Raw genomic sequence first — 72,089 nt, 5'->3', positions numbered from 1 at the left:
CCCATCCATACCTAACACTACGGGCAATTTAGCATGGCCAATTCACCTGACCTGCACATCTTTGGACTGTGGGAGGAAACCCGGAGCACCGGGAAGAAACCCACGCAGACACGGGGAGAACGGGCAAACTCCACACACTCAGTCGCCTGAGGCGGGAAGTGAACTCGGGTCTCTAGCGCTGTGAGGCAGCAGTGCTAACCACCGTGCCAACGTGCAGCCCACACGTGCCACATTGAAAAACTGCTATTTCAAATCATGCATGCTACAAAATGATTATTGTTTTCATTTCATTGTAAGAAAAGAACTGCTTTGACGGTGTTGATTTTTTGTCATTTCTATTCCAACATTATTCATCATTGTACAATAATGACAATATTATTAAAATCGCTTATATACCACATGTCATTGACTACATTGTTTGTTTAGTTTCAGGCTCACTTTCATGATCTACTAATTCTCTTTCTAAATCTGACACAACTCTTTAAACAATTATCATAATATAAATCATAAAATCGATGTAACATATCTCTACAAGGAATCCAGTGGATGGAAATTCACAATTCTGCATTACGTACATTTTTGACTTTAAAAAGAAGAAGCATTTCGCTCAAAAGTCACTGAATGGCTCATTTTTCTTCAATCCATAAAGCTAGGTACGATGTTTTATTCCTCACTTTACTAATCTTAATAAATATCCAATCAACATCACAGCAAAGTGCTTTTGAAATATTGAATCATTTTAATTCTTCAAAAGACAGCATTACTTATCAAGTCATTGCCATTACAATAATGGCACAATTATTTAAGAAAGTCTTTTGAACAAGTATAGTGAGATTCACATTTAGATTTAATCCATTATTTCTGAGTACTAATACTACAGTATGAAAATGCATTTATTTTTCAGGTCAACTACCCCACGTTGACTTCCCATCCAACGTCATTGGAAATATCTGATGTTTTGCTCATTTGAATAATCACGGTAATCTCAGCCTTAAAATTCAGGAAAATGTCATTACTTTTCACTGAATTAATTCCAGTTCATTTCCAGATATTGCTCAATCACTTGGAAAAATAGATTTTTCATTCTTCCTTAATGCATTGACAGATTTTGATAAATCAATTGTTGCTGATTTATAATAAAAATAATAATTATGCAATCTAATAGGTTATGCAAATGTGGAACTACGGGGCAGTACATGAACCACTGTATAGATATTGCAGTGCACAATCTCTCAATCATTGTAAATATCAATTTTTACTTTACCGTTGAAATATAGTTGAATTCAATTAATTATTTGGCTTCAATGCTCACATTTATTATGTTTGTAATTATAATGCAATTTACGGATGTTTCATGCAACAAAATCAAATGAAAAAGAATTAGCATCTCTTTATTCTTTCATTCAACAATCGCAATAAATTTTGATTTTTTTAATTTTGAACATTTTTTGGAAAGAAGGGATGTTGTCTTCATTGAATGCTTGCACTGACTCACTAATTCTCCGTGTCTGCTACTGACTCTCTTTGGGTTCCAATGAAAAGAAATTATCTTGTTGTTCTGGTTGTAAATTCCTATAAAATATTTGAGAATGTTGTGGTCTTAAAGGTGACAATGCTAAGTGATCGTAAGTCATTAGTTATTTTGTTGGAAAGAGCTTGATTCAAACATTTCGAACATACACATACACACATTGTTATTCTGCTGTGTAACAAGGGAAAAACAAGTCGCTTTCTTCAGCGTTAAGTAAATATATGCCACTTCCAATTATTCATTAGTCAGCTAATTACCTACATTTGTTATTAAAAGTTGCAATTCGTCGAAATATTGTTATGACCTTTGATTAAATTAAATTTTCAATTATTGTTCATTCCTGAATTGGCGGGATTATGTTTTTTTTTTGCTTTTCATTTGTATTGAATGCAAGATTGACATGCTTTGACAATGTCGGAGAGTGTTCATTTGAAACTTGTTTTTTTTTCGAATCTTTCACTGATTGTACTTATTGCATAAGATTACATGGTACCTCAGTGGTTAGCAATGCTTCCTCTCAGCGCCAGGGACATCGGTTTGATTTCCTCATCGGGTGACTGTGGGGAGTTTGCACGTTCTCCCCAATTCTATGTGACTTTGCTGTGGTGTCCTCCACAATTCTAAGTTGTGCAGCTTAGGTGAGCTGGCCATGCTAAATGGTGGGCGACACGGTGGCACAGTGGTTGGCACTGCTGCCTCACAGCGCCAGAGATCCGGGTTCAATTCCCGCCTCAGGCGACTGACTGTGTGGAGTTTGCACGTTCTCCCCGTGTCTGCGTGGGTTTCCTCCGGGTGCTCCGGTTTCCTCCCACAGTCACAAAGATGTGCAGGGTCAGGTGAATTGGCCGTACTAAATTGCTCATAGTGTTAGGTAAGGGGTAAATGTAGGGGTATGGGTGGATTTCGCTTCGGCGGGTCGGTGTGGACTTGTTGGACCGAAGGGCCTGTTTCCACACTGTAATCTAATCTAATCTAATCTAAATTGCACATTGTGATCAGAAAAAATATGTATTAGTCAGCAGTAAATGTGAAGAAATATGATCGGGAAAAGTGTTTGGGTCAGTTACTCTTTAGAGGGTCATTTTTTTCAAACAAGTGGCCTGTTACCACACTGAGGTAACAGGGGTGCTTTCACAGCGTCGCGAGTATTAAGGTGCGCCCCGTGATCTACGCCATGTTGGAACTGAAACGGAGGAATCAACAGAAAGGCTACAGAATGACATCGCATCCATTTGGTTTTCTTTAAATCACTGACGAGCAGGAAAATGTAAACGGGGAGGGCGAGTGGAGAAGTGAGGCAGTTACAGCTCTGGTGAAAATTACAAAGGTAATCGGATAAGTTTCTGGATAGGATGGGTTTAGTGGGTTCGGGGGGGCCAAATGCCAGGGAATGGGACTTGTTTAATTTTGGCTATGTGGTGAGCATGGACGAGATACACCGAAGTATCTGTTTCCACGCGGTGTACCCCAATGACGTCGTGTTGCTTACACCGGCTTGAAAGGATTACATTTTAGCGGAGCTTGCCGTCGCAGTCTGTGGCACAATCATTTAGTCTGTTCGACTGCTTACGGGAAAGGTACTATTGTGAAACACTGCAGAAACCAACGACTTCCTTACTTTAGCTCCGACTGACCAAACTCTGTGAATTTTTCCCAGATCCTCAGCTGAGGATTTTTGCTGCTGGAAGTTACCTCCGAAACCCTGTTAAATCGAAATGTATTGAGCGAATCGCAAAACAGAAAGCATTAAACACGGAACACAAACAAAACTGGCATACCTCATGCATTTTCAGACACAGAGATGCATGAATGCTAAATGTGATACAGTCCGAGGGCATGAGACATAAAGTAATTTCACAACTAACAACGGGGCATTTCCAAACGACTCTTTCAAACATACTGCAGCCTTAGTGCACCACCACTTTCCAGACAATGCTGAAAAGAGAGAAAGAAAGGACATAATAAGAATTGGCCGTAAAAAGTGAATTTCACCAATCACAGCCTCGATTAGATTACCTTTCCCTTCCGATGTTTCCAGGACGGAAATGAAGGAAATGGGAGAAATGACATCGAAATTCATTGGAACGATTTTACCATTAGCTGGAAACCCAAATAACAACGAGTAGAGTCACCGTAGGACTTCTTTTCACAACAGCGATGACATAACAGTCTCCATTCGGTTCCAGTAAAAGCTCAACGTGCCTGGGACGGCAGAACTGTTTGCGATTTTCCGCGCGGTAGGCGAATACGGTCATGACAATAGAGACATTTTGAAATATTTGGCAGTATCCCACACCACCGTTAATTCCCTGGGAAGCAAACCCATTATACTTTTGTTTTCAACATCAATACACAGTGGGCACCGAAACAACGTTTTAACAAGCTGCAGCGTTGGAGTTGATCAGCATAAACGGTAGTGGTGGGATTCGAACCCACGCCCCTTCCGAGACTGGAACCTGGATTCAGCGACTTAGACCGCTCGGCCACACTACCGCTGGACGGAGCATCCTCATTTTCTTGTATTTCCAATTGTGCTCCTGCATAACAACAGATGCAAAGTCACATGAAAAGGGTTCCATGATTCCTCTCGGACTCGCACAGCTGCTGGAATGTGCTCGGCTACAATGTCGATTTCGCAGCAGATATTGATAGCCCATCAATCCAGACAAAAATCAATGGTAAGCTGAGTCTATCTTCTCAGACTCTTCTCAGCTACAAATGTATCTGTGAGTGCGTGAGAATATGGGTTCGCTTATGATTTGGTCAAATAACCATGAGCTGCTTGACATTACTGGAATTTCCATTCTTGCTTTGCTAAATGATTTCACCCATTGCTCGAAACAGGACGACTTTCTCGTTTACACGGAACAAACACACCGGACTACAGGGAAAATGCAAAAACCTGAGCAGTTCCACATCATACCGTGCAGCATAGTTTCAGTCACTGTGCCTGTTTTTTTTTTCAGAATAAGAGTCCCAAAGAATGTTCTCCACCCTAAAACCGGAGGTAGCATTACAATTCCAGAAAGACAGATCACATTGTGAGGATGGTCTGACCTTGGAGCCAGTTCGAAATGCCACTTTCCTTGCCTTTTACCTTAACCGTGCAATTTGCTACTGAGACGTTCACTCCTGGACATGAGCCACATGGATACCAACTGAGTTGGAAACCTATGTGGGAATCGAGGAGAAGCGACTCATTAAGTTTTGCTAAATTCCGTGCTGCTTTTTAGAAATGCAGTTTCTGTTCACCTCAATCTAAAAGCCAGTTTCTGAACATAGTAACAGAAGTCAAAAGGTAATTACCTCACCCCACCCCCACTCCGGAAGAGGTGCTAACTGCCCTTGAGTGCTTTTTGTTCTCGATGTGAAGAGCTTTCACGCCTGAGTCACCTTCACATCTCTGGTTGCTGAGTGAATCACAAAGAAGGAATTTCACCAGAGCTGCAACTGCCTCACTTCTCCACTCGCCCTCCCCGTTTACATTTTCCTGCTCGTCAGTGATTTAAAGAAAATCAAATGGATGCGATATCATTCTGTAGCCTCTCTGTCGATTCCTCCGTTTCAGTTCCAACATGACTTGGATCTCGGGGCGGACCTTAATACTAGCGACGCTATGAATGCGCAAGTCCAAAGGTTCCTCTGAGAGTGCAATTTCGTTCATTGCTGTTGCTGATTGAATGAGCCACTAACGTGCGAATTGCTCCAAAACATGATTCAGGACCTCTGGTGCCAATTCTCGCACGTTGAATAACGATTGACAGCTTCCCAATGAGGTCTTTCTGAGACGACCTTGGGGTACATTTGACAGACAGACAAGTTCAGGAATTCGTGGTGCGCTGTGACACTAGAGCATCTGCTTCTTTCCTGTCTTTGAACCGAGCCACCTGCGCAAGGAACGCAAATGCGGTACTGCTTTTCGTGGAAGGATCGGAAGGCGGTAACTACACTCTCCAACGGAATGGCATATGATCAGAACAAGGTTGGAGAAAAACTTAACAACGCTTTGCACCGTAATTAAATGGAATTGCATTACATTTCACTACCAGAGCAGATTTGTTCAAGCAAATTCGAAGGCAGGTTTGCAGATGGGAAAGCATGCAAGAAAGCTCAGCTCTTGTCCATGTAAAAGGCTGCAGTTGAAGAACAAGGCAGTTTCTGCCCAGTTTGGAACTGGGAACCTTTCGCGTGTTAGACGAACGTGACGACCACTACACCACAGAAACAAGCCACCGCCGGCCGGGCTGCGGCTTAGTGGCGTCCAGCACTGAAAGTTGAATCCGTTCTTCGTGTCACCTTTCTGTTTCCAATAGCTCGTTGTTGTCCAGCGTAATCGACTTCTTGAAAACGTTAAAAAAACGACACGTTAAATTGATGAAAAAATATAGACAAAGATGTCGTCGATGTTTGTACCGTAGGGCGAGGTGGAATAGGCTGGGACGACTTTCCCTGCAGCGTAACAGCTGCGACATGACCTTATGGAAGGATGGTAAACTGAGTATTTACGTGATTTACCCAAGTTGGTGTGAGTTGAAAACTCGACAGCATAGCTTTAAGGTGAGTGGGCTGAAAGTGACAAAGGACCTGAGGCACATTTCCCACAAAGAAGGTTGTGCGTGTTTGGAATGATCTACCAGAGGAAGTAGAGGAGGCTATTACACTCAGAAAATTGCAAAGGTAATCGGGTGAGTTTCTGGATAGGATGCGTTGAGAAGGATTGGGGCCAAATGCTGGGGAACGGGACTTGTATAATTTTGGCTATGTGGTGAGCATGGACGAGGTCCACCGAAGTATCTTTTTCCACGGTGTACCCCAATAACGTCGTGTTGCTTCCACCGGCTTTGAAGGATTACTTTTTAGCGGAGTTTGCCATCGCAGTCTGTGGCACAATCATTTAGTCTGTTCGACTGCTCACGGGAAAGGTAGTATTGTGAAGCACTGCAGAAACCAACGACTTCCTTACTTTAGCTCCGACTGACCATACTCTGTGAAATTTTCCCAGATCCTCAGCTGAGGATTTTTGCTGCTGGAAGTTACCTCAGAAACCCTGTTAAATCGAAATGTATTGTGCGAATCGCAAAACCGAAAGCATTTAACACGGAACACAAACAAAACTGGCATACCTCATGCATTTTCAGACACAGAGATGCATGAGTGCTAAATGTGATACAGTCCGAGAGCATGAGTCATAAAGTAATTTCACAACTCACAACAGGGCATTTCCAAACGACTCTTCCAAACATACTGCAGCCTTAGTGCACCACCACTTTCCAGACAATGCTGAAAAGAGAGAAAGAAAGAACATAATAAGAATTGGCCGTAAAAAGTGAATTTCACCAATCACAGCCTCGATTAGATTACCTTTCCCTTCCGATGTTTCCAGGCTGGAAATGAAGGAAATGGGAGAAATTCAACAAGGTATGACATCGAAATTCATTGGAACGATTTTACCATTAGCCATAAACCCAAATAACAACGAGTAGAGTCACCGTCGGACTTCGTTTCACAACAGCGATGAAATAACAGTCTCCATTCGGTTCCAGTAAAAGCTCAACTTGCCTGGGACGGCAGAACTGTTTGCGATTTTCCGCGCGGGAGGCGAACACGATCATGACAGTAGAGACATTTTAAAATATTTGGCAGTATCCCACACCACAGTTAATTCCCTGGGAAGCAAACCCATTTTACTTTTGTTTTCAACATCAATATACAGTGGGCACCGAAACAGCATTTTAACAAGCTGAGGCGTTGGAGTTGAATGGCAGAGGTGGGATTCGAACCCACGCCCCTTTCGAGTCCTAGAACCTGCATCGAGTGCCTTAAACCGCTCGGCCACTGAAAGTTGAAGCCGTTCTTCGGGGCACCTTTCTGCTTCCAATAGTTCGTTGTTGTCCAGCGTAATTGACATCTTGAAAACGTAAAAAAAAGACACGTTAAATTGATGACAAAATATAGACAAAGATGTCGTCAATGCTTGTACCGTAGGGCGAGGTGGAATAGGCTGGTGGAATAGACTTTCCGTGCAGCGTTAAAGCTGCGACATGACCTTATGGAAGTGTTGTAAACTGAGTATTTACGTGCTTTATCCAAGTTGGTGTGAGTTGAAATGTATTGAGATGCGTGAATGCTAAATGATTTCCCCCATTGCTCGAAACGGGACATCTTCCACACTTATAGGGAACATGAAACACACCGGACTACAGGGAAAATGCACAAAACTGAGCAGGCCTCAGCTCAGAAACCCTGTTAACTCGTAATATATTGAGCGAATCGCAAACCACAACGCATTTAACACGGAACACAAACAAAACTGGCAAACCAAATTCATTTTAAGACACAGAGATGCATGAATGCTAAATGTGAGACAGTCCGAAGGCATGAGTCATAAAATAATCTCACAACTAACCACTGGTTAATTCCAAACTACTCTTTCATACATGCTGCAGCCTTAGTGCACCACCACTTCCAAGACAATGCTGAAAAGAGAGAAAGAAAGGACATAATTAGAATGGGCCATAAAAAGTGAATTTCACCAATCACAGTTTCGATTGGATTACCTTTCCCTTCCAATGTCTCCAGGGCGGACATGAAGGAAATTTGAGAAATTCAATAACATATGACATCGAAACTCATTGGAACGATTTTTCCATTCACCAGTAAACCAAATAACAACGAGTCGAGACACCGCAGGACTTTGTTTCACAATAGCAATGAAGTAACTGTCTCCCAGCAGGCATTATGTCTCCTAGTGACAATTCAGTTCATTCTCATTTGGAAGTATTTTTTGTTTGCAATCTTCTAGAAGATCAAGTCCATTTACAATGTTTCACATTGAATAATATGCCATACCTTTCAAATTCATGAACATTTTATATTCCATCTTATCCAGCCGGACGTGTTCATGAAAAGTCCTTTTTGATTATTCAACAAAATTCGAAATTTGTACATGAACTTTGACTTTCTCCCAATGGTAAATTCCATACTTGTGTTCGAGTTCATATGTCTTATGAAACACTCTGGACTCAGCTTCTATCATTCTTTCTGGAAATTCGTTCTGGATTTAAATAGCTCTTGAGAAGAAAAATCTCTGAACCAAGTTTTTATGGATCATTGACCAATGGTTTTGAATCTGAGACTCTATTTGTTGATTTACTCGAAAGAGGGAATGCCGCTGATTTAGTCACTTCAAACCTTGTATTATGTGAATGATGTCTTTCGTTTACTTCCCAAACTTGCATGTTTCCGGTACAGCCTTTTCAAAATCATGTGATTAAAATCCCTCATTCTGTCTATCATCCTCATAAAATTGGTTTGTATCATTTCTAAAGTTTTTTATGCCTCAGTAAACCTCAACCCTGAGTTTCCTCATGCCTTTCTATACAAGAAATTGTGGTTGTGCCCTTTCTAATGTCTTTACGTTTTTGTTGGAGAGTGAGGACAAAGATTACAAACAATGTTTGCACTAAGTTTGACCTTTAGATTTTACAGTTTCGCTATGAACTCTTTGCTTTGTAATATAATTTCCCTATTCATAAATTCAAACAACGTTCGTTATTGTCTAGCCAGATCATGAACAACCTCGCCATAAAAACCTCCTTTGTACTTCCAAGGAATTTGGGAAAAGGTTTGTAAGGCCAGCATCCGTAATCTCCTTGACCTGAGTGAGTCTCAGCTTTTTCTAAAGGTAACTGAGATTCAATCACATCACAGTGGGGCTGCAGTCGTGTTCTGTGCAGACTGGTTGTGGACATGAAATACCCGTCGACAAAGACCACCGTGGATCTAAAATCAAAACTTTCCAAAAAGTAATTGTCATATCTATTGTTCATCATCTTTCTGTGTTCTTGTCTGGTTTGTTCGTGTGTCCCTGTATTAAATCGTACCCAATGTTTAATTTGTGAATGGAGACATTCCCTTCACCACTCATGTTTGGAAACGCCATTCGACATTGAATGATTTTATTCATATGCTCCCAGAGGACAGTCCTCCCATTACTGTGATGAATCCAGTGAACATTCTCAACGCATCTTCAAAGCCAAGGATTCCCTTCTCCGAGTTGGGGATCGGTGTGCATTGAACTCAATGTGTGTGCTCATTAAAAGCAAAACAATTGCAGCAAGATTTTCAGACTAAGATTTGGCAATGTTCTTGCATTAACGTTTGTCCCAACAGTTATATTCCTTATTGTCGTTTGTTTGTGGATGACAAAGTTTCTTGAAACTTTATGTTTTTATTTCATATTGGCGGATTTTGCAGCAGTTTATATTAATAGTCATTTCTAGAAGCCTCCAGAGAGCACGGTAGCTGATCATGTGAAAAGAGACAGCAGTAAATATTGACCTCAGAATGAAGGTGTCGCTGGTTTGCAGTCATAGCAGTGTGGCTGAGATTCGAATTTATTTTGGAGGAGGACAGGTTGGTTCTAAGACGAGCGCTTAAAACCGAAACAATGGGAAAGCTATCAGATAACGAAGTTAGGGTAAACTGAATTGAAGTGAAAATTGCATCAGAGGATGGGGCAGTACAGCCTCATCATGTCACTCAGACTGTAAAAGCCACGCAGAAGAAGCAACACACCTTCAGTGCGGGCACAATGGCAGTTCAAGTGGGAAGGAAACAAAGCAAGACACAAAGATGGAATGCAACAATTTATGTGAAAGGTTTCAGAATATACTCCTTTGTGAAATGCTGACTGCCCTCTCCTTGGAAAATTGAATTTCCTACAGTGTAACGGTGATATTTGCCTTGCTACAACATAAGGCCAAGAGCCAAGGGCACATTACCTTTTGTAAAAGTGTGGCCTTGTGAAAGCACGCTCGGGCCATCTACCAGAATTCAAGACTTCAAAGATCTCCTCTGCGCTGTCCAACGTATTTCCTGTTCCTGTAGTCAGATCTCAATGGCTTTACCTTGTGTCTTCCTCAGCTCCCTGTTTCCCGTAAACACTTCAAATGTGTACAAATCACCACTATTTCCACTTCCAATCATTGTTCATAACTCCCGTGCTGACAAAACGTACAATTAACCAAGTTGTCTTCCTTGGCTCTCACTCTGGTATAATCTGAAAGTGAAGTGCGCTGTGTCTGATGGCAGGACACCCTGCAGGACTTTCAGAGAGCGCCATCCTCCCTGTGACGTTTACCTGCTGGGTAATATTCTGTTGTGTAGATGTGCCCTGGCTTTGCCAAAATCATCGTTATCTAACTCCCTGCATTCTGTTGGTCGAATTGTGATTCCACTCAGAATCACAAATGTGTCACAAACCACCTTAGCTGTGCTGGCTCCCCACAGAGATAAATGTGCTTCTGTTTTGGTATCATTCTCTTGCCTCCTCCCTGTAACTCTGCACACGTTTACTTTCAACATAAACATCGAATTAGTTTTTAAATAACTTGATTGAAACTGTGTCTTTGCCAAGTCAGGCAGTGCTTTGCAGACCCGAACCACACCCGATGTGAAAACGTTCTTCCTCATGTACATTTTTCTTCTTTTAGTAATGACTTTAAAACACTACCGAATCGTTCTCGATACTTTCAGGCGTAGGGAGCATTCTCCCTTCATTTTCTCCTATGTCTAAACCACTCATGACTTGGAAAGGTTCAATAAAGCCAGCTTTCGGCCTTCTGTTCTCCATGCAGAACTGTCCCAACTTTTCAAATGACCTTTATTGTTGCTACTCCTTGTACACCACGCCATTCCCATCAACCTGTTCAGCGCTGCTTCCAATCATTTCACGTTCCCATTTCCTAAATGTCAGCATTCAGAACTGTGTGAACATCCAGATGGTGGATTTATTCAGAGTGGGATTGTGTGTGCTAACATCCTGAAACATTTGTTTCAATTTCACCACGTATGGTATTGTGTCATGCCCACTACAATGACACTTCTGACCGCAAAAGACAAAGTTATTTCAAGGGGTGCAATTTCATAATTTGCACCTTTTTTATCTAACAGTTGATAGGGCGACCGGGCAAAAGTGAAATCAAACAGCCAAGGCTCGAAGGCGACTTGAAGTAAGAATTCTCACATGCCAGTATTAACACAAGCTACGAAGCGAAGATAATAACCCTAAACATTCTTGCATTTCTAACACGAAACCAGCTGAGAGTCACTCAGATCAAACTACATCCCACTTTGCTCTCGGATTTTGAAACAACAAAGAGTTTCAAGAATATCACCTACTCATTCCCTCTCCTTGTTCGCAGGATGGTGCTGTTTATCCCTTCCGTTTGGACTGAGCTCTGTCCATTGGCAGATTATTCATCTATTTCCATCCACCAGCAGGCAGTGTGAGGGGAGGCAAGCTCTAAAACGCTTTAAAGCTCTCTCTCATCGGCACAACCAGGTCCCTCAAGTGCTGGCAATCAGCAAGTTTGATTGGGAACTTCCTCCAAATATCATTTATCTGAGATAGCGACAAAGATGTTGTGATAGTGGGAAGTAGAGAAATGTACTCCGGATACTCTTCCCTCAGGTAAATTCATGTGAGGCCATTTTTGTGCAGCCAGTTAGGTGTTCAGAATCCATCTTCACACAGCAATCCTTACAGAGAAGTTTTTTTCTAATACCGAATCTGTTTATTTGCTGCAATCGGGCAGCAGTTAGCATCTGAGCCCTAAGTATCCGAGATGAAGACAATCCGAGTAAAACCCTCCCTCACTGAGCTCCATTCCCACAGCCCTGACTTCGGGGTTGCAGATAATCTAACGCAGAAGGAGGGTTAAAGATGAGACATTGTTTCACCCTCAGCCGCTCTGTCTCAATATTAAGACGAGGGACAGCTTCAATGTGTGGCATCATTCACGCGTCGGCAGAAGCCGTTCAGCCCATCGAGTCCACTGCGACTCTGTGTCACCTGTATATCTCAGAATTGGTGATGCATGTCCTAATAATGCGGAACTGTGTCTGTGTCGTAATGCTGTCTCCAACAAGATGATCCAACTGTCATTCATGGCTTTTCATTCAACAGGGAGGACACTGCTGTGTGAAATAGCGTGGGGACTAAATGCAGGGCGTCATGCACATAGAGTACTCTGCAACTGATATATCTTACCTACACCAGTTTATTCCCAGCTCTGGCAAGTGGGTTTGCGAATCCAATCATAGAAGAAAGATAGAGAACAGGAAAAGAGTTTCCAGACATTTACAAGGATGTTTCCTCACCTGGGTAAATTTGGCGGGTGTATCAGTACGCGATATTCATTTCAGTTACATTGAGAGAAAGGAAGTGGAAATTGAAACAACATGCAACACGTTGAATGGAGCTATGTTATACAGGAACACTGGCCGGCAGTACACACACTGAAACCTGGAATTATCAACGAGAAGAGGATGTTTTCAATCCATTAATTTCTGGGTTATGAGTCCAGTATGCTCACGCTGGATCGCTCTGTTAGCGCTGACCACAGCAGTTTCCCGTGGTCTTCAGCTTTTAATCTGGCATGTGGCCTGTGCCTCAGAGGATGACTTCAAGAAGATCTTCACTATTTTAGTGTGATACACTGTGGCGCATATGTGTCCCGGCTGCGTTAATATAACCTGTGAGTAACTTCCCACATTCTGTTAGTTTAACTATGATTTCACTCAGAATCACGAAATAGTGCAAATTGAGGCCACACAGCAAACCTTCGCTGTGCTGGATCCAGACAATAAGGAAATGTCTGTGTCATTCGATTGGGTTATTATATTTGATTGATTGTCACATTTACCTGAGTGCAGTGAAAACCTTTGCAATTGGTAAAGGCAGATCATAGTAATCAATGACATGCAGAACACTGCGTGAGAAAAACAAGGCATTCAGGTTACTCCGCACAGGACGTGCACTCGGCAAGATCCACATTAACAGGATCAGCATCATTTAAGTTGGAGAATAAATTTCTCAGTCTAGTAACGGCATACAAGAAGCTGCTGGTGTCTGTCTTGAAGATTCAGTATCTTGATCTGACCTCGATCTCATCGAAATCATACTTTCTGAGTCAAAAATGGGACCGTATGCAAAACTCCAGGGCTCAAGTGTAACTTCTCACGCGTACATCACCCACCTGAGGCGATATCACACTCAAGACCAACGAGACAGAACCGCACCTTAAGCGTGATCTATAAATCAGTTGAGTCTCTTTGTTTAAAAAAAGGCTTTTTCTTTTGTTTCGGAGTGAAGGCAGTACTGAGTTTTCTTAATAGCTCCTTGCCATTCTGACTCCCGTTTCCCAGGAGGCTGCGCTAGCCCTTCCTCCGCTGGCAGCTGCACGAACTCATCTTCTATTGGCAATCAGTATTGTGGGAGAGCAATGTGAATGCGCTCTTCAGCTCCCTATCAATCACAAGCTTCTGCAGCGGAGGAGGGGGCTAGTGGGAGTGGGTGTTATGGAAATTCTGGAAAGCTGTACTAAAGGGAGACCTTGCATGCACAGGAACTCATATTCTTTTGGGAACCTTGTCCAAATATTTCCATCTGAGAAAGATAGAAAAGTGCAGAACTGGTGGGAAAGAGAAAATCTCTGCCAGTAATCGGGAACACTGGCTGTGTAATTCTCCAATTCACAGCGAGGGCTCTGCTGTCTGAATCAGCACGGGAAGATACTGCAGCGAGCCTTGTCGCTCAGGAACACTGCACATGATGTGTATAAACTTTACCATGTTACTCTCAGCTCAGAGAAAAGTTTTGACAGCTCACATCATCCACGAGTGATAAGGAACAGAAGAAATCGATTCAGTCCAGCATCTTACCACTTGCTGGGAAGAAAAGGGATTTGGGAGATTAGACAGTCTCTACTAGTGCATGTTTCCATCATTTACAATCTTGGTCTGTGTGACAACAAAAGTAGGAACCAGGAACCGTTTCTTAAAACAGGCGTGAAAATTTTGCAGAGCATAGATGCATCTACCTGCTGTTAGTGAAATGATGAACAGCAGAGTACAGTGCACAGAGTATGCTCTGACCTCTGTTTTATGGGACCAGCACTCTCCAACTGTGACCCTTTGCTCACATGATTTGAACACAAACAAATAAATGACTCAGTGACAAAACTTGTTGAATCGGATTCTATAAGGAATTGAAGGCGATGGAGTGAAATCCCCTTGAATGCGGGAATGTTACATTATCTTAGAGGGAATTGTTTTCCAAACTCGAGGAGAGTGCGCAGTGATGCTTCCATGGATCAGTACCAGGATAGATAGATTGAATCAGCGTCGGATGTTATTGTAGGGAGCCCTGTTGCTTAGACACACTGCACCTTTTGTACAATGGTGCAAAAGCACGGAACCTTTGCATCGAGGGACAACTTCAAAATCGTTCATGAGATAAAATGCACAAATGAGCGTAACAACACAGCAACCACAGAAACTGGCATTACATAACGGAGTAAACTCCTCTGCTAATGTAAACAAGCAAAACAGTAAGGATTCACCCCGTGCTGTATTCTGTTAAAATACAAGAGGCAAAGAACTATAGCAAAAATTAAGTTAAAAATAACAACATTATTACATTTTTACATTTTTACATTTTACAGAGAATAATTAACTTACAACTACTTACACTCTTTTCTCTAAACCTGTCTTTAACCATCTGCTCTACAATACTGGTCTGAAAAGTTTTCCCCAACCCCGACCCTATTAATTTTACAAAAATTTTCAAATTTAAAAACCAGCCAGTTGTCGAATCTTCTCGTTGTATCTTTCTCTGTAGATTTTCTCTCCAGGTCGGTGTCGATGCATTTTTCTATGCAATCTCTTTCTCCAGATAGTCACTCCTCGGAGATCTTACTCGCAACCGACATCTGTTGGACTTTTAGCTGCTCTCTTTGCTGTTTTTCGCCACTCTGGGTAACTGTTGAACATCTTTGAGGAGAAAGTGAGGTCTGCAGATGCTGGAGATCAGAGCTGAAAATGTGTTGCTGGAAAAGCGCAGCAGGTCAGGCAGCATCCAGGGAACAGGAGAATCGACGTTTCAGGCATAATCTCTGTTGAACATATCTGATATTTGTTCCACAAACCATCGGATCGTTTCACATTGTTAAAATACCACCTTCAAACTTGATTGGGGCATAACTTAAACTGATTAGGCGAATTCGAATTTGATTTTTTTTAGCCATGTAACAAAGCTTTTAGTTGTTTCGACCAAATGTTATGTTGTTACTTTGTTCTGGACTCCTTGTGCGAGCCAGAAATTTCAGCACGCTTTAAAGTACATTATTCCCACAACTTCACAGCACTGGGTTTTGCCAACACAGTTTATTATGATCAACATCGCTCTCTGTCAATCTCATGAGCCTGAGATTTGAATAATCTCTGGTCTAAATTATTCAAACGACACTGATCCCATAACCTCAGATTAGCGCGCCCCCTTATGTATATCATACAATATTAATTGATTCCTCAGTGTGTTACTTCAGCATACGTTGAGAAGAAATTAAAAATGAACATAACTTTCACCTATGTGACTGCGATTTGACGCAATGTTGCTGCAGCCAACCGATTCAGCTGTCAGTGAAATAGCCCACATCTTTCCTCTACCGGCAATGAGATTGCATAGCACAGTGGTAAGTTTTCATGCGTTGAATTAGGCCCAACATCATTTCTGAGGAGGAAATTTACTGGGATATAAAGACATGATGTGATACATGGGTGTTGGGGGTTGGAATATGGGCAGGAAGGATATGGTGAGAGTTCCCTTGATACAAAATCGTTCAAGACGACGGAAATGAGATTTACTGGGAGATAAAGCCAAGAGATAAGAAATTAAGGGGTTTAATGCGATGGTGGGATAGATGAAGAGTAAGCAGAACAAATCAGGAATGATTGGGTTGTGTCCTAATGGAGGGTTTTCAGCTGATGTGAGGTTGGTAAGGGTAAATAGGAGGGACATTCCCTCGTTGAGGTGAGTGTATAGCTAAAGGTTAGAGCATCAAAACCAGCGAGGAATGACAAAGAAGTTTACAGCAGATACTTTTTATTCTGAGAGTTATTGAAAACGGAGATGATTTTTCAGAAAGAAAAAAGAAAATAGAAGCTGATTCCAAAATATTTGAAAAGTCACATGCAGACATACAAGGAGCGAATTTAACAGCGACAGAGATTTGGGCTGCCTGGATGAGGATGCAGAAGTGACATACTCATGAATTGTTTTGCTTTCATTGGAAAGAAATTGTATGACAACTGCAACTGAAGAAGTTTAGTATAAGAAGAGCTGGTGGGGTTGAAAGGTATCGCGGCTGGTTCTACATGAACTACTACCAATTGTTTATATACTAATTTGTTTGTTATAGCTTTACAGTACACGGAAGCCAGTTAGCTCACTCTGCTGGCTAACTGGTTTATGTTATAGAGTGAGACTGACAACGTGGGATTAATTGTCGCACTGTCTCAGGTTGCCTTAAGGATCATCATCATCTCTCCTTCCCACTTGATCTGTAAGACAATCTGTGATTCTAATGAGTAGGAATGGCCTTGTAGATGTCAAGCATCACCATCATTGCTATCTGTTGCCTTGAACCTTTGGTGACAATGACCAGGAACGGAATTGAGTCCATTTAATACTCACTAACCTCCGCGCGAAAATCCCAGCCAAAAGACTCATCCAGGAATCCGTTTGAACGCTCTGTTCTGCACAACAGCAAAACTATTTGTTATGACTTTACCAGATTCACTGGCAACATTCAATCTACCCAAAGAGATAAATCTTTCGAACAGTTTCATGAACTGTGCGACTTTGCAACAAATGGGATAATATGAAACGTGTTTAACAGCCTTTCCAAGAATGGAATACAGTGGAGGGTCAAAGATTTGAAAAATCTCATCATGCTAAAACATGACCTCTGTTTCTCGATCCACAGATGGATAATCGCCTGGGGAATATGGAAAGCTTTCCGGCTGATAATTGCCTCATTTTCCAAATGCAGAATAATCCCACAAATCAGAAGATGGAGTTTTATTATAAATGCTGCTTTATTCGACGTTATTTTCCAAATACACTTCAGGCCGGTGCACCAATGATCCCTGATCAACATCAGGAAAAACAGCTTTAGATAATAATTGTAATTCCAGCTGCAGCATTTTACAGGCTGTTCAGTGATGATGAATTGCTCCACAGGAGCAGCAGAGCGCCAACCTGTAACGTGCGCTACTCCTACATCTGGGACCTTCGACCAACCTGTTCTACTTTTGTTGTAATTCTGAAATTAAAGTTAAGGCAGTGGAGCAGGAATTGACATTGACCTGTGACTATTGGAGCACCACGTTCAGGAAAGGCATACAGAAAAATGTTGCGCAAATTAGACTTGATTCAAAGCTGCGTTTTGGTGGGTCACTGTCCTGTTTACAGACAATGTTGCATTATCGCTGTCACAGGGCTTTTCATTCTGTCGGCTTCAATTCGGCACAGACTTTGATTCAAAGACACTCCACCAACTTCCTTCTGAAAATTCATACAGATACCATGAAACCTACTGCACTCATCATCAACCTTCACCATTCCTACATCCGAGGACGTGTTGCACAGTTTTCATGAATACTAAAGATATAAGAAAGTTAAACAAGAGTAAATTGAATTTCAGTTTAAATTGTAAAATGAAAAGAATTCATAATAAGATACTGAATCACTTAAGTTCATGTTTATTAACGTGGCCAGAGCTCTAATCCAGCAAAGGGAAAATCCCTCCCTGAATCCCCAATATCCACACGGCCGTTTGCTCCATGTGCCCTGTTGGAAATCTGTGCGAAGGAGCATGCAGTCTGACAGCGCCTGAGAGAATCCTCTACTGTCTGATTAAAGCTTCAACAGGAGCTGTGTATGCCAGCAGTGAGAGCAGTAGGATAAAGGGGAGGTCCTTGATATTCAGTGGTGTACATTCACAGTGTCCTCATCATGTTGTTGTTTAATTTCCTCTGTCAGAAACAGCGCAGACAGGGGGAGGAGTAAGAGGGGACAATTTCAACCGCCGGCGCTACCCCGTCATTTGATATCATTTTGGCTGACCAAACACATCAATATCTTTTCCCAACCTATCCACATCAACCTGTCATCCAATGGGAAAAAGACAGTGAATAAACCGAAAAACTCTATGCAACTGTGGGTGGGAAATGTGTTTAGAGACAGTGGGCTTTTGCAGTCGGTTTTGTGAATGAGCAGCCGATTCTGGTCTGATCATGTTTCAAATGATACGATTCCCTCAAAGCTCACCACCAAGAAGGTGAGGAATGTCCTCTGGTCAGTAGCAGAGTCGAGAACTCCAGATGAGTGGAATTGACGATGAATCAGTAGAACAATCATTGATTCAGCTGAAATGTGAAATAAATTGATACGCACAAGGATGATTTTGGGATAATGTAGGGAGACGCAGTGAGAATAGTTCACATGTCAGCGCAACATCGAGGGGCGAAGGGCCTATTCTGTGCTGTATTGTTCTATGTTCTAGATTCCGAATCTGGTGGGACTCAAACAAACAATCCTTGAATCGCAAACTTACCAACACCTTTCATTTCGCCACAGAGGAGCACGAGCCTCCAGTTTGCTGCACTAAAAGATACGGTTTCAAGTCATTCATCGAACATCTGTTTATCCTTGCCACATTTTCCAGTACCTCGTCATTAAGGGCTAGCTCCTCAATGTTCGGCTAAATACTCCAGAATGTTCTGATGACTCCAGACGTTCTAACAGTGAGTTCGAGACAAACAACACTCTCAAGATGAAAGCATTCTTCCCAAATCTTCTCTGAATATCCTCTCTCTCATCCTATATCCCTGGTTATTAACCCTTCCCGTAAGAAGTTTATTCCTATCACATATATCTATTCCCTTTCTGTGCACGTTAATCAGTTCCTAGCTCAGCTTTCTCCACTGTCAGATAAAGAGCCCCAGGCGAGCTCATCTATCTTTGCAGTGGCAACAGTGCAGTGCGTTAAAAGCACAGCATGTCAGGCAGCATCCGGGAGCAAGAGAATCGACGTTCTGTGCATGAGCCCTTCATCAGGAATGAGGCTTGTCGGTCGTGGTTTAGATATAAGTGGGAGGGGAGTTCTGTTGGTGGTAAAGTATCTGGGAAATTGACAGGTGGATGAAGCTGAAGGAGAAGGTGATCATTCGGAGGGGTGTTTAATCGACGGGTCAAGACAGTAGTGCCTAGTTGGAGGCTTGCGACTGGTAGAATGTGGGAGGACGTGAAATGAGGAAGCTGTTCAAGTACACATTTATCCCGTGTGGTTACATGGTCCGAAGGCAGTATATGAGACGTTCTTCCTCCACGCATCAGGTGGTAATGGAATGGCGGTGGTTTATGCCAGAAACATTGCTTCTCCTGATCCTCAGATGCTGTCTGACCTGCTGTGCTTTTCCAGCACTACACTTTCGACTCTAGGCTCCAGCACCTGAAGCCCTCTCTTCTGCCTATCTTCGCAGTGGTCGAGCCCTGGCAATACCTTGACAAATCTCCTCTGAACACCCTCTCGTGCAAACACACTCTTCCTGAAGTCTGGCGATCAGAACAGAACAAATTCTCCAAACAAAAATCAGAAATATCTGAACAAAATCAGCAGGTCTAGTGCATCTGGGAGAGAGATTTTCCAGCATAACGATCTACCTTTCGAACTGATGGTACGTGTAAGTGGGGCAGCAACGTGAAAGAATTGGACAGGGTCTAAAATGATTGAACCCAATGTTGGGTCCTGAAGGTTGCATGCTCTCTCAGTAGAAAATGACGTGCCGATCTTCCAACTTACACTATGCTATGTGGGAGTTCTGCAGCAGACCATGGACTGAAATGAAGTTGTGGGAACACAGTGGGATGTTGCAATGACAGGAATCTGGAAGCTCAGGATCATTTTTTTGCTTGCAGACAGAACGTAGGTTTACTCAAATTTGTCATCCACTCTGTTTTTCCTCTCTCCAGTCTTGATTGAGGTGATATTGTGAGCAGGAAATGTAGTTTGCTAAATTGAGTGATGGGCAGATAAATCACTGGAAACTTACACAGTGAGGAGAGACATCGTAAATCAGCAGCATTACACCTTCTGGGATTTCGTGGAATGGTGCCATATGGGGAAGTGCTGGGGGTCAAGGAGGATTGGACGAGGATGCACAGAGAGAAATTGTCTTGCTTAGGACTGGTATTCAGTGGTATGTGTTAGTGGGGAAAGGGCAGTAAAATGTATAGCTTCCTGAGCTTCTTGCTGTAAGTAAACACCTCACGACGGAGCAAAACGACTGAATGATTTTCATTCCCACACCGACACGAGGTACAGCTTACAGAAGTCACATGTTTGCACTGTCACTGTCAGTCTGTCTCCGAGGAGCAGTAGTGCTCCCCCACGCAGATTCAGTCAGCACAGTTGTTCCTGTGACATGCCCCGTCGAAAATGGAAGGTCAGGTATTAATAATCAGCACTTGAAACGGAGTATCTAACTATCCTAATCGCTTAACTATCCTAACTCCTTTTCAAATCACTTGACTGATAGCCTTGTCTTCCTCTCCGATCCTTTCATACACTGTGTTCCAGATTTCAGCCACCCACTGTTTGAAAACGTTTTTCCACGCATTCACTGTAATCTTTCCTCCTCTGATCTTAAATCGATGGCCTCCTGGAATCGAAATCTCCATCAAAGTGAAACATGTATTTCAGTCTACGCTATCCATATCCCTGAGTATTTTGTACATCTTAATCATACAACCCCCCCCCCCCCCCCCAATCTCCTCTGCTGTAAGAAAACCAATTACAGTTTGTCCAATCTGGGGAGAAAGTTTCGAGCCAAACGATCCACCTTTGAAACGAATGGCATGTGTATATGTAGCAGGAACGTGAAAGAAGGTGGACAGGTCGAAAAAGATTGGACTGGATGTTGGGTACTGAAGATTGCACGGTCTCTCAGTAGGAAATGACGTGCCGCTCTTGCAACTCGCGCTGTGCGATGTGGGAGTTCTGCAGCAGACCAAACTGAAATGAAGGCATGGGAACAGAGTGGGATGTTGCAGTGACAGGAACCTGGAAGCTCAGGGTCATTTTTTAGCTTGCAAACAGAACGTAGGTGTACTCGCGTTTGTCAACCGCTCCGTTTTTCTTCTCTCCCCAGTCTGGACGATATCACATTGTAAGTTGGAAATGTAGTTAGCTAAATTGAGTGATGGTCAGACAAGTCACTGGAACCTTACACCGTGAGGAGAGGCATCATAAACGAGCAGCATTACAACTTCTGGGATTTCGTGGAATGGTGCCATATGGGGAAGTGCTGGGGGTCAAGGAGGATAGGACCAGGGTGCATGGAGAGAAATATTCCTGCATACTGTCCGTAATGGGTGGTATTCAGTGGGATCCGTTCGTGTGGAAAGTTCAGTGAGAAGGTATATCTTCCTGAGGTTCCTGCTATAAGTACGAAGTAAAACTATCGAATGATTTTAATTCCAACATGGATACTTGGTACAGCTTTCAGAAGTAACGTCTTTGCACTTTCACTGTCACTCTGTCTCCCTGGGATCTGTAATAGTTCCCCACGCTGATTCAGTCAGCACAGTGCTACCTGTGACATGCCACTTCGAGAACAGAAAGCCAGGTATTAATAACCCGCACTTAGGAACAGAATATCTGTACTGTTCAGTAACAATCGCTTCACTATCCTAACTCCTTTTTAAAACAATTGACCCATAGTTTTATATGTCTTGCATCACAAATTCACATCTGAATACTTCAGCAAGTTCTGTGGATTTCTGCCTCTTAGTTACTTGCACACATTGAGTTCCAGATTTCAAAGACCCACTGGTTGAAAACTTATTTCCACGCATTCAATCTAATCTTTCCACCACTGACCTTAAATCGATAGCCCGCCGTGATTGAAATCTATATCGAAACTGTTGTTACTGAAACACACAGTGTTTCAGTGTATGATATCCATACCTCTCAGTATTTTGTAGATCTGAATAATAACCCCTCTCAATCTCCTCTGCTCTAAGTAAATCAACTACAGATTGGCCAATCTCCCTTGTTCAGCCCAGACGATAACCTGGCAAATCTCCCCTGCATCATTTCCAGTGCTATCACATCCCTGGTATAACCTGAATTGCATAACTACACACAACAGTCTCGCTGGAGCCGAATCAGCGCGCGAAATAAATGATGTTGAAATCCATAGAAACTGATGCTTTTTGAACAACTGTTGTTTTCCTCAATGCTGTCCTGTGTCCTTTTCCTGAGCCCGAGGTTTAAATAATCGCTGGTCCATGTCAGTTAAAAGCTGCTGGATGAGGATTGATCTCACAAACGCGGTATTGAAATGGATCAACTAGTTTGAAGGTCCTGATGATAAGACTTGGTCATAGTCACCCAGCAACAGTGATCGCAGCAGCACAGACTGAACAGGGGGCAATGTGAAAGTGATTGTAAGGGAAATAGGAGGGAGAACTTAAAGGAGGTAAATGATTGTGGGGGGGAGAGAACTTTCCGAGAATGTGTGAGTCTGAATCCTGATATATGACTGTCAGAGATGTGAGAGAGAGCGCATTGATGGAAAAAGTCATAATATCGGAGAATGTTTTCACATAAAGTCAACTAATTCCTTCGTGTGTTTCTTCAGCATGTGTCACAAGGTGTAAAATGGGGGAACGTTACCTGCAGTGACTCGGATTCGAAAGAGATTACTGTGCCAACAATGCAGAATATTTTAATATTAAAACCATCACTGAGTCATGCAGAGACATCCGTTTAAAACCAACAATAATTACAGTGACAGAGGATTTGTTGGGAAAAGTAGCAGATTCACAACAGGGATATGAGGCGAGTGATCGCAGACATGTAGGGATTCAGAATTGGCTGAATCTTTAAATTCAATATCCCCAAAAGCTGTGGTGGTTCCATAGAGTACGACATGTTGAATAATGAGTTTGGGAGATTTCTAGAAAAAAAATGAAGGTTCAGGGGATTGTGCGGGATACAGTTGCACTGTGTGTTTCAATAACAATGGCTTCACCAAATTCCCCACACAAGGAAGTGCCCATTGCCGAAGTCGATCACATAATCCCAGTTCCTAGAACTGGTATCAGTCAAACCTAATGGCGCAGCCGTGAATAGCAAATCAGAAGTGGCGGTGGAAATGAGCACGTGGAGCTATTCTGTGACACCAGTAACGTGATTGGTAAAGGTGTAGTCCTTCTATGACGGATAGACGCGCGTGAAATCCTGAGGCTGGGAGTGCTCCTGGTCAAAGGCGGGGTGGCAGGTCTTATTGGTCTCCAGTTACTATATTATTAAGAATCTGCAGCAGCATCAATCCGCACGGAAGATTGGCTCAGAGGAGCGTACTGGAGACTTAAGTGAGAGGTCGATGCATTGAAAGCAGCCTATGAAATTTCCCTTAACAAGCAGTGTTTGGTTACTTTGACAGTAAGAATTGTGTTTGCTCATCAGTCTCTTGCTCCAGTTATACTCCAATCCAGCGTACATTGCTTCCATTCCAACACAGAAACGCGTCCTATTCTCTCTCCATTTTGGATAATCTAATGTCATTCTTTGAATGGAAAAATGCAGCAGTGGTGATATACTGGGCGAGTAATCTTTGGAGACTGGAACGTGGCAGCTGCTGTTATTTAAATGCATGAATAAAATACGGAAAATAAACCCAATCTCAGGAACAGAGACGATAACTTTAATTTACTGAAAACTCTTGCATTCATGTCCCTTTGAAAGGAAATCTGCTGACCGTAACGAGCCCTGCCAACATGTGACTCCAGATCCACAAGAATGCGCTTCACCCATAAGTGATCTCTGACTCAGTTCAACGGGAATTAAGATTGAACAACAAATGCTCTTCAGACCAATGATAGCCATATTCCGTGGGAGAATAATGAAGAATAAAAATACATGGACGACGGGGAAAATAGGAATTGTGTCCGGGTGGACTCGAAATCAACTGATTATCCAAACTAAATAGAAACAAGGAAACCCATGTCCCCAAGAAGTCAGGTCCATAGGATGACTGCAGGATGGGATTCAATTATCTGCTGAGATGTCAACTCACTTGCAAAGTCATAATGCGCACAGGTCATTCACCACTCCCATATGTGAGAAGTGATCACTCAGGAGAACAACTGGCAGATTCATCAGCAAGTTTACAAATGACAGCAGGGATCAATTCTGCTATTATTGCATCTGTTAATCCCAACCAGCAATAGAACCAGATTTGGATGCCTGTTTCCAGTGGTGTTCCACTGTTTTCTGATATGATTTCGACTTAGTTGTAGGAGCCATGATTTAGACGTTTGCTGATAATGCAAAAATTGGTCGTGTATTTGACAGTGACAAAGAAAGCCAGGGACTGTAGGGATGCATCAATCAGGTGGAAAGGTAAAATGGTGTATCCAATTGCATCCAGACCAATTGGAGAGGAAACAATAACAGTGAGTATTCTGTGTGGTGCAGACGGACAAAGAGGTCTTGGAGTGTACTTTTACGATCAATGGACAGGGGAATTCAGTTGAGCGGAAGTGCTTACTGCAGATGCTGGAGATCAGAGTCAATATTAAGGTAGGGCTGAGGAAGCACAGCAGGTCAGGCAGCATCCGAGCTTCAGCAAATATTCACGCTTTTGGCAAAAGTCCTTCATCAGAAATGAGGCTGGGAGCCCTGAGGGTTGAGAGATACATAGGAAGGGGTGGCGCTGGGGAGAATTGAGTTCAGAGTGCAATAGGTGGATGGAGGTGGGGACAAAGATGATCGATCAGAGAAGAGGGTGGAGCGGATAGGTGGGAAAAAAGATAGACAGGTAAGATAGGTGAGTAAGACAGTGCCACGCTGGAAGATTGGAAATAGAGTGGGGGGGATGAGGAAACTGGTGAAATCCACATTGATACCATGGGGTTACAGGGTCCCGAGGTGGAAGATGAGGCGTCCTTCCACCAGGCGTTGGGTGGTTGGGGAGTGGCAGTGGAGGAGGCCCAGGACCTTCATGCCCTTCGTAGAGTGGGGGAAGTGGAAGTGTTCGGTTAAAGGGCATTGCGTTTGATTGTTGCGGGTGTCCTGGAGATGTTCTCTGAAGCACGCTGCAAGAAGGTGTAATGTAGCCCTAATGTAGCGGTAAACACATCGGGAAAAAATGGATACAACAAACGACATGTGTGCTAATGCTGTTGAAACATTGTTGGATGTGTCAGGCTCGTTTGGGGCATTGGACAGAGGTGGGGGGTGTGGGCATATGTTTTGCAATTCATGCAGTTACAGAGGAAGGTACAGGGATGGGAGGGTGCGTCGTTGGAAGGCGTGGACCTGACTAGGTATTTGCGAACTGAACCATCTTATTTCAAAGTGGATAGGGGTGGGGAGGGAAAATATCCCAGGAGGTCCCGTGTTTCAGACATTTTTTGGACAAACCCATGGATTTCCACAGCTATCTGGATCACCCCTCTACCCATCCCACCTCCGGAAGTAATGCTACCCTTTATTCCCAATTCCTCTGCCTCCACCCCATCTGCTCCCAAAGGACCATCTCCAACACAGAACGCACCAGATTCCCTTCTTCTTTAAAAGCCAGAACTTACCTTCCTATGGGGTTCAAATGCCCTCCAATACGTCTGTTCCATGCCCCGCCACTTCGCCCACGAACACCACACCTGCAACCACAAAAAGGACAGAAACCCTTGGTGCTGACCTTCCATCCCACCAACCTCCGCATAAATCATATCATCCGCCGACAGATTCGCCACATTTAAACGGATCCCAGCACCAGGGATATATATCCCTCTCCATGCCTATCCACTTTCCCCAAAGTCCATTCCCCCCACATCTACCCAGTCAAGTCCACGATGACCAATGATCCAACCTTGCCCCCGGCACCTTCCACTGCCACCGCAGGAATTGCAAAAGCTGCACCCATATCTTTCCCTCTCACCTCGTCCCAGGCGGCAATGGAGCCTTCTACATCCATCAAAGGTTCACCTGCCCTTACACACACATCATTTATTGCGTCCGTTGCTCCCGATGTGGTCTCCTTTAAATTTGGGAGACCGGATGTCTTCTCACGGAGCACTTCAGAAAACATCTCCAGGATTCCCGCAAGAATCAATCCCACTGCTTCTTGGCTAAATATTCCAACTCCCCCTCCCACTCTCCCGAGGAAATGCAGGTCCTGGGCATCCTCCATCGCCAGTGTGTCACCAGCAGATGCCTGGATGAAGAAACCCTTATCCTTTACCTTGGGACCCTTCAACCCCATGGCATCAATGTGCACTTCATCAGTTTTATCATTCCCGTTCCTTCCACCTTACCTCAGTTCCAACCTTCTAGCTCAACACCGTACTCCTGACATGCCCTACCTGTGTATTTTCATCCCTACCTATCCGCTCCACTTTCTTCTGTGACATATCACCTTCACCCTTCCTCCATCCACTTACTGCACTCTCAGCTACCTTCTTCACAGCCCCACCCCTCCCATTTATCTTTTCACCTCATAGGCTCCCAGTCTCATTCGTGATGAAAGGCTTTTGCCTGAAACATCAATTTTTCCTGCTCCTCAGATGCTGTCGGACCGGCTGTGCTTCTCCAGCACCACTCTAACCTTGAGGGGAATCAGTTGATTCAGAGGGTTTTTGGATATTTGCTGTTGTCGACCACAGGCTGTATAGGATAATAGAACTTTTGCAGTTTAGGGAACAGCAAAAGGACTGAGCACAAGTCTGATCACTGCATGAATCAACATTTTTCAAAATTGTAAGATAAAAGATGGAGGGCTGAAATATACAAATTCGCCCATCAAGACCGCTTCACGACTCAATGGGTTTATCACTGATACCTCTCCAAGTCAGAGTGCTATGTGCCTTGGTGGGTAACTTGCAAATGGTGGCATTTCAATGCATCATCCTTATAGATATGGAGCTTTGAATGTCCTGTCAAAAATGCCTGGATGACTTACTCCAGTGCATGTTGTCGTTGGTGCACTCTGCTGCAATTGTGCCTTTGCAGTGATGGAAATGAATATTCAGGTATTGAAGAGAGTACAATCAAGTGACTGCATTGTCGTGGAGGGTGTCCAGTTCTTCAAGTGTAATCGATGCCACACCCATCTCGGCAAATGTAAAGAGTTCTGTTCCACATCTCAATTGTACCTTACAAAATATGCAGGCTACACAGAGGTAAGAGTTGAGTTTGTAAACAAAAATATCTACCAACGCACATGTTTCTGTTGTCAAAGTGATTATCTCGCCAGTCTCACTCCGTTTTTCCTAAATACTAGCTCCACAGACGATTACACGAGTGTTAGGTTACAGTAAAGCCACTGAATGTCAATGGGATATGATTAGATTCTCATTTGTCGGAGTTCTCATTACAGCATTTAGTCCTTGTGTGGACCAATCCGATTCCTATCCTGATCTGATTTCAAGTTCCAATGCCCGTCTTTGCCTGAAATTTCTATGTTGCCTCTCAGAAATGTCTCGACCTGCCTTAATAATATACAAGGATGCTGCAGGGGACAGCAGATATTTACGAACATGTTGCCAACATTGTGTAAAATTGAGCTTCTTGGAAAGATTGGTGAAGCTGGTATTAATTTACTTGAAACAAAGGAGGCGGGGAGAGGGGAGGAGAGAGAGCTCTATAATCACATAATAACATTTATAAACGTTAACTATTCATGGGATTTTGACAGGGTAGATACGGACATGTGGTTTCCCTCTGGTGTGAGGAGAACACCAGAGGTCATAATCTCAGAATTAGATATTGCCTACTTAATTCGGAAATGACGAGTAATTTCTGTGGAACTCTTTCCCGAAACCGCTGTTGAGGTTGAGTTGTTGGGTATTTTCAAACTGTGCCAGACATATATTTAATCAGATAGACGATGAATCTTTGTCGAAGCAGTGCAGGAGAATGGAGCTGAGGATTATCAGTTCAGCCATGAGTTCATTGAATGTTCGAGCAGACTCGATGGGCTGAATGGTCCACTTCCAATCCTGCATCATTTGGTCGAACACTTTCTTATATTGATAAGTTTAGAATTCCGACGAGATAGGATGAAGTGATCGAGAAGGTTTATCAAACTGATCAAACAGATCAGGAACTAGCCTCAGAAGCTCATGAAGAAGAAATGTGCAACTGGCTAATTAATACGGCTATGTATAGTGCTATGGTTTTAATTGGTCTTTTTGTTGGTATTGCGATCGTGAAGTGTATTATTGCTAAAATGTTAACTTCTAATGACAATATTGGTCCACCCAGAAAATACGTCTCCTCCACTAAGATGAAGATGAGGAAACGCCATTGCCTCTCCTTGGTTCCCCTTCGAAGGAAGAGGAAGTCATGCAGTTTTTTTACTGCCATCGAATTGGAATGATTTGTTCCATGCCTTTATGATGTGGTCATAGAATGACCAAAGGGAGACGATGAGGATTTAAATTTGAATTTAGTTTATTGCTTGAAGCAATAAGTATATGTGGATTTTGGCTTAACACATTTGTTTTCAATTTAAAAAAATACAATGATTTAGGTGAGAATAGTGATTGAATCCTGTGAAATTGTACTGGTGATTTACAGAATTAAGCTGAAATTCTAAGCTAAGAGAACAACACATTTTGCATAAAATGAATACTCACCCATTAATTGACCATTTGAAATAACCTTGAACGCTTGCCATGGCATGACAATTTATGTAAATAAGATTTCTTTTCCAAGGAAATACCATTGGATTAACATGTTGTCAATCTTGCCTCCATATCACAGTTGCGTGAACGTTTTTGTAATTAAAAACTCTTTCACAGGAATTATCATTGGATTAACTTGCTGCTAAATCACGTCACGATATTATATATGATTAGTCTTTCTTGTAATTAAGGCTGGAGTATTTCTCAATAAAAAGTGTAAATAATGCCTCATTTTCAAATAAAACTGTGCAATTTCATCACAGAACACAGAAGCTCTAACTTCTGTTTTGATGGATAGAATTGCTTCAAGGTACCTTAATTCAATAAAGTTATGACGCATGCTTTTTGAACAGACCGCATTCGTTAATTCTTTTGACGGATCTCCAACCAAAAGGCCCTTCTTGAGGGGTCTAAGATATTCAAGACCTGTAGGCAACGAATGACAATGGACACATCACAAATGGATATATGCAGAAGCTGTGATTGTTCAAGAAAATTGGTGAACCTTATATTGTTGACAACTTTGTGATCACGTTAGAGGATGATTCGCGGTTTGATTCACAAACAGCAAGAAGTTGTGGAAGAATGAAGGGTTCGTTTCATTGCAGAAGTTTTCTGCGGTTCCAATTCCAATTGACTGTTTGAAATACTGGTCAGTGAGGAGTGTTACGTTAAAACAGTAATTCACAATCCCACTGGATAAATTATTGCTCCCGTTCTCCACTTATTTGTTTGTCCTTCTTTCGATGTAAATTCCTAGAGTCAAGATGGAAAGAAAGGAGGAAAGAAATGTTGCATTGATTTTCATTATCACAATTTAACTTACAACAGAATCGAAATGCTTTATTTCGACTTTGATGTGGTTTCAATTATTCGTGAACCTCCCATACACTGCAAGACAAGAGCAACGTTCTTCATCGCATGTCAACCAAAGAATAGAAGACACAAAGGAAAGCCACATCTGTGTTTATTGGAAGGAGAAAGCCGAGTAGGATTCGAACCCACTCGGGCTCAATGAAGTTCCAACCCACCAGTGTAAGTTTGGCCACTTAATGGGCTGGTGAAATGGGCTGACATGTAATACATCAAGACTATGTATGGTGAAGGTCGGGGATTAGAAATTCCCTGAACAGAATCGAATCCACACCGTTATGATCCTGCTTTCAGCGGAATAATACCAGTAAAATCCAAGAAATCAACGTGCTCCTTGGAAGGAACAGCTGTTCATAATTAATTCCGAGTGAGAACTGTCTCAGAATGAACCTTCGAACAAGAAATGTACGTCACATTCACACGCACATTTCGCCTCGACTCTTCATTTATTCAGTCAGATTTTCTCACACGTGAAGAAGCATTTATGAATAGAGAAGGTAAGGTCATATTCTAGCTTGATGGCCTTTCTCCATCAAAGCCACTTCATGGGCTGAACCTGAGCTGTGTGAAATTCCTGGAAATGCTGTTTTTGTTCGTTTCATTTTATTAATTTTGCTGCAATCTCACTCTGTGTAGTGCAATGACTGGAAGTGAACTGGATATACTTCATTGGAACGTTTAAAGATATAATAAATTTCATTTCGAATTTATTTCAGCTTAAACAAAACACTGATGATAAAAATACCAGGTTTAACTGCAAAAACAAAATGCCCATTTTGGTGCTCAGTCACATTGGCCGATTTCAGTGGGTATCAAATGAACCCAACATCGTGGTGGTGGTTCTCAAACATTTAAGGCATGTGAGTAATGCAGGAAATCGATCTACAAACGACGACTCACTTCGTATTCATTATAGAATGTCTTTCCTTGACAATCAATCACATCTGCTCAGTTCCAATTATAATGATTCATGTGGAATATTAATGCTAATTCCTCAAAATCTTTGGGTTTTTTTGGCCGAGTCTTATTCAGCTGCACCGTTCACAATATTTCTTTACATTTAAAGTCATCCAAATTAGACATTGAATTCCACGCACTTTCCATCCTCCACATCCCAGTTTGATACTTATACCCCGGCACAGGCTGTATCTCTCCTAGTGAAACTCTCTGGCTGTGTATCTCCAAATGTGCCTTTCCAATGTTTTGGAAACTGATTCTCTGAATGACAGAGACATAGACCCTCTCTCTATCCCCGTATACTTCACCTGAAGAAGGGACAGCCCTCTGGCATGTGATTTCAAATAAACCCACTGGAATAAAATCTCGCATCTTGTTACTGCTGACCTTATCCCCGCATTACCCATGGCTAATTAACTTAACTTATTGAATTCACTCGCTGTGCACGAGAGGGCAATTTAACATGGCCAATCCACCGAACCTGCAGAACGAACAGAAGTGTTAACCACTGAGCAAATGTACCATCACAATAAGCACCATGTCTCCCTTTTTACTGGCTTTATAACCTCGTAACTCAGCCTAGTGAAAGCAAGCTGGGCCCATCAACCCGAATTCAAAGCATCCAAACGCGACTCCCAGCTGCAGGAAATGTTTCTGCGCTCAGATATGAATCGCATTACCATGTTTCTCCTTCGGCTTCATGCTTACAGTAAACACTTCAATCTGGAATAGGTCTATCAAATGGTTTTCATTCCAACACGGAAACAGTGTGAAGCTTTCAGAAGTCACGTGTTTGCACTTTCACCTACATTCTGTCTCCCCGGGAGCTGCAGTCCTTCCCCACACTTACTCAGAGAGCACTGTACTTTCTGTGACATGTCCAATCGAGAATGGAACGACAAACATAAATAATCTTCACTGAGGAACAGAGCGACTGTTTTAAAATATTTACAATGCCACCTGCGGGGATTTAAACCATATGACAGGCTGGGACACTAACCACGATATTACTGAGGCAAATAACATCGAAGGAATTCCTTCAGCATGTTGAGGCCGCATTTACCAAAAACAGCTAGTTACTACTGGTCTACCACAAGGATCTGTTTTGGGACCACTGCTGTTGGTCATTTTCATAAATGACTTAGCCGCAGGCATAGGTGGATGGATTAGTAAGTTTCCAGACGATACTAAAGTTGGTGGTGTAGTGGAGGGTGTGTAAGAATGTTACATATTGCAGGGGGCTTTCATGAACTGCAGCATTGGGGTGAGAGTTGGTAAATGGAGTTCAATGCAGCTAAATGTGAGGAGATGCACTTTGGAAAGGATAACAGGAAGACAGAGTACTGGGAGGATGAAAATATTCTTTGTCGTGTGGGTGTGCAGAGAGATCTTGGAGTCCATGTACATAGACCCCTGAAAGTTGCCACTCAGGTGGATTGTGCTGTTAAGAAATTATACAATGGGTTAGGTTTCATTTGTTGACGGATTGAGTTCCAGAGCCGCAATATCATGCTGCAAATATACAAAACGCCGGTGCGGCCACACTTGGAATATTGTGTATAGTTCTTTGCCCCATATTTCGGTGAAGGATGTGGAAGCATTGGAAAAGGTGAATAGGAGATTTACCAGGATGTTGCCTGGTCTGGAGGGGAGGTCTTCTGAGTAAAGGCTGAAAGACTTGAGACTGTTCTCATTTGGCAAGAAGAAAGCTAAGAGGGAATTTGATAGAGACATAGAAGATGATCAGAGGATGAGATAGGGTAGACAGTGGAAATATTTTTTTCCTAGGATGATGACATCAGCGTGTACGAGGGGACATAACATCAAATTGAGAGGTGATAGATTTGACAGATGTCAGAGGCGGGTTCTTTATGCAGAGAGTGGTAAGAGCGTAGAATGCCCTACCTGCTAACATAGTCAACTCAACCACATTAGGGAGATTTGAACAATCCTTAGATAAGCACATGGATGATTTTGGGATAGTGTAGGGGGACGAGCTGGGAATAGTTCACAGGTCGGCGCAACATCGACGGCCGAAGGGCCTGTTCTGCACTATATTGTTCCATGTTCTATGTTCTAACTACGCAACGAAATGAATCAAATTTTCCATCGTTTAGCCCATATCTTGGCATCACCAATTCATATCTGGATATTTCTTCAGGTTATGCGGATTTCCGTCTCGCTGACCCTTACGGACAGTGTATTCCAAAATCCAACCACCCGCTGGCTGATAAAACTATTGAAACCTTGCTGTTTTTTTCCTGAAATCTCTGGCCCCCAATGTTCGATCTGTCCATCAATAGGAAAAGTTTCTTTCTATCAATTTCCCTAATTAATTTGTTCATCTCAATCATGTCTTCTCTCAATCTCCACTGCTAGGCGACAAACAACCCATGCCTATCCTGTCTCGCTTCATAACTGAAACTCTTCATCCCGCACAATATCATAGCGAATCTCTCCTGCACCGTTCCCAGTGTGGTCACTTCCATGCTATAATATAAATTGCAGAACTGCATGCAATACACTGGCTAGAGCCAAGTGAATATTTTTTAAAATTCTTTTACAGGATAATGTGCGTCGCTGGCTCGGTAGCATTTATTGCTGTCCTTAATTGCTCAGTAGGCCGTTGATACTGAACCATATTACAACAGTTCTGGAGTCACATGGAGGCCCGACCAGGTAAGAATGGCGGTTTTCATCCTCAAATGATGTTAATGAATCGGATGGTTTTATTTTTTTCAGGAATTAGGCAAAAATGTTTCGGAGTCACCGCATTTGTAGTTCCAGATATTTCTTGCAATTCAATTCTACCACTTAGCACGGTTGGAGCCGAACCCGTACCCTGGGCACATTAACTCGGGGTCGGAAGTCGCAGCCCAGTGATAGTAGCACACGGCCATTGCAGAAAGGTATGGAGCAAGTATTTTCCAATAAAGTCACTTATTCCCTATACTGCCGTGTTTCATTTTCCTGTACCTAATGCTCCAATAATCTCTGGTCATGTCAGTAAAAGCTGCTACATAAAGACATTTATCAAAACCGTGGCATCCAAATTGATCAACTAGTTTGAAGGTCCTGATCGTCAGTTTGGGACACATTCACCCAGCAACAATTACCACAGCAGCACAGACTGTGAGGTGTCAATGTGAGAGTGAGTTTTCGATTCTGCAGTGCCTTAACGAAAAAGGAAATTACTCAACAACCACGTGATGAAGGAGCAGCGCTCCAAAGTCTAGAACTTCCAATTAACGTGAAAGACTAAAACTTAGTGTTGTGTGATTGTTAACTTAGCAAACCCCAGTCCAACTCCACTATCTCCAAATTAATGAAATGTGGTGGGGGGTGGGGGTTGGGATGTGGGCGGACGGAAACGACGGTGTGTGATCATTGGAGGGAGAGAAATCTCTGAGAACGGCTGGATTTGAATTCTGACATATGACACGCAGAGATGTGAGCGAGCGGAATTTGCAGTTAATAAAAACATTGCTGCTGAGAATATTACCATGTTAAAACAATTGATTTCTTACTTGTAACACAAACGCTGGGGCAGAGGAAGAAATTAACACCGAGATTCAGATTTGAGCCGAAGTTATAGCGGCTATAACGCAGACTACTAACCACTACACGATCATGGCACACCATAGAATACGACAGCGACAGAAAGCCATAAATTTGTCAGCAGAGCAAATGTTAAGCGGAGCTCAAAATGCACAACAGCAGTACTTCTCAGAACTGTGACAGACATGTAGGAACTCAGAATGAGCTGAACGTTTAACACCGCTGTCCCCAGAGGCTCCGGTGATTCCATCATAAATATGCAGAAGGGTGAGATTGATAGATTTCTCCAAAACAGCAAAGACTCGCGGGGCAGTGCAGGTTTTGTTGAAATGTATGCTGCAATAGCAATGCATTTAACATCGGCTACTTCATGTGTTTCCCCACACAAGGCAGTAACCACTGCTGCCACATAGTCCCAATTCTCAGCCCCAGAATCAGAGGAACTGTGCAGCGCAACCGCGAAGATCCAACTGGAAATCGGGACGAAAATGAGATCGCAAACCTACTCGATGAATCCAGTGTTGCAATCGATGAATGCACGGTCCTCCTGTAACGGTAGTAGAGGCGCAAGCAATCCCGAGGTTGGGAGTGCTCCTGCTCAAAGGCGGGGCAGAAGGGACAATTTGTTCCTGTTTGTAATAACACAGCAATCTACAGTGCATCTTGCTAAAACAGCTGAGTCCCACAAGAGGAGCATATTAAGTGCTTAACGTTCAGCGGCTGGTATGAAATTTGAGCTTGCTTCACTAACATCCAGTTCCCTGGATTGAATTGCTTTCACCATTTTCCTTTCCAATTGTCTGATATATCCCTGCAGTCTGCAGCTTTCTTCCTCGTGGCTAACTATATGACTAATTGTTTTATGGTCAGCAAACTGCTAAATCACGGCCACTACAAATAAATATACATCAATGATCTATATGAGAAAACAATGGAACGCATGGTACGCTTGCTTCGTAGGTTTGCAGACGACACAAGAATTGGAGACAGTGAAGAAGACCATTTAATATTCAAAAGGATCTTAGTCGAATGCGCCCCTGGACTGAAAAATCTCACATGGAATTCAATATTGATAAATGGAAGGTTTTGCATTTTGGTACAACAAAATGAGTATTGCTTATTTAGATAATGATAAGGCTTTGTGTAGTGCTGTAGATCACAGAAGCTCAGGATGCAGATACGTAACTCTTCTTAGTTTGCATTACATACAGACAGAGTAATTAAAAAGTCATTTGGCACACTTGCGTTCATTGCTTAGTCTATTGTGTATTGGAGATGGGACATTGCGTTGAAGTTGTGTGAGGACATTGGCGCGGCCCCTTCCGGAATACTGTGCACAGTTCTGGTGTCCCAGTTATAAGAATGATATCATTCAGCTGAGGTTGGTTCATTATATTTATATGCGAATGTTGCTGGGTGTGTAAGTTTGAGTTATATTGAAAGGCTGATAGGTTGATACTACTTTCAGATTCGAGATTGGGGTACAGGAGAAACCACAACAGTTAATGCAGCATCTGAAGAGCAGGAGAACTTTTTTTTCGTGCAAGTACCATTCAGCAGGCTCTTGCCTGTAATGTCGATTCTCCTGCTCCTCTGATGCTGCCTGAACTGCTGTGCTTTTCCAGGAGCACATTCTCGACTCTGATCTCTTGCATCTGCAGTCCTCACTTTCTCTTAGTTGAGACTCTTTTCATTCGAGGATAGGGATTTGAGCGGCAACCTGATAGAAGTTTATAAATTATTGAGAGTTTAGATGGAGTTAACGATAGCTGCCTTTTCCCAGGAGGGATATTTCAAGACGAGATGTTTAAGAGGAAAACAGATTTTAAAAAAGAGATGGGAGGCATTTTCTTGCATTGAGACAGGGTGCTTTATGTCTGATTAAGAGATAGATGAGGATACATTTGCGACATTTAAATGACAATTGGATTGGTACAAGAATGGGAAAGGTTAAGTGGGATTTTTAAACTAAAATCTATTCATTCATGCCTAGTCCTTTAACTATTTCACAGATGAGAGTGAAGAGTCCATTACGATATTACACATCTGGAGTTTCATGTGGGATAGAGCAGATGACTATGGCAGTTCGCTCTCCCTAACAGGCATGAGTGGACCAGATAGAGATTTCCACAACAACTGATCCAGGTCATCATGAGACACTTCAATTCCAGGTATTTATTGAATTCAAACTCCCCCATCTGCGATGCCAGGATCTGAACCCTTTGCACACAAAATATTACCTGGGCTCTTGGATTAACAATACAGTAATAGAACTCAAAGAGCATTATCGCCCCTCCGCTGGCAGATGCGACTAGATTAGTTTGGCAGTATGTTCAGCATGGACTAGTAGGACTGACGCGTCCTTTTTCATGCTGTATGACTCTATGATTGATGCAATGAAACCGGAAGCTGGTTGGGATTACCAGCAGCATTGACAGCATAATCGAAAATCTGATGGGATATGTAATCTTGTTGGTGACTCCGGAGGTTGTTTTGTTCAGTGATCCCTTCCCTCACATGAGACTGGTGAACGGCCACTCCCCAGTCTGATTGAGTAAATGGGTTTCCACTTCAGTGGTTAATTGAATCCCTTCCGCAGTTCCCCATTGCCCTGCTCTCCCTGTGGTATCAGTGTCCTTTTTCCTATCCAGGGGAAACGATTGCTTCTATCGTGCTCACACAAATATGAATATAGTTTTCCATGTTGTGAATGGGCTTTCTTTTTCCTTATTCCGCCACAGGATGTGGCGATCATTGGGTAAGACAACGCTTATTTTTCGTCCAGAGTTCTCTGCTGTCTGGCTGCACCCAGTTTCGATCCCAGCCTCGGGGGTCTATCTGTGTGCAGTCTGCACATTATCTGTGTGTTTGTGTTATTTTCTTCCTCTGAACAAAGATATGCCGGTTATAGGAATCAGCAATAGGAAATCCAGACTTATGGGATAGAGCTCTGCTGCTTCGGAGAGATGGTGTGGACTGGAAGGGCCGAATAGCCTGATTCCCCACACAGTGGGGATTCTCAAATTAAGGGGCAGCTAATGTTTTTCTGGTCCTGGAGTCACACGTAGGCAGGATTGTGTAAATATGGTAGAATCCCCTGCATAATGGTCATGAATGAATAGGATTTCAGGAAATCAAAGTCATGACCTCTGTTCCTGAGGTCAGGCTTGCATTCCAAGTTTAATAAATCGAAGTTAAACATCACCAGTTCCATGTCACAGTCGCCAAGTCTGACTAGTTTAAAATATTGCCTCCTCGCAGAGCGCTTCGGAGAACATCTCTGAGACACCCTCACCAATCAACCCCACCACCGAGTGTCCCAACATTTCAACCCACCCTCCAACTCTCCTGAGGACATGCAAGTGCCAGGTCTCCTCCTCCGCCGCTCCTTCACACGCGACGCCTGGAGGAAGAAGACCTCATCTTCCAATTCGGAACACTTCAAACCGAGGGCTTCAATGTGTACTTCATCAGTTTCCCAATTTCCCCTCCCCCCACTGTACATCCTTTCCAACCTTCTCGCTCAGCACTGTCCTCATGACCAGCCCTACCTGCCAATGTCCCTTCCCACCTATCCGCTCCACCCTCCCCTCTGAGGTATCACCTCCACCCCACCCCATAAACCTTTATACTTTTGCTAACTTACCCCACCCTCCTCTCTGACGTATCACCACCATTCCCACACCCATTCACCTATTGTACTCTTTGCTACATTCTCCCTAGCCCCACCCACACCCCATTTATCTCTCCAACCTGGAGGTTTCCTGCTTCTATTCCAGATGAAGGGCTTTTGCCCAAAACGTAGTTTTTCCTGTCCGCGGGTGCTGCCTGCCCCGCTGTGCTTTTCCAGCACCACTCTGATCTATACTCTGGTTTCCAGCATTTGCAGTTCTCAGTTTTGCCTAGGTCAAAATATCACCCCAACACCACCTTCTCTAGGTTGAAGTCTTTACTGTGAGGAAGAAACTGATTCTGAGTTGATGCGAGCAAGAGCAGCTGCCACCACCAGTGTCGGAAACGCAGATCAAAATAGCAAAATCAGCTTTTAAACCCCCACTGCACAGTTAAAGCTCAACACGTTCCAGTTGTGCCACTGAGCTTTTTCGGCAAGATGCACTATGGATCGCTATGACAGTATAAACGGGGACACATATTCTCTTGATCAGGAGCACTCACAACCTTGGAATTTCTTGTGCCTCTATTCCAACATAGAAGGACAGCACGCTCACCTCATGCATGACTGGAGCCAGATGGACCTGGGTGGCTCCGTCACTTTTTCTCTGATTCCGGTGCTGGGAACTGGGATTATGTGTGATTATCTGCAGTAATGATTACTGCCTTGAGTGGGGTAGCTGGTGACGTCACCGATGTTAAACTACAATGCTATTGAAGCATACATTTCAACAATATCCTGCACTGTCCCCCGAGGCTTTGATGCTTTGTGGAAATCCACCAATGTCAGTTTTCAACATTCTCATTCAAGGGATCTCCACAGCCTCTGAGGACATTGAAGTTAAACATTCAGCTCATTCTCAGTTCCCACATGTCTGTCAATGTCCGCTGAGTAATTATATTGTACACTTGTTGTTCTTCAGAACATTTCCTCTGCTACTATTCTTATTGCTGCTTGCCAGCATGCTGTTGTGTGGTTGCTGTGATCGTAGTTGACTTTATTTGCATTGTGACCACAGCAACCTCGGTACAAAACCAAATCATATCACTAAGTATTCTCTCCGTTGTTCTTTTAGTGACACCTGCTAAGAAATTAATTGTTTTACCTCGAAATTCCGTTCTCTCACATCTCTGTGTTTCATGTATCAGAATTCAAACACACCCGTTGTCGGAGATTCCGCTTCTTCCCACGATCATTAAACCTCCTTTCTGTCCCTCCTTCCATTTCTCTGAGGCAATGCAAAATCCAGCACTCTTCTTCACATTGATACTGTTCTGTCTACTGCGGCTGTCACTGTTTTTGAGTGAACGGCCCCCATCCCACCATTGGGACCTTCAAACAAGTCGGTCTATTTGGACACCGCAGTTGTGAAATCAATCTCCCATGTAGCAGCTTTTACTGACATAGACAGGAGACAATTGGAGCATCAGGGTCTTGAAAAGGACCCAGGGCAGTTTTGGGGAAAACATATTTTATTGGAAAAGATCAGCTTTTGTGGCTTTCTGCGATGGTGTCGTGTTAATTTCGTAGGACTAATAATCCAGAGATCCAAGTAATAATCTGGGTATACGGACTTGAAACCTACCATGCTGAGATTGTAAAATTTGGATTCAATAAATATCTTCAATGGAGAATCAAATGACTAATATAGATCCATTGATCATTGATGGGGGTAAAAAATCAATCTAGTTCACTGATGTCATTTCGGGATAGCATGTGCTATCTTACTTTGTCTGACCTGCATGTGACTTCAGTCTCATAACAATATGGCTGAGTCTCAACAGCCCTCTGGTCAATTAGGAACGGGTAGTAAATACTGCTTAGCCAACATCTCCCTCATACTAATTCATAAAATTTATAACAAAGGCTCATTAGGCTCTAGCTAGAGCAGGGTGTGCAGTTTTGCAATTCACATGAGAGCAGGAATGTGATAACACGGAGATATTTGCAGGAGATATCTACCAGGATATTGTTTGGACTGAAGAATTTCAGATAGGAAGAAAGACAGGACAGAGTGAAGTGTTTCTCACAGTGCAAAGGAGATGTAGGTAAGACATGATTGAGTAAGGGTATGGACAGGGTAGACTGAAAGAGTTTCCCATTGATGGAGGGATCGAACAACGGGTGCCAGAGAGTTAAGGAAAAATGCAGAAAGGTTTGAGAAATGTGCGGAAAAGCTTTATTAGCCAGCGGGTTGTTCGGAATTAGCAATACACTGTCTGTAATGTTCAGAGAGGCAGAAACCCTTTTAACCTCAAGAAATATTCCGATGTGAATTTGTGATGCCAAGACAAACAAGGCTGTGGGATAAACATTATGAAATGGAATTCAGTTCGTTAAACAGTTGTTTTTTTTTAAAATGTGGCCACAATTGGCTGAAGGGCCTCCTTTGACACTCTTGTCCTGGGTAGTATAATGGTTTGTGTCCCCGCCTGTCACAAGGCTCAATTCTCCGCTGGGGACAGTGTAAATATTTTAAAACTGTCGTCCCGTTCCCAAGTGCTGTATTGATATTTGTCCTTCCATTCTCGATGTGGTATGTCACAGGACGGACAGCGCTGCCTGAATCAAAGTGGGGAAGGGTTGCAGCTCTCAGGGAGGCAGAGTGTCAGTGAAAGTCCAAACATGTGACTTCTGCAAGCTGCATTCTTTGTCTGTATTGGAATGAAAACCATTTGACAGACTTGTTCCGGTTTGAAGTGTTTACTGGAAGCAGGAAGCTGAGGAAGAATCAGGGTAAAAGTATTTTAATGTGAGTGCAGAATCATTTCCTGCAGCACTAATGAGACTGTAAAGCACAGAGTAGTGTTTAGATACATTGAATTTGGGTTCACGGGGCGCAGCTTGACTTGATGAGGCTGAGTTACGAGGGTATAAAACCATTAAAAATGATACAGATTTTGCTCACTGTGATAGAATATTGGCTTAGTAGTTAACACCGCTGTAAGGGCTGAAGGTTAGGTAGATTGGGCAATGTAAATTGCCCTCTCGTATCCAGGGAGTGAATTAAGTAAGTTAAGTGAATTAGCCACGGGTAGCGCGGAATTAGGTCAGAGTCACAAGACGCCAGGTTATAGTCCAGCAGGTTTATTTGAAATCATATGAGGAAGAGCTGTCCTTTATTCAGGTGAAATACACAGGAAGAGGGAAGGGAACTAGACCTGGGTGAGATGCTCTTCTGCGAGTCGACACGGACTGGATTGACTGTAGAATACAGTGATTCTATCGGAGAGGATAATACCGGCGTTTACGGGATTGCAAAGTCATTAGAGACGATGCTGACGATGTTCACTGAAGACGAAATTTTATTCACTTATTTTCTTGCAAAATTTAGAACAGTTATCCCTGAACCAAGGAAGATTTAATGAAGGTTTTTCAGGTTATGAAATGCTTGAACAGTGTAAATATGTGGAAAATTCCCTCTTTCAAGTTAGTAAATATCAGAATGTCAAACCTTCAAAACCTTTGATGAAACCTTTGAGGGACAAAGAAATGATGAGAGCAGAATCGCTGACACTTGTTTTTCAAACTACTTGCAAAGGCACATTTGGTGACATACAAGAAATAAATTTCACAAGGAGAGAAATATCCGTGGCTAGGTAAAGTTGTAGGGGTGGGGTGTAGTCGGTTGGAAGTCGCGGGGAAACAATGTCTCAGTTGGTTGACTTTAAAAGTATAGAAATTTCGTGAACGTGCACAGCTGAATAAGATTTTGTTTCAAAAACCCTGGATTTGGAAAGATTTGGCATACTATGCCACCTGAAGTATTGCAAATGGAACTCAGTGGATTTTTTTATTGGAAAGGAAAGATATTACATAATGAATAGTAAGTGACCCGTTGCTTGACATCGACTTCTATTTTTAATCACGTAACTAAAAGATGTGATCACCATGATGTTTGGTCCATTTAATGATCAGTGAAAGCACGAGCAACAAAACTGTTGGTTTTTCTTTTGGACTTTAATCGTCTCTTTTTCTAAGCAGTATATTCTTTCAGCTGAAATAAATTTGGAATAAATTTGCATATATCATGAATCGTTCCAATGTGATAAATCTAATTCACTTCCGATTAGTACAATGAACAGTGTGATTTTCAGTTTAATTAATAAAATGAAACGAACAAAACAGCGTTTCTTGCGATTTAACCTAATTCAGTTAAGCCATATGAGAACGGCTATTGAATCACAACATCGCCTTTATATCTCTCTCCATGGCTCCTTCTTCACGTGAGAGAGAACGTGACTGAAGAAATTATGAGTCAAGGCAAAGTGTGGGTGTGAATATCACGGGAAATTCTTGTTCGCTGTTTCATTCTGACACAGTTCCGATTCAGAATGAATCAATGACAGATGTTCATTCCGACGAGCATGGCAATTTCTTGGATTTTGCTTTTCTTGTAATTCTGGTGAAAGCAGAAACACAATGGTGTAGATTCAATTTAGCTCTAGAAATTTCTCATCCACGACTTTCATCACATCTAACCTTGATGAGGTCGCATGTCACACCTTTCCACAATGTGCTGAAACCGAGAGATTCCGGTGGTGGGTTATTATACTACCATGCTCCGCATTCACGGGTTTGGTTGCTAATTCAACAATCCACCACTGCATTTTTGCTTTGCATCTGACACCTCTGGTATACACTGGATCGAGAATTTTGTTCTTGCCCTTCACTGCACGGGAGATTTACAAGATCAACACCACATTAAAGTTGAAATAAAGAATGATAGCAGATGTTCTATTCAGTTGAAAATTAAATTGGTGTAATGAGAAGGAACACATGTCTTTTCCTTATGCCCCGCATTCCATCTTGTCTTTCTATGAATTTGCATCAACAGAAAGAGAAAGAACTAACAAGTGATCGGGAGTACAAGTTTATCCAATGGGATTGTTCATGATTATTTTAACCAAACAGTTCACACAATGATCTGATCAGTATTTCAAACAGTCGCTCGGAATTGGAACCACAGCAAACTGCTCCAATGAAATGAACCTTTCATTCTTTCACATGCAGCGTGATGACTGACTTGTTAACTGTACAAGGTCGACCAATTTACTTCAGAAATCACAGCTTCTGTAGGCAGCCACCTGTGCTGTGCAGAGTGTCATTTGTTGCCCCCAGGCCACAGCACACTTCTTCTTCATGAGCTAACAATCTTGGTTCTTGATCTGTTCGATAAACCTTTTCTATCACTTCATCCCATCCACACATAATTCTGAACTTATGAATAAAATTTGGCGTTGGACCAAATGTTAAACAAAGTGGACGTATACCATTCAGCCCATCGAGTCTGCCTCACCATACAATGAACTCATGGTTGATCTGATAATCTTCAACTTCATTCTGCTCACTTACCACGACAAACTTCATCATCTTTCTGATTAAATACCGGACACAGTTTGAAAATACCCAACAACTTTGCCTCTACTTCAGTAGCCAAAAAAAAGCCACAGATTCTCTGAGCATGGAAATTACTCTTCAGTTCTGAATTAAATGGGAGATATCTCATTCTGAGATTATGTCCTCTGGTGCTCTCCTCAGACCATAGGGCACGCCACCTGCCTGTCTCTATCCAAACTCTCAGATTCTGTTTCAAGGAGCATAATTCGAGCCTGACCAATCATTTCCCGAAGCTCCATTTTATCCAAATTTGACGACATCTTCGTAAATGTCTGCTGTCTCTTACAGTACGGCAACTGGAACTTAAAATCAGAGAGTGATTGGAATCGGATTAGTCCACACATGGACCAAATACAGTAATGATAACTTTGACAAATGAGAATCCATTTATATTCTCATGACATTCAATGGATTCGGTGTAACTGAAGTCCTCCGTGTCATCCCCCTCGGAACTAATATTTAGGAGAAATGGAACCTGACCGCCCATATAAAGAAGTTGGCTACAAAAAAAACGTCCGTCAGTCGATTTTGTTTGAATATTAACACAACTCATGTCTCTGTGAAGCCTGCATCATCTGTAAGGCACAAATTAAATGTGTAACAGAACTCTCTCCATTTGCCCGGATGTGTGAAGCTTCAATACCACTGAAGGAACTGGGTATACTCCAAGACAATGCAGTAACTTAACTGTACCGCGTTCAACACCTGAATATTTATTAACCTCACGGCTAAGGCACAATTGTATTACAGTACACCTCCTACAAGATGCGGTGGAGTAACTCATCCAGACTGTGTTTGCAGAACATTCAAAACTCAAAAACTGTACCGACTGTGAGGACAAGGTTGAAGATGTACTGAAGCGCTACGATTTGCAAGTTACATAGGCACATACCGGCATGACTTGGAGATGTATCAGTGGTAAATTCATTGAGTGATGAAGCGGTTTTGACGGACAAAGTGGTATACTTCAGCCCTGCATCCTTTATCTTACAACTTTTTAAAATCTTGATTATTGCATTGGCCAGACTTGTGCTCATTCTTTTAGTTGTTTCCGAAACTGGCGGTTGCTAAAGATCGAATATCATTCACAGTCTGAGGTCAACAACAGAAAATATCCAAAGATACTCTCGACCAACTGAGCTGCCTGTCCAAAACTCTTCAGTGATCTGTGAATATCCACTCCAAGATCTCTTTGTTCCTGTTTGTTTCTGTTCACCACTCAGAATCCTCACTGTTATTGTTACAACTCTCCAAATTCATTACCACTTACTGGCCTGGATTCAATTCCATTCGCCGTTTTTACTTTCCATCTGACTGATACATCTCTGCAGGCCCTGACATTGTTCATCATAGTCAAATACACGACCAATTGTTGAATCCTCTGCAAACTTCAAAATCATGACTCCTACAATTATGTCTGAATCGTTGATCTCCTTCAGGAAACAATGGAACTCCACTGGAAACATGCGTCCAAACATGGTTCATTGCTGGAATGGTGAACACCTGCAATAACAGCACAATCGAACCCCTTATGTCATTTGTAAACATGCTGGTGATTCTGCCAGTTGGCCTCCTGAGTGATCCCTTCTCACATATGGGAGTGGCGAATGACCTGTCCACATTGTGCCTGGGCACGTAGGTTTACACTTCAGCGGGTAATTGAATCCTTAAGCCCGCTATGGACCTGACTTCTTGGCGGTGTGTGTATCCATGTGTCTATTTAGCTTGGATAATCAGTTGAATTTGTGTCCAATTCAACTCAATTGGATGACTTCCAATTTTCTCCGTCATCCATGTATTTTTTTATACTTCTTTATTCTCCCACGGAGTGTGGCCATCATTGACTGAACATTATTTGTTGTTTATTCTTAATTCACTTTGAACTGAGTCAGAGGTGAAGTGATGCATTTTGGGAAGCCTAATTCTTGAACCAACTACACTGTAAACGGAACAGCCTTGGAGAAGTTTGATGAGCATAGAGATCTGGGAGTTCAGGTCCTTTGTACCATGACGATGACGGCACAGGTGGATAGAGTGGTCAAGAAAGCATATGGCATGCTTGTCGTCATAGGACCAAGTTTTGAGTGTAAGAGCTGGCAGGTCATGCTAAAATTGTACAAGATTTTGGTTCGGTTGCATGTACAATACTGTGCACATTTCTGGTCGTCATGTTACCAAAAGGAAGTGGACGTTTAGGAGACGGTGCAGAGAAGGTTTACGAGGATGTTGCTGGTATGGAAGATGCTTGCTGTGAAGAGAGATTAAGAAGTTTATGATTGTTTTCAAAGGAAAAAACGAGATTGAGGGATCCTGATTGAGGTCTACAAAATCTTGAAGGGTACAGACCGGGTGTACAGATATATGCTTTTACCCCAGGTGAGGGATTCAATAATGCGAGGTCCCGCATTCAAGTTGAGAGGTGAAAATTTTAAGGAGGACAGATGTAGAAAGTATTTCGGACAGAGGGTGTTAGGTGCCTGGAACGAGTTGCTAGCAGAGGTAGTAGAGGCTGGCACGGTCGTTTCATTCAAGGTGCGCCGTGATAGATGCGTGAGTAAGTGGGGAGCAGATGGGAAAAGATGCTGAGGAATTGGATGATAGGTTTAGACAGTTGATTTGGTTCGGCCCAGGCTTGGAGGTCCAAAGGTCCTGTTCCTGGGCTATAAATGTTCTGTGTTCTTTGTTCTTCTTTGTTCACTACACTGCCATCTCAAGGCTACGTCGCTCCATCTCAGAGAATGACATTGGCAAATCCAATCATTTCAGAGGGAGTGAGAATATGACATGTGGCTATGCCGGAATGAAACTGATGTACTATATTGGAGTATTTGCTGGGAGCAAGAGGATGATGTGATCAAATAACAGTTCTTACTGTCAAAATAACAAATCAGTGCATTGTTAAGGAAAATTGCACTGAAAGCTTGCAATAAATCGACCTCTTGTTTAAGGCTGCAGCACGCTTCCATTGAGCCAATCTGCAATGCAGGTTAATGCTGCTGTTGTACCTTAATAATCTAATAACCAGAGTCAAAGATGCCCTTCCTGCCCGCCTTTGACCAGGAGAACTCCCAGCGTCGGAATTTCATGCGCCTCTGCACCATCATAGAAGGACAATGTGCTCACCGATCGCATCACTGGTGCGACACAGTAGCTTCATGTGATCATTTCTATCCCAATTTCCAGTATGATTTTTGCAACTGCACCATTGATTCTGGGTGGAGGAACTGGGATTATGTCATCCACTGCAGAAATGGGTACTTCCTTGTGTGGGGAAGCTCGTGAGGCAACAAATGTGAAACCACATTGCTGTTGAAACATGCATTTCAACAATATCCTGCAGTATCCCTTGAGAATTTGATGTTTTGTAAAAATCTATCACCCTCAGTCTTCAACATGCAGTACTCGATGGAACTTCCTCAGCTTCTTGAAACATCCCATTTGAATATACAGCCAATTCTGAGTTCCCACATGTCTATTATTGCTTGCCAAATAGTCCTGTTGTGTCTCTGCATTCTTCCTAACATGTCCTATGTCACTGTAGTTACTGCTCTTTTCAAACACACATCTCTGCATGCCCCAGGGATCGTATAATGTTCAGTGTTGTGCGTTGTCGCCGGAGTAACCTCGTTTGAATCCGAGTTACGGCATGTAATGTTCTCCCCTTTTTAACTCCTTGTGGTACATGCCGACGAAACACAGAAATGAATTAATTGATTTTGCATGAAAAGTTTCTCTGATATTATGCTTTTTTTCATCAAACCCCTCTCTCACACATCTCTGTGAGGGAAATATCAGAATTCAGACTCACCCATTCTTGGAGATTTCTCTCCCTCCCACAATCACTGACCTCCGTTAAGTTCCCCCTCCCATTTCCCTTACGATAATTTTCACATTGATCCCTGTTCAGTCTGTGCTGGTGCGCTCACTGTTGGTGGGTAAACGTGCCGCAATCATACCATTGCGACCTTCAGACCAGTCAATCCAATTCAATACTGTTGTTTTGAGATCAATGGTCAAGGAGCAGCTTTTAATGACATTGATCAGATATTATTGGAACTTCAGGCTCAGGAAAAGAACACAGGGCAGCACTGAGAAAAAAAAACTTTTTTTTTCAATAAGACCTCTTTCTGCGGACTTTCACATCATTTATTTCACTTGCTCATTCGGCTCTATCTAGACTATTGTGTGCAGTTCTGCAATCATATTAGAACTGGAAATTATGCAGGGGTGATTTACCAGGATCCCGTCTGGGTAGAAGAGTTTCTGTTATGAAGAGAAATTTGATAGACTGGATATACTTCGAGTAGAAGAGATCGAGAGAAGACATGATTGAGGTATACAAAATAATCAGGGATACGGATGGCATAGACTGAAATAAGCGTTTTGCTATAATGGAGAGATCACTCACGGAGTAATAGATTTATGAACAGAGGAGGAAATATTTGAGTGAATGCGCAGACAAACGTTTTGAAACGGCGGGTGTTTGAAATCTGGAACTCAGTGCACGCAAAGTTTGGAGTCAGAAATCCTCATGACATTCAGAAGTAGTCAGATGTGAAGTTTTGATGACAGATGTACAAGGCTGTCGGTCAAGTTATTTAAAAAAGAGTTCGGATAGTTAATTGATTATTGATTTCCAGTACTGGTGCAAAGGCTTCTTTTTGCATAGAACTCCAGGGTAATTCCACTGCCTGTCACTGCATGAGACTGTGTTCAATTCGCATTCGGGACGGGCGCTTGCAGCTTGGGAGGGCTAAGAGACCAGAAACACGCATTCTATTCCAGAGTTATGTGACTGACTGTGTGGAATTTGCACGCTCCTTTTTCTCTCTTCCGTGTGGGTTTCCTCTGGCTGCTCCGATTCCTTCTTAGTGTCCAAAGGTGTGCACTTCAGGTAGATGGCAAACAAACCCTGAATAGATGGTATAATCAAAGGCAAAATCAAAGACAAAAGTAGGGATTGCAGCTCAGGGAAAAGAGAATGACCATTTGGGGTCAACAGATCATTTCTTGGAACAGTTTTTGATTCGCAATGTTAAGTCTGATTTCTCTCCACTGATGCTAGCTGATCCGCTGAGCTTTTGAACTCATTTCTATATTTTTTAGGTGAATCAATAATGTGGGTTTAGAAAGATAGGGTGGGGGAGTTTGCATCTCTTTGGCGGGACAGAGCAGACTCAATTGTCCAAATGCTTTCGGTCTGCAAGTGTCTAATTCCATTAACACTGATTCTATAAGTTTTGTCCTTTTTTTAGTCTTTGGTATTTCACATCTCCCCTGAAATGTGGTTTGCAGAACAGGACAATCGACTTTCTGGGCATAAGCCACCGCCAAACAGTTACCACCCGCTGCCTGGAAGAGGAACGCCTCATATTCTGCCTTCAGACCCTGCAATCATACGGGGTAAATGTGGATTTCAACATCTTCCTCAATTCCCCTCTCCCCACATAATCACAGTCCGAAGCATCCAACTCGGCACCACCCTCCGAAGTTATTAAGCTTTTCCCCCTCTGACTTATCACTTTCTCCCCCGCCTCCACGCAATTATCGCTTTCCGAGCTACCTTCCACCCAACCCCAACTGCCGTCCATTTATCTCTCTTCCCCCACCCACACATCTCATCCCTGATGAATGGCTTATGCCACAAGCGTCGGTTCTCCTGTTCGTTGGATGCTGCCTAACCTGCTGCACGTTTCCAGCACGACAATCTCATCATGGCGAAGATAAATTAGTTTAGCTCAGACTCTTCATCTTAGAGCGGAGAAGAGAGAGTGAGGAAGAGTTGAAGGTGTACAGTAAGGCGATAGATACGTGTTATGGGAATAAATTTCTTATGGGAAGTGTTTACAACCATAGATCTACGTTAAACGCAAGAGTGAGAATAATCAGAGGAGACGTAGGAAGAATATTTTCATTCTGAGTGTTGTATCATTGGATCTCACTGTTTCAACGTGAGGTAAAGCTATGAGTCATCAAAACACTTCAGGAGTATTTAGCCGAGTACTTGAGAAGCAAGAACACACATGGATAAGCACCAGGGATTGGAAAGTGGGGCGAAGACAAACACATATCTGATCAAAGATTCGAACACCGTACGGAAACAAGGGAGCATGAAAGCATGGGAAGGGTAAATGCATGGATACTACTGTCGATCTGTTACAAGAGGTCTGTGGAATGCTAAACGAGTCAAAGGTCACTGTGGCAGGATGTGGCCACTGTGGCTGGATGGGATAAGCATAGGGGATTGCTCCTCCACCAATTCGCAGAGTTAGACTGTGCCTGAACGGTTTCTGTGAAAGGGTGAGATAATAGCAATTAGTAACGTCAACCTTGCTAGCTAAATATCATCATTGCAGGTTGGGACAAGTCGTGACAATAAATATTTAGGACTTGACTTTAAATATTTAATTGATAGTCAGCCTGCTTGAAACCCTTGTAGCAGAAAAAAAAGACATTAACTATCTGATCAGCTTGGGACAGGAAAACGTTTTGGGAGATGGAGTAGCTAAACATTTAATCATGACAGGTTAGTCTGGGCTGTAAGATCATTGCAGCAGAGGTGGCAGTAAAATACATAATCGTGACAATAGAAAACCCTATTGGCAGAAGTAGAGCAATAATGGTTTATTGTATACTTGGAGTGAGATCATTCTGACAAACACAGTTGGGCATCCTGGTAAGCTAACAAAAATATAATTGACGAAAGGGTATAAAGAGCCACGGATCCTGAGTCTCGGGGACGTTCAAGAACTTGCTTTTTGAGTGTCACGGTTTTTTGTTTGTTAATAAAAGATCGACGCCTTGAAGAACCTCTCGCATCTCCTGGAGATTTATTACATTTTTTCCACGACATCCACAACTTTGGGTACAGTAAAATTGTGGCTAGCGAGGCTCGGTAGTACAATGAAAAGCGCGTTAAATTTCTACAGCATTGTTAACATTGCGATACAAAGTTTGTTGTTTTGAGTTCCACCAGAATCGGAGTTCAGATTTCAGCTGAATCTATTATTATTCTGCTGATATATCGTTAATTCCCATCGTTTGGGGTTCTCGAAATTGCTGTTTACCATAGAAAATTCCTTACCCCCTTGTTGGTGAGATTTGTCGGAATCATATCATTTGAAGCATGATCAGACCAGAATCAACTGCTCACCCAGGAAACCTACAAACTTCGTGCAGAAATCCATTGTCTCTATATGCATTCTGCTCCAATAATTGCACAGGCATTATCGATTGCTTAAATATCATTTTCCCTTTGGGCAGCAGGCTGTTTTGGATGGACTGGGGGAAGATATTGATGTAATTATTCAGTCATGACGATGTCAAATGACAGAGTAGGAACGATGTTTAGTACAGCGTCCTTCTGTTCCTCTCTGTCAGTGCTGTTTTTGTCAGAAGGTTTTCAACAAGAACATGTTGAAACGTGAATCTACACCACGGAATATCAAGGTCCTCCCATTTACCCCACCGCTCTCACAGCCAGAATGGAGAGCTCCTATTGCAGCTTTATATCAGACAATCGAGGATTCTCCCAGGCGCTCTGTCATTCTGCATGCTCCTTCACACAGGTTTCCAACTGGACACATGGAGCAAGCAAACGTGGGCATTCAGGGACAGATTACCCCTCTGTTTTGCTGCAGTTCTGGACACAGAGATGCACATGAATTTCTGACATTCTGAATCTTTCTGTGTATTCTTCCTACTTTACAATTTAAACTGAAATTGAATTTATTCTTGCATCACAATCTTACATCCTCAATATTCATGGAAACCATGCAACGTGTTCATGGATGTAGGAATAGTGAAGATTATTGCTAAATGCCGTATGTTTCATGTTACCAGTATGACCTTTCAGATACGAAGTTACAGAGCGTGAAATCAGCTACGATGCTTTATTTCTGTAAAGTCGTTCACGATTTAAATAACTCTATTGAGTGGAAGAAAGTCACATCCAAACTTTTCTTAATCATTCACTAATGGTTTTCAAGCTCTAACGAAAGTTATTTATTCACTCAAAAGGGGGACTTTCACTGATTTACTCGTTCAAACCTCGCGTTATGTGAAAATCTCATTTGTTTACATGAAACTTGCGTGTTTCTGCTCCAGCATTTCCAAATCTCGTGAATAAACTCCTTTATTCTTTCTATCATCCCGATGAAACCGATTGTAACTTCTGATATTTTTATGTCTCAGTAAACAACGTCACTTGACTTTCTCATATTTTGCTACCCAGGAAACAGCGTCTGTTCCCTTTCTAACTTCTTTACATGTTTTTGGTGGAGAATGAGGACAAGGATTACACACAATGCTCCCACTGAGTGTGACCTAAAGATATTACAGTTACACTATGAACTCTTTGATTTTAAATATGACGTCTCTATATATAAACTCCAATAAGGTAAATTGCTATCTATCCAGTTCATGAACATCGTCTCCATGGAGATTAAAATTATCTATCACTTCCTTTATTCTTCCACGGAATGTCTGAAAGGTTTGTAAGGCAAACATCTCGAAATCCCCGTGTCCTAAAACAGTCTCACCTGTTTCCAAAGGCGACTGAAGTTCAAATACTTCATGGTGTGTCTCCCGTTATTCCACTGCAGACTGATTCTGGACAGTAAATTCAATCATCAAAGGCCACCGTGGATCTGAAATCAACAGTTTTCACATAGTAATTGTCGGAACTATTGAGTATCGGATGTCCGTGTTCTTGTTCAATTTGTTCATCATTTCATGGGTCATTGTGTTGAATTCTACTGAATGAATAATTTGCGAATGGCGACATTCCCTTCACCACTCATTCGAAACTCCATGGAACATTGAAAGATTTTACTCATACGCTTGCAGGCGACAGTCCTACCATTAGTGGGATGAATCAGTGAACATTCCCCACGTATCCTCGAACGCAAGGATTTTCTTTTCCATTTTAGGAGATCGTTATAGCACTGAATCCCATGTGTGAGTTGACTAGAACTAAAACTTTAAAACTAATATTTTGCTATCTGCTTACATTGGTTGTCCCAAAAATTACATTCCATATTATGGTATGTTTGCGGATGAAAGCACTTTCTGAATCTTGAGCAATTATATTTCAGTTTTGTCAAAAAAAAGTATTCTTCACTGTTCTCTCTTTCCCTTTTAAGTTTCCCGTTTTATATCCCGTATTTTATCAGTTTATCTTACGTTTTCAATAATTTCAATCAATCTCGCTCCTGATTACCAATCCGAGAATGCCACAATTTTCTCAATTTATATGCAGTGCCAGCTATAGGGTGCGGTGAACAAGTGGAAAGGCATTGGTCACGTGAACCAAATAAAAGTCACGGGGTGGTGGAATCTGCTCATTCCATCGCAGTCATATTTAAAACATTTAACGTAATCTTTAGCCAAATCATATTGGCAGAAAATAAGAAAACAAAAACAAAAAAAAAACTGTTGATGTTGAAAATCAAACTAAAACAGACGTTGCTGGAAAATTTCAGGACGTCTGGCAGCATCTGCAGACAGACTGAACCAATGGATGTGAATCGTTAACTGTGATTCATCTGCACAGATGGTGCCTGCACACCTGTGATTTACAGCAATTTCTGTTTTTGTTTCAGATTGGCAGATTTTGTCACAGTTCATGAGAACAGTGCTCACTAGAATCAAACAGACTTCGTGAACTTTATGCCAGTGAGGGTTTGATGATGTTAATTATCTTTACTATCTTGTTTCGTTTTGTGATGACAAAGGTGTCATCTACGTAGTGGACCCAGATTTTTGGTTTGATTATTGGTAGGGCTGTTTGTTCTCGTCTTTGCATTACCGCTTCAGCGATTAATCCTGATAGCGGAGATCCCATGGATGAGCCGTTGGTTTGTTTGTAGACTATGTTATTGAAAGTGATGTGGGTGGTGAGGCACAGTTCCACTAGCTTCATGATGTTTTCGTTGGTAATGTGATTGATGACGGCTGGTGCGTGTGTGACGGTCTCTTCTAAAAGTGTGATTAGTATTTCCTTTGCCATGTCGATGTTATTGAAGGTGAACAGTGCTGTGATGTCGAATGAGGTCATTGCTTCTTCTTCCTCGACTTTGATGTTTTTGATGATTTGTAGGAATTCCTGGGTGGAGTGGATGAAGTGCTGTGACTCTTCTATGAGGAATTTCAGTCTTGCGTGTAGTTCTGTGACAAGTCTGTAAGTTGGTGTTCCGTGTAGTGAGACTATGGGTGTGAGGGTGGCTCCTGGTTTATGGACTTTTGGTAGTCCTATTCGACTTGGGCAACACATTTATCCTGGGAAAGTCTAAGCAAAAACATGCCACAGAATTCCTAGAGGCCTGGCACTCCAACCACAACGCCATAAACAAACACATAGATCTAGATGCCATCTATGAACCCCTCAGAAAACCAACACGAAATGACATCACCACAAATCCCAGGAACCCCATCCAGGAGAAATATATAAATAGAAAGCAAGAGACAACAGCTTCGCTTCACATGGAGGTCGCTACTGATGATGTTATCTCGCCCGGTAATGAAACGTCTGGATATCAAACCTACAGCTCAGCCAGCAAACCTCCACCCTAAACCTTAACCTGAGCTACAAACCTTCACAAACATTGCGATTTAAAGTGTCTTTATACGCATATCATTAATGGACTTTTCGTTCTAATACCCGTGTGGTTGAAAGAACAAGACACCACATTTCAAGATGGATGACAACGTTACCAATTTTGTTTTGAATTTGAGATTTATTTGATCATTTTACACAGTGAACAAGTTCCTTTTTATCTAATGAAAACCACATTCTCTCACCTGGAATAAAAGTGTGATTTCAATACAAACATTGTCCTTGCTAAGTAGCAGTTACACAACATGAAAAATAGGATGTTAGTTTTATTAAGCATACATCAATTAGCGCCATTATCTAACTTCGGATTGACAGCAGTATGCACATGCTAAATAGGTTTAAGAACGAATCACTTTTGGAAATAATGTTTAGGTGGTGACTAAAAATAAGATTAGGTTCACATGATGCGGATATTCCACCAATGGTTCCAGTGGTGGAAATGGTCAGTGGGCAGTATTTCTATGATGGTATAGGAGTATGTGAGCTGCCAGGGATTGGAGCTCCCACTTCATCTGGAGCAGCGTCTTTTGACGTGGACCAGGGAGCATTGTGACATCAGTCTGGGAGTTCCAACCACACTTGGAGCAGCTTTTATTGACATGGAGCAGCAGGGAGCATTGGGACATCAGGCTGGGAGTTCCAACCACAGCTGAGCAACTTGTGTTAACATGGAGCAGCAGGGAGCATTGGCACATCCGAATGCAAGGTCTAACCTCATTTGGAGCAGCTTCAGTTGGCATGGATCGGGCAGCTCTGCGAGATCCATCTGGGAGCTCCTCTCTCACCTGGAGCAGCTTTTAATGACATGTAGCAGCAGAAAGCATTGGGACATCAGAGTGATTGATCCAACCACAACTGGACGGCTGCTATTGACATGGAGCAGGGAGCATTGGGACATCAGACTGGTAGCTCCAAATTCAAGTAGAGCAGCTTCTTTTGACAGGAAGCAGCAAGGAGCATTGGAACGTCAGGTTGGGAGCTCCAACATCAGCTTGTATTTACATGGAAGAGCAGGGAGGATTGGGACATTAGGCTGGGGGAAAGGATATTCAACTACTTTAATCTAAAGTAAAATATGTTTCAATACCTCAGATGTTAATTGATTTATGAAGAATCTTCCCCGGGAAAATAATTAATTCTTTAGATAGTAAAGCTAAGGCCTGCAAATATTCAACTCAGGAAAACGAATTGGTACAGAGAGAAATGGGAGTGATGTTTCATGTCTTTGCCTTTTCTTTTCTGGCCGACTCTGCACTGGATTACATCACTGGAAGGACGTTTTCATTCATTTCCTGCAAACACGGACAGAACATTAACGTAATCTAAAGCTGAATATTAATGCGAATATGCGATGTTATGATTAGGCTGGAGTTTACCTCAAATTATGGTGAAATCGCAGCAAGGTCAGTTGCAATTTCCAAGATCAGCAGTGACCTCATTGATTGGCTATTCAGATTGTGAATGGTCGTTTTTTTGAGGACAATTTGAAGTGAGTCAATGATGGTGATTATCTTTGTTCTTTGTTCACCTTGTGACCGCTACTTTTATTGCTCATGTCCTTGTCAACAACACAACTCTGCAGCGTGTAAAGTCTCAGCTGGGCATCTGGTCAGTGGTACAACCATTCGTATGGCTGGCGACGGATCAGGCAGTTGAAAGTTCGACTATTACTTGGCGCAAGCGCATTGTGGAGATTTATCACAAATCCAAACTAATCATTTTTGTTGCGCTGAAGTGGATAAAGTTTGAATATTTTATCTCCACGAACAAAAATGACCAAGAACTATCAGAGTAAAAATCACACAGCACCAGACTGTACCAAGCAGACATATCTGGAAGCACCAGTATTCCATGCACTGCTTCTTCATTAGGTGTTTGTCAACTGTTGGAATCTAAAATGGCTTTGTGTGATTATTAAATTTATTCACGCCAGTCCAACACCAACACCTCGAAGACACCACGAACGGTCGGTTAAAGTCCAGGTGATCTTCCAAAGGATCGCGCATACTGACACACACACCAAGTTTCTGCAGAAAAACACCCACCTGATGAAGGCGCGACTCTCTGAAAGCTCGTGCTTCCAAATAAACCTGCTGGACTCTGCCCTGATATTGTGCAATTTTAAACTTTGTCTACTCAACTCAAACACTGGCACTTCCATATCATAGACAACGTCAGTCACCTCCCACCGTTGTCAGAGAAGGCGATCCTGGAATAGCCCAATACATTGCACATAGGTACGTTTCATTTTCAGAAACCAACACACTCATTCACTGCAGCTCCTGTGTATGAAAAGCACAGAAAAGAAATAGCTGAGACTCAGTTTTGACAATATTTTGAAACTCTTTGGGAAGTGGAAACAAAGGAGAATGAGGATTAACTGTCCGACTGTGCAGAGAGAGGGAAGGCACTTTTCCCTTCTTTGAAGAGCTGGGGTATTGACTGATCTAAGGCATGAAACAGATTCCTGGTAGAGCTGCGCTCTCTGCGTCAGGAACAAGAAGACCTGATTTCCTGAACGGTAATGAAACCCAGGCACTCAGTTAAAGCGATGAATACTAACCACTAGACCACCAGGGATGAGGGCAGAAGCAGTTGCACCGTTTCTTCATAACACAGTTTTTGGACTTATGTCACCGCAGGTATGTTTCCCCTCAAAAATAATTGAATTATCGAGTGTTTACAGCACAGAAATGGGTCCCTTCATCTCATTTCCCAGCACTTGGTCTGTAACCTTGTAAGTTCTCACGTTTCACCTGAATGTTAATTTCTCTGGAACATTTTAATTTCGTAAAACACAATTAATGGGATTAAAGGTTGAGATGGGGACTGAAACCCATTTTTACCCATAGACTGAAACACGCAGGCACATTTCCCCAAGTGTGACACAGGCCTCAGGAGAAACCAAGCAGAAAGTAAGTTTTCACCGACTTGTCTGATATCGTCCCATTTCAGAGTTCGACAGCAGTGTTTGGTTACAGCAAGGAAAGGAAGCATTCATCCCCTCCCGTTCCAGTGTTCCTTGCCCATTGTTTCATCATTACTCTGTAGTTTATACCCTGTGAAGATCCCACGATTTTGTTTCAAGGAGAATAATCCCAGCCTGACCAATCATTCCACGAAGCTCCATTTTATCCAAAGTTGACAACATTCTCGTAAATCTCTGCTGTCCCTTACAGCACGGGAACTGGAACTTGAAATCAGATTGCGATTGGAATCGGATAAGTCACACATGGACCAAATACAGTAATGATACTTTGAGAAATGAAAGTTTCATCATTTCTATTGATATTCAATGGCTTCGTTGTAACTGAAGTCATCCGTGTAATCGCCCTCTGAGCTAATATTTGGGAGAAATGGAACCTGACCGCCCATGTAAAGATGTTGACTGCAAAACAAATGCCCGTCAGTCGACTTTGTTTTATTATTAACACAACTCATGTCTCCGTGAAGCCTGCATCATCTGTAAGGCACAAATTATATGTGTAACAGAACTCTCTCCATTTGCCTGGACGTGTGCAACTTCAATACCACTGAAGGAACTGGACATCCTCTACGACAATGCAGTCACTTAACTGTAACACGTTCATACCCGAATGTTTATTACCCTCACCGCTAAGGCACGATTGCAGTAGAGTGCACCACCTACAAGATGCGATGGAGTAAGTCATCCAGGCTTTGTTGACAGAACATTCAAAGCTCAGAAACTGTACCGACTATGAGGACAAGGTTGAAGCTGTACTGAAGCGCAACCATTTTCAAGTCACCCTCCCAAGCATGACTTGGAGATATATCAGTGATGAAGGGGTCTTGATGGTCAAAGTGATATACTTCAGCCCTCCATCCTTTATCTTACAATTTTAAAAAATGTTGATTATTGCATTGACCAGACTTGTGCTCAATTTTTTAGTTGCTTCCTAAACTGGCGGTTGCTATTGATCGAATACAGTCTGAGGTCGACAACACAAGATATCCAAAGATACTGTCGACCAACTGAGCTCCCTATCTAAACATCTTCGGTGATCTGTGAATATCCATTCCAAGATCATTTCGTTCCTGTATGTTCTGTTCAAAACTCAGAATCCTCAATGTTATTGTTTCAACTCCCAAAATTCGTTACCATTTATTGGTCTGGATTAAATTCCATTCGCCGTTTTTACTTTCCACCTGATTGATACATCCCTGCAGGCCCTGACAGTATTCATCATAGTCAAATACAGGACTAATTGTTGCATCCTCTGCAAACTTCTCAATCATGACTCCTACAACTAAGTCTAAATTGATGATCTACATCAGGAAACAGTGGAACTCCACTGGAAACAGGCGTCCAAACATGGTTCATTGCTGGATGTGATGAAAACATGCAAAAACAGCACTATCGGACTCCTGATGTCATTTGTAAACATGCTGGTGACTCTGCCAGTTGGCGTCCTGAGTGATCCCTTCGCACATATGGGAGTGGCGAATGACCTGTCCACATTGTGCCTTGGGCACGTAGGTTTACACTTCAGCGGGTAATTGAAGTCCCCCTATGGACCTGACTTCTTGGCGGTGTGTGCATCCATGTGTATATTGAGCTTGGATAATCCATTGAATTTGAGTCCACGCAGCGATGACTCCCAATTTTCCCCGTCATCCATGTAATTTGTTAATTCTTCTTTATACTCCCACGGAGTTTGTCAACATCGTCTGAGTATTATCTGTTGTTCATTCTTTATTCCCCTTGAACTGAGTCAGAGGGATTTTCTGGATGAACCGCACTTTTATGTGTCTGGCGTCATATGTTGGCGGCTCTCATTAAGGACGGCAAATTCCCCTTGCAAAGGGACAAAATGGATGGGTTTTCAGCAAATTAAAACTTTTTGCCTCTGTTCCTCTGATCGGGGTTAATATTCCAGATTTTATTCATCGATTTAATTACCAGCAGTTGCCATGTTCCAGTCTCCAAGGGCTGCTAGCCCAGTATATCGCCACTACATTTACATTTGTCACGAATATTGGTGAGTAGCAGAAAGCATAGGGGTCAGTTAAAGAATGAAGAAGAATATATATAGACAGGAGAGTTCAGCGGAGAAGTGGCAGACAGAGTTCAATCGAGGCAAATGTGAACTGATGCATTTTGCGAAGCCTAATTCTAGAACCAACTACACTGTAAACGAAAAAACCTTGGAGAAATTTGATGAGCAGAGAGAGCGAGGAGTTTAGGTCCTTTGTACCATGGCGATGGCGGCACAGTTGGATACAGTGGTCAAGAAAGCATAAGGCATGCTTGTCGTCATAGGACCGGCTTTGAGTGTAAGAGCTGGCAGGGCATGCTACAATTGTACAAGATTTTGGTTCGGCCTCGTTCAGAATACTGTGCACTCTTCTGGTCATCAAGTTACCAAATGGAAGTGGACATTTTGGATACGGTGCAGAGAAGGTTTACGAGGATGTTGATGGGATGGAAGATGCTTGCTGTGAAGAGAGTTTAAGAAGTTTATGACTGTTTTCAGTAGAAAGAAAAACGAGATTGAGGGGTCATGATTGAGGTCTACAAAATCTTGAAGGGTACAGACCGGATGTATAGAGATATGCTTTTTCCCCAGGTGAGGAATTCTGTAATGAGTGGTCATGCATTCAAGTTGAGAGGTGAAACGTTGAAGGAGGATAGATGTAGAAAGTATTTTGCACAGAAAGTGGTAGGTGCCTGGAACACGATGCTAGTAGAGGTAGTAGAGGCAGGCACGTTCGTTACATTCAAGGTGCACCTTGATAGATGCGTGAGCAAGTGGGGAGCAGATGGAAAAAAATGCTGAGCAATTGGGTGATAGGTTTAGACAGTTAATTTGGTTCCGTCCAGGCTTGGAGGTCCAAAGGGCCTGTTCCTGGACTATAAATGTTCTGTGTTCTTTGTTCTTCTGTGTTCATTACACTACCATCTCAATGCTACGTTGCCAATCTCAGAGAATGACATTGCCAAGTCAATCACCTCAGAGGGAGTGAGAATAAGACATGTGGCTGTGTCGGAATGAAACTGATGTACGCTGTACTGCAATGTTTGCTAGGAGCAAGAGGATGATGTGATCAAATAACAGTTCTTACCGTCAAAACAACAAAACAGTGAATTGTTTAGGAAAATTGCACTGAATGCTTGCAATAAATCGACCTCTCACTTAAGGCAGCAGCACGCTTTCACGGAGCCAATCTGCACTGCAGGTTAATGCTGTTCTTGTATTTTAATAATCTAATAACCGGAGACAAATAAGCCCTTCCTCCCCGCCTTTGACTCCTTGTGGTATGTGCCAAGAAAACACAGAAATGAATTAATTAATTTTACATGAAAACTTTCTCTGATATTCTGATTTTTTCATCAAACCCCTCTCTCACACATCTCTGTGGGATAAATATCATAATTCAGACTCTCCCATTCTTGGAGATTTCTCTCCCTCCAACAATCACTGATCTCCTTTAAGTTCCCCCTCCCATTTCCCTTACAATTATTTTCACATTGAACCCTGTTTAGTGTATGCTGCTGTGCTTACTGTTGTTGGGTGAACGTGCCACAATCATACCATTGCGACCTTCAGACCAGTCAATCCAATTCGATACTGTGGTTTTGAGATCAATGGTCAAGGAGCTGCCTTTAATGACATGGATCAGATATTATTGGAACTTCAAGCTCAGGAAAAGAACACAGGGCAGCACTGAGGAAAATGACCTCTTTCTGCGGATTTCCACATCATTTATTTCACTTGCTCATTCGGCTCTATCTCGACTATTGTGTGCAGTTCTGCAATCACATTAGCACTGGAAATGACGCAGGGGTGATTTACCAGGATATTGTCTGGGTAGAAGAGCTTGGATAGACTGGATAGACTTAGAGCAGTAGAGATCAAGAGGTGACATGATTCAGATATACAAAATAATCAGGGATACGGATGGCGTAGACTGATATAAATGTTTTGCTATAATGGAGAGATCACTTACGGAGTAATAGATTTAAGCGTAGAGGTGGAAAATATTGAGTGAATTCTCAATCAAACGTTTTGAAACGGCGGGTGGTTGAAATCTGGAACTCAGTGCATGCAAAGGTTGGAGAGGCAGAAAATCTCATAACATTCAGAAGTATTCAGATGTGAATTTTTGATGACAAGACATACAAGACTGTCGGTCAAGTGATTTAAAAAAAGAGTTCGGACAGTTAATCGATTATTGATTTCCAGTACTGATACATCGGCTTCTTTTTGCATAGAAATCTAAGGTATTACCACTGCCTTTCACTGCGTGAGATTGGGTTCAATTTGCATTCGGGACGGGCGCTTGCAGCTTGGGAGGGCTAAGAGGCCAGAAACCCGCATTCGATTCCAGAGTTATGTGACTGACTGTATGGAATTTGCATGTTCCATTTCTCTCTCTTCCGTGTGGGTTTCCTCTGGCTGCTCCGATTCCTTCTCGCCGTCCAAAGGTGTGCTCTTCAGGTAGATGGCAAACCAAACCTGAATGGACTGTATAATCAAATACAAAATCAGAGAAAAAAGTAGGAATTGCAGCTCAGGGAAAACAGAATAACCATTTGGGGTCAACAGATCATTCCATGGAACCGCTTTTGATTCGCAATGTTCACTCTGGTTTCTCTCCACCGATGCTGCCTGACCCGCTGAGCTTTTGAACACATTTCTATTTTTGTTGGTGGATCAATAATGCAGGTTTAGAAAGAAATGGTGGGGGAGTGTGCGTCTCTTCCGCGGCACAGAGCAGACTCAATTGGCCAAACAGTTTCGGTCTGCATTGTGCATATTTCCATTAACTCTGATTCTATCAGTTTTTGTCCTTTTTTAAGTCTTTGGTATTTCACATCTCCCCTGAAATGTGGTTTGCAGAACAGGACAATCAACGTTTCGGGCATAAGCCAAACCGTTACCACCCGCTGCGTGGAAGACGGACGCCTCCTATTCTGCCTTGGGACCCTGCAACCATACGGGATAAATATGGATTTCAACATCTTCCTCAATTCCCCTTCCCCCACATTATCACAGTCCGAAGTATCCAACTCGGCACCACCCTCCGGACCTATTAATCTTCCCCCCCGAGTTATCACTTTATCCCCCGCCTCCATCTAATTATCGCTTTCACAGCTACCTTCCACCCAAACCCAACTGCCGCCCATTTATCTCTCCGCCCCCACCTAAATGTCTCATTCCTGATGAAAGGCTTATGCCAGAAGAGTCGCTACTCCTGCTCCTCGGATGCTGCCTGACCTGCTGTACTTTTCCAGCACAACAATCTCGTCATGGCGAAGATCAATTAGTTTAGCTCGGACTCTTCATCTGAGTTCGGAGAAGATTGAATGAGGAAGAGATGAAGGTGTTCAGTAAGGGGATAGATACGTGTTATAGGAATACATTTCTTATGGTAAGTGTTTCCAACCACAGATCTACGTTAAACGCTAGGGGGAGGATAACCAGAGGAGATACAGGAAGAACATTTCCATTCTGAGAGTGTTGTATAATTGAAACTCACTGTTTGAACGTGTGGTACAGCTATGAGCCATCAAAACACTTCATTAGTATTTAGCTGAATACTTGAGAAGCAAGAGCACACATGGATAAGGACCAGGTCCTGGAAGGTGGGGCGAAGAGAAACTGATATCTGATCAAAGATCCGAACACCGTACGGGAAATACGGAGCATGAAAGCATGGGAAGGGAAAAATGCATGGATACGCCTGTAGATATGTTACAAGGGATCTATGGAATGCTACACGAGTCATAAGGTCACTGTGGCAGGGTGGGGCCACTGTAGCTGGATGGGATTATCATAGTGGAATGCACCTCCACCAATTAGCAGAGTCAGACTGGGGCTGAACGTTTATTGTGACAGGCTGAGATAATAGCAATTAGTAACATCAGCCTTGCCAACTAAATATCATCATGGCAGTTTGGGACAAGTCGTGACAATAAATATTTAGGACTGACTTTAAATCTTTAATTGATAGTTAGTAGAGTCAGCCTGCTTGAAACGCTTGTAGCAGAAAAAAGACATTAAATATCGAATCAGCTTGGGATAGGAAAACATTGTGATGGATGGAGTAGCGAAAAAATCTAACCATGTCAGGTTAGTCTGGGCAGGAAGATCATTGCAGCAGAGATGACAGTAAAGCACATAATCGTGACAATAGAAAAACCATATTGGCAGACGGAAAGCGATAATGGTTTCTTGTATACCTGGAGTAAGATACTTCTGACTAACACAGTTGGGCATCCTGGTAAGCTAACAAAAATATAATTAAAGAAAGGGTATAAAGAGCAACGGATCCTGAGTTTTGGGGTCGTTCAATAATTTGCTTTCTGAGTGTCACGGTTTTTGACTGCAAATAAAAGAGCTATGCCTTGAAGAACTCCCCACGTCTCCTGGAGATTTATTGCATTTTCTCCACGACAACCACAACTTTGTGTACAGTAAAATTGTGGCTCACCCGGCTCGGTGGTGCAATGGAAAGCGCATTTGATTTCTACAGCATTGTTAAATTGCGATACAATATTTGTTGATTTGAGTTCAACCAGAATCGGAGTTCAGATTTCAGCTGAATCAATTATTATTCTCCTGATTCATCGTTAATTCCTGTCGTTTGGGTTTCTCGAAATTGCTGTTGACCACAAAAAATTCCTTACCCCTTGCTGGTGAGTTTTGACGGAATCATATCATTTGAAGCATGATCAGACTAGAAACAACTGCTAACCCATGAAACCTACAAACCTCGTGCAGAAACCCACCGTCTCTAAACGCATTCCCCTCCAATAGTTGCACAGGCATTATCGATTTCTTAAATGTCTTTTTCAGTTTGGGCAACAGGCTGTTGTGGATGGACCGGGGAAAGATATTGATGTATTTGGTCAGTCATGACGATGTCAAATGGCGGGGTAGGACCGGTGTTTGGAATAGCGTCCTCCTGTTACTCTCTGCCAGTGCTGTTTCTGACAGAGGGTTATCAACAATAATGTGTTGAAATGTCAATCTACACCCACAACCAGAATGGAGAGCTCCTGCTGCAGCTTTAGATCAGACAATCAAGGATTCTCCCAGGCACTCTGTCAGACTGCATGCCCCTTCACACAGGTTTCCAACTGGACACATGGACCAAGCAAACGTGGGGATTCAGGGACAGATTACCTCTCTGCTTTCCTGCAATTTTGGACACGGAGACGTACATGATTTTCTGACATTCTGAGTCTGACTGTGCATTCTTCCTAATTTACAATTTAAACTGGAAATGAATTTATTCTTGCATCACATTCTTACATCTTCAGTATTCATGGAAACTGTGCAACGTGTTCATGGCTGTAGGAATAGTGAAGATTATTGCTAAATGCCGTATGTTTCATTTTACCAGTATGAACTTTCAGAAGGAAGTTGCGAAGATTTATTGCTTCAAATTGAAGCCGATCGAAGGAAAGGCCACACAGCAGCAATGTAACATTGTCTGTAAACAACGCAGGAACCAACCGAAACCCATTTTTCAATGACGTCTATTTTGCATATTTTTATGTGTCCCTTTCCTGAACGTGATGCTTCAATAAACAGAGGTCCATGTCAGTTTCACCTGGTCTGCGTTAGCTTTAATTTCAGAACCACAGCAAATGTAGAGCAGTTGAGTTAAAGTTCCTAATGCATGAGTGGGGCTTGCTGTCTGCAGCTTCAGTTGCACAATTGTTTAGCGCCTGCTACTTAAAGGTGCGTAAAATGCCACGTTTGTCAGTTCAAAGCTTATCTAAAGGTGCTATTACTGACATTGACAAGGGATTATTAGCGCATCATACTAAAACGCAGTTGAAATCAATGTTGAGTAAAGTAGTATTTATTTGAAAACTCCAGTTTCAAATTTCTGTCAATTATTATCTCAAAAGCTGCAAATATTCCCCAGGTGAATATCCATCTATGTATATCGAAACAGAGGTGAAATTTTAGCTTGATGACCTTTCTCAAATCGCTCAGCCTGCACTGGATCACATTCTGGGAAAGTCTGTTTAACTCATTTCATATCATTCCATTTCCTGCAAACCAGCACAGGTCATTATCCAACCGAAAGTATTAGATTTATCTCTTTGGGGAGTTTGAATGTTGTCAGTAAATCTGGCAAAGGCATACCAAGTAGTTTTGCTGTTTTGGGAGGAGCAGAGGTTTCAAACTGGGATAAGGTCGAAACTTGTCACAGGATTTTTCAAGCGAAGATCACTGAGTATTAAATGGACTCACTCTCCTTTCGAGTGATTCTGACCAAATGTTCAAGGCTACAGATGGCAATGATAATGATGTTTTACATCTTTAGCCCAAATCTTACTCACTATTACAGATCAGGTGAGCGGGGTAGATGATGATCCTTTTGCAAACCTGAGACAGTGGGAGAATTAATCCCATGTGGTTGGTCTCACTTTTCTCATAACGAGTTAGTCAGCGGACTGAGCTAACCGACTTCCATTCAATGCAGAGTTAAACCAAACAGCACAGTGTATTTACAATACATAATATATCATGTAAAATGAGATGCAACACCTATCAACGCCAGCAGCTCTTTCTATACGTAGCATTTTCAGATGCAGGTATTATGCATTTTCTTTCCGATGAATGTTATCCACTTCGAGAGTATGTCCCTTTTACCTCGCCATCCAGGCAGCCCAGAATCTCTGTCCTTGTGAAATTCACTCCCAGTGTGTTTGCACACGACTTTTGAAATATAATGGAATAAGTTCCTAAAATGTTTTTATTTCTGAAAATTCATCTCCGATTTCAATAATTCTCGGAATAAAAAAAATCTGCTCCAAATTTCTTCATCATTCCCCTTTGGTGTTGATGCTCTAACCTCTACTTTCCACTCGCTGAACCGAAGGAATTTCCCTCAGATTTGTTCTTACTAACGTCACATCAGCTGGATAATCCCCCTTCAGACACTGCTAAGTCTTCCTTGATATCTCCCGCATGATTCTCTATCTATCTCACTGTCCCGTTAAATCTGCTGTTTCCTTTTCTAGTGGTGTTATCTCAAAGTAAGCTTCATGACTGTCCTTTCTATTGACTTTGTATCAAGTGAACTCTGACCGTGTCCTTCCGAACGTCTTTAAATTCTAGTAAACTCTACCGTGTCTTTCACCATGCCTTTATATCCCAGTAAATTTCAAGCCGAGAAAGGATGCTGGGTCCAATTCAACGTACAAAAACTGACCACTAAGCTATGCAATCTTATTACCGACACAGGAAAGGTGGAAGCAATTTCAATTACAGCTGAATCGATTGGTTGCAGCAGCATCGGGGCAAATCCCAGTCACATACGTGACTGTTGTTCTTATATTTATTTCTTCTCTACGTGTGCTGAAGTAACACAGTGAGAGATCAATTACTGTTGCCAGACATATTTGTAAGGGCGTATTAAATCCTGAAGTTGTGAGACCACAGCAGCTTTTATTAACATAACCATTTACTGTTCGATTATCAGGCTCACGAATTTGACAGAGAACGAATTTGAGCGAAAAATGAGCAGGGGCGTTTACCCCGTGACGTTTCTGCGGCTGCTTTGTTGTTCACCTCATTTGTGTGTTTTGCATCATTACGGATTTGAAGTCGTCCCCTCTGTACAAAATGCCCGTGTTCTTTCACCACTTTACAAAAGGTGCAGTACAATAACAGCCGATACTGATTCGGTCTACTCATCCAAATATTGACCCGTGGAAACAGCACTGTGCACTCTCGTCGAGTCTGGAAAACAACGTCCTCACAGATAATGCTGCATTACCACTCTCATGGCTCTTTTCGTTCCATCGGTTTCTGTTTTTCACGGAATCCGATTCTATCGATCTTGTCACTGTCATTTCTTCCCATCTGGTCAGATCTTGTGAACAGAATATCACAGTCGTCGTGCCCTGGGCCCATAATCCAGAAATCAGACCACACTCAGGGAACCGTACACTGCTCTTGATCATTTTATGAACACCACGGAGAAACATCTATGCTCTTCAAAATTTACTCACCTGTTTTAAGAAGCAAGATAAACAGTTCCTGTTTCCTCTTTTGTTACGACACAGACCAAGATTGTTAATGCTGGAATCAGTCGAGAATGTCCGCTCTCTCACATTTAATTTATCCCCAGGTTGTGTTAAGATGATGGTCTGAATCGCATCCTTCTCTTCTCTGTCACTCTGTGATGTGAGCTGTGAAATCTATGATCTGAGCTGGAGGCAACGTGGAAAAATGTATACACATCAGCTGCGTGAGCGACGGGACTTGCTGCAGTAACATTCCATGATGATTCAGACAGCAAAAGCCTCCCTGTGACTTCGAGAAGTACAGATACTGTTCCAGAATAATGGGGAGAGATTCACTCTTTCCTCGCAGTTCTGCATTTTCTATCTGTCTCAGATGGCATTATTTGGACAAAGGTTCCCAAAAGAAGATGATATCTTCTACATGCACGGTATCCCTTTTCTACACCTTTCCAGAATTTCCATACTTCCCGCTCCCGGCAGATGCCTACCCCGCTCCACAAACCCATGTTTGATAGGGAGCTGAAGACCGCTTTTAAACTGCTGTCCACCAACACTGTGTGACAATGGAAGATGAGTTCGTCCAGTTATCAATGAATACCGCTCTTTTCCAGTAAAGCAGCTCGCTCAGCCTCCTGGGAGAAGCGAGTCAGAATGGAAAGGAGCTGTTATTAAAACTCTGTGCTTCTTTCACTCTGGCTCGTTTGTCTCAGAAGTGATATTGCATCAGACAGGTGACATATGTGTGAGCAGTCTGGAGTTCATATTGCGGTTGAGCTTTCAAATTTTGCACATTATCTCATTTTTGACTGAGAAGATATGATTTCGATGAGATCGGTGTCAGATAAAGATTCCAAAGCTTGAAAACATACACAGGGAAGTTGAAGAACCGCTTCTTCTCGGTCGTTGCTGCTTTGAGAAATGGATTGTCTAACTTGAAATAATGCTCATCTTGCCAATGCGAATTTTCCTGAGCGCACGTCCTATAGTAGTAACCTGAATTCCTGAGTCTGGTCAAATTTTGCTTTTCTCACGCTGTGATCTGCATGTCCTTGATTACTATGATCTGCCTTTACCAATCGCAACCAACGCTTTCCACTGTACTTAGGTCATGTGACAATCAATCAATCAAAACACAGTCACTTCCTCATTGAATGGAGCCAGCAGACCGAAGGTGGGCTGCATGGCCTCAGTCTGCAGCGTGATAGATTTTGTGATTCTGATTCAAATTGCAATTAAAACAGCAGAATTTGGGAAGTTACAGAGTGGTTATATTGACACAGCCGGGACACATCTGTGTCACAGTGTATCACACAATAACAGTGAAGATCTTTTGACGTCATTCTCGAAGGTACTTGCAAGAAAAACCTGAGACTGCATGAAACTGCTGTGGTCAGCGCTAACAGAGCGGCCCAGAGGGATCGTGGTTGGCGCACAATCCAGAAATTAATGGATGAAAAGAATCCTCTGCTCGTTGACAATTCCAGCTTTCAGTCTGTGTACTGCCCCTGCCAGTGTTTCGCTATAACAGTGCTCCGTTCTTCGCATTACATATTGATGAGCCTTCTGCGTCCTTACACTCAATGGCATCTGAAATAGATACACCCGCCAAATTTATACATTTGAGGAAACACACGTTTGAAGTGATGGAAGATTTTTTTGCTGTTCTCTGTCGGTCTGTTATGACCTGATTCGCAAAGACACTTGCGTGAGCTGGGAATACATTGGCGAAATTGAGAGAAATCAGTTGTGGCATGTACCATGCCCCTGATGCCTTGTAGTTATTCCCCACGCCATGTCACACAGCAGGGTCTTCCGGTGAAATGAACAGCCGTGACTGATACGTAGATCAATATGTTGGAGACAGCATATCGACACAGACACAGTTCCCTATTATTAGAACATGCAGCACTGATGATGAATAACCACAGAGAGAATCAAGTAATAGAGATTTGCATGGACTCGATGGGCTGAATGGCTTCTGTCGGCACGTGAATGACGTCTCTGCCGTCCCTCTGCCTGTCTCTGTGACAGAGTGGCTGAGGGAGAAATAATAGCTCGTTTTTAATCCTCCCTTACAATTTGGACTGCCTGCAGCCCTGCAGCTTCTCGCTGTGCAGATGGTTCTCAGTGACTGAAGGTTTCATTCAGAGTCGCTTCATCTGGGACAGTTGGGACTCAGATGTTAACTGATGCCCTATTGCAGCAAATAAAACGATGCCTCTGAAACAAAAGCCTTTCTGCAGGATTGTTCTGCGAAGATTGATTCTGAACATCAATTTGGCAGCACAAACATGGACTTGTTTGAATTTTACTGAGGGACGACAGTCCACAACCCATTTCTCTCTTTCCCACCAGTTCAGTATCTTTCACTCTCTCTCAAATAAATGATATTTGGAGGAAGTTCACAATCAAAGATGTTAAGTTCCAGCGGCGCCCTTGCACCTGGCTGTGCCCGTGACAGGAAGCTTCAGAGCATATCCACACTTCCATCCACTCATAATGCCTGCCAGTGGAGGGAAATGGTTGAATACTCTGCCAATAGAGACAGTTCAGCCCACGGGAATGGGATAAACAGCACCATCTTGCGTGGGGACATTCTGCAGATCAGACACAGTGCACTTTATCATTCAGATCTTACCAGAGTGAGTGCGCTCGAAAAGGCCAATCGGTCACTCGTACCTGTGCCAACTCGGGAGTTGCAAAAGATTGGTGAAAGTGGAAGGTGGATTTGTTCACGTTTCAAGTGTTACCGTGAAGCAGGAAGCAGAAGAGGACACACCGTGAAGTGATTGAGATCTGATTACAGGAGCAGCAAATAAGTTGTACTGCGTAGAGGAGAGCTTTGAAGCATTGAATTCTGGTTAATGGGACGATCATGCTTTCACTCGGCCACGCTGCTAAAGAACAAACTATGTCAGTGTCTCTCAGCATGGTGATGTCACAGGCCAATGTCGCCGTTAAACTGCAGGAAATTTCTTTTTCCAATGTGAGGGCAGTCCAGATGTAAAGCAGCTTATGTATCCAATCATTTCACAAAAAAAATTCCATTGCACCTCAGTGTGCTGTATTGTCTCCTTTCCACTTTACCTGTGAATGTGCCTGCAGTGAAGGTGCTGTGCTTTTTCTGTGTGTCTTTGACAATCTGGGTGATGTGGGGCAGTTGTTTTGGCCCATCGTCTGACAGAAGTTTCCACTTCACTTCAGCCCGCCCGAACTTCGCTGCCTGATACCATTCCTGTTGTTTGGGTATTTAGCGCTCGTTTCAGATCCAGCCTGCCCTCACCCAAAATAAATGCAAAACTCAGTCACACTGTGATCACTGCAATCGAGGGATATCTTCACGCCAAGGTCATTGATAATTCCGAGGATAAAGTCAGGACTGCAGATGCTGGAGATCAGAGTTGGCAGTGTTACGCTGGAAAAGCACAGCAGATCAGGTAGCATCCGAGGAGCAGGAGAATTCAGGTTTCAGGCTGAAGCCCTTCATCCGGAATAAGGCCTGTGAGTCGGGGCTGAGAGATAAATGGAAGTGGTGTGGGGTTGAGGGGAAATAGCTGGAAAGTAACAGAAGGATGAATAGGAGGGAGAAGATAATAGGTCAGAAGTGGCAGTGATGGAATGGGTCGAGAGGGCGGTGGCGAGTTGAAGGCTTGTGCTTGGGGGAGGGGAAATGAGGACACATTTATCCCGTGTGCTGTTTGGGTCCCAAGCCGGAATGTGTGGAGTTCCTCCTCCAGGCGTTGGGCGGTAACGGTTTGGCAGTGGAGGAGGTCCAGGTCCTGCATGTCTTTGATGGGATAGGAGAGAGAGTTGAAGTGTTCAGCCACGGGACGGTGAAGTTGGTAGGTGAGGGTGTCCCAGAGATGTTCGCTGAAATGATCTGTAGAAGAGACCACACTGGGCGCAACTGATGCAGTAGATGGTTTTGGTAGCAGTGCAGGTGAATTTCTAACGGATGTGGAATGATCCCTTCGGGCATTTCTTGGAGATGAGGCGAGTGGTAAGGGTTCGAGTTTCACCCCTCCTTTGGTGGCAGTGAAAGGTGCCAGGAAAGGGTTGTGGGCTGGTGGGGGGAAGTATGGACATGAAGAAGGGTTCGTGGAGGGAATGGTCTTTTCGGAATGCTGGCAGGGCTGGGTAGTGAAATATATCGCTGGTGGTGGTGTCTGTTTGGAGGTGGCGTCAGTGACAGGATATGATGCGTTTTATGCGGAGGTTGGTTAGGTGGAAGGTGAGCACCAGGAGGTTCGATCCTTGTTGCGTTTAGAGACGTGGGATTCAAGGGTGGTGGTGTGTGAAGTGGAGGAAATGCACTGGAGGGCGTTGTCAACCACGTGGGAAGGCAAGTTATGATCGTAGAAGAAGGAGACCAACTGGGTCTTTCTGAGGTTTAATTGGCCGTCCTGCGAACAGATGTGGTGGAGGCAGAAGAATTGGGAATAAGGAATGGAGGTTTTACACGAGATAGGGTTGGATGAGATGTAGTCGATATCTGTGGGAGTCGGTGGGCTTGTAGCATATGTTTTTAATTAGTCAGTCACCAGAGACGGTGATGGAGAGGTCCAGGAAGGTGAGCGAAGTTGCCAAGATGATCCTGGTAAATTTGAGGTCGGGGCGGAAGGTGTTGGTAAATTTAGTGAGCTATTCAAGTTCCTCGTTGGAGCACCAAGTGGCGCCATAACATTCATCAATGTAGCGGAGGAACAGTGAAGGATAGTGTCTGTGTAACTGCGAAAGATGGACAGTTTCGCGTATCTGACAAACAGGCAGGCATAGCTAGATCCTATGCGGGTGCCCATGGCTACCAATTTCGATGGAGGAAGTGGGAAGATTGGAAAGAGAAGTTGTTGATCGTGAGGAGTG

Source organism: Chiloscyllium plagiosum, unplaced genomic scaffold (genome assembly GCF_037043375.1).
Source record: "Chiloscyllium plagiosum isolate Xiang-an unplaced genomic scaffold, Cpla_swu_hap1 HiC_scaffold_29, whole genome shotgun sequence".
In the NCBI taxonomy this organism is placed as follows: domain Eukaryota; kingdom Metazoa; phylum Chordata; class Chondrichthyes; order Orectolobiformes; family Hemiscylliidae; genus Chiloscyllium; species Chiloscyllium plagiosum.
Note: the sequence above shows the minus strand (reverse complement) of the source record.